Source organism: Schistocerca americana, chromosome 8 (genome assembly GCF_021461395.2).
Source record: "Schistocerca americana isolate TAMUIC-IGC-003095 chromosome 8, iqSchAmer2.1, whole genome shotgun sequence".
Lineage (NCBI taxonomy): Eukaryota > Metazoa > Arthropoda > Insecta > Orthoptera > Acrididae > Schistocerca > Schistocerca americana.
In genome coordinates, this window is record NC_060126.1 from 448,358,253 (window position 1) to 448,430,341 (window position 72,089).

Sequence of the window (72,089 nt, forward strand, 5' to 3'; positions counted from 1 at the left end):
TTTAGAAGAACATGTGACTGGGAGTGTCGCCATCATGATACACACCCGATTTGCTGATCGTTAGTGAAAAGCATTTGCTGTTGGGCTTATGCTGCCACGTTGTGACGCAATGTAGTGTTTGTCCTAGACTTTTACAAATACTAAAACAGACTGCAGGGCGATGCGTGCTCTGCAACGTGTTCCCATGTTGGCGACAAGTTTCGTAAGAAATTATTTTGGTAAAGCATTGTATTCCTCCACCAGCACTGTTGACAACTGACGGATAAAAAAAAATTGGAAATTTGTGGTAAGGATTATTGGACCAAACTGATGAGGTCATCGGTCCGTAGGCTTACGCACTACTTAATCTAACTTAAATTAGCTTACACTAAGGACAACACACACACTCATGCCCGACGGAGGACTCGAACCTCCGACGGGGGCAGCCGCGCGGACCGTGACAAGCCGCCTTAGACCGCACGGCTACTCAGCGCGGCTCTGATGGATGGGTCGTTGGTGCCTGTGTACGTGCTACTGTGCGACTCTCCAGCTAGTATTACACGAGCTCGACGGGATTTAAGTTGGTGGGATCGGGCAATCCAGTCCATCCCCAAACATCATCTCGTTCCAAGAGCTCCTGCAACTGCGCTGCTTGAAGCGGTACCGCATTGTAATCTATAAATACGAAGACAGGCCTGAATGCAACCGAGAAAAAACACGCATCGGGGTACTGAGCTGCAATAATGTTGACTGGTGAGCGTACTGTGTTGAAAGAGTTGGATTCGGGACGCCCATGCAAAGTTACACCTCACACCAGCATAACATATGGACCACGAAAACGATTACGTTCGATAATATTGTAGGGTGCATTAAGTGTTCCCATCTGTCGTCATATGAGGATACTTCCAGACTCACTACTCAGACTGAACCTACTCTCATTATAACGGTACTTTGCGGGCAGCCGTGTCAATTAGCATCATATTAATTAAAATCGGTGATAAATAGACTATTTTGGAAGAATTAAAAAGGTGAAAGTAAGACGAAACTTAAATAACTGCACAGTATTACTGAGAAGCAATATAATGAAAAGTAATAAAAAGTAAAGTAGCAAAGACCAAGCTGGACAGAAAGATATAGGGGCGCGTTTGTTTTTTAGTACATATAAAAGAATATGTAACACATTACTGAGCTCTCTACCTTCAGTTATCGCGATCGGGCAAGTCGATGAGTAAGTGGTACGCTACTGCGAAATTCGTTAAGGAGATTATTTAAAGACTCTTAAAGCACGTTTAAAATACATTTCGTGTGACGAAGTGATCAGAGACGTTTATTGTTGGGTGAAGTGAAAATGATTCCGACAACATAACTCGAATTTTGTGTTAGCTGGGAAAGACACTCTTGGGAAACTATTATGGTTTCGGAACCCACGAAAGTAGAACGCAACGGAAAGCTATAGTTTACGTAATTCAGCATTTTATGAAATTGTGAAACGTGTGTGCGCGGAACATTAAGAGAATCTTATCCTTGGACGGTTGCGGGGGTATCTGATACCAACAATGCGCCAGCATAAAAATAGTTCTCTTATTAACTACCAGATATTAATCAACGGGGACCTAAAATACTAAAAACAGTGCATACACCGTTAAATTGAACCCTGTGTGTGAAAGAGAATCACATCGAACATTTCGAGAGCGAAGAATAGACATTTAAGTGCGGAATTGAGAGCCTGGGTCATGTCGATATTTGGACATTATATGACACGCATTATTCAGAACACGATATCGACCATCTAATACTGAAAAGAAGGATAGGATCATCACCTCCAATCCCGATCCATATTTCATATTTAGTTAGTGAAAAGAAAAGTGTTAATAAACAAACTACATTTCAATTTTGTCCACGATTTTGGCTTCATTACGTAGTCTTGACTACATGATAAACAATATCTGTGGAAGTTGCATACAACGTGAAACGTCCCATTTTGAAAAATTATACATGACCGTGCTTAAACTGACACACAATATTTTTTTAGCGCAACGCAATCTGACTTTCAGAAATCCCTACAAAAGAATGGCCCTGACTACCATTAACCTATACCTTTCACAAATCACTTACCTCACAAAAATCTTCGTTACTCAAGCTACTGCAATACAGCGAGCGCCACTACTGCTAGCTAAATAAAAGATTCGAACTACTGAAGGCACTAACTACTGACAAGCATAGTTGGCAAATGAAAGATTTTGATAGAGAAGAAACAATGCATTTACCTTAATAGGTCAAAGGTCATAATATATATAGCAGTTCATGACATCCAGTCCTACAAATTTCGAAACTCCGCCATTTCTCTCCCCACATCCACCACTGCTGGCTGCTCACCTCCAACTGTGCCACGCTACGCGCTGTTAACATCCAGCTGCCCAACACTACAATGGTAGACAACAATGCAAACTAGCCACAGACTGCACACAGCACAGCCAGTGATTTACATACAGAGCGCTACGTGGCGTTACCTATATAAAAACCTAAACAGCCTACTTACATAGCACCTAAACAGCCTACTTACAAACGTATCGTCATAATATTTAGCCAACCAATATTGTGGGACACCAAAAATGTAAATCAATGAAATTGTTCTTACAGCGGATGTATAATGTGTGAGTGCGACGAACTATATTGAGAAACTGAACATCCATTACGTACTTGCATGTTTATCTGCGAAAATGGTCCTTGTCGGTACATCAGCATAGAGTTCTAAATAGAATCGCTGGAACATTGCAAACCATTCAGATTAATCGAACATCTAAATAGGCATAATGCTGGTATCACCAGGATGTGTTCTTTCTCCTCACCCCCGTGGCAGTAATTGAATTAAGAGTCAGCCGGGAACAAAATTTAAATCAATTGACGACCATTGAGCAATTTTCAAACGTCCACTGCCATGTATGAAGGCGAGTGACAACACGAGTGTTAACGTCGATCGAGGGGTGTCGTCGTGATCGTATTGAATGACATTGAGCGGTCACATCATCCAAGAAGTGGCTACACCCTCCGATGTATGGGTATCAACGGAGCAGAACATACTAGTGATCACTCAAAGAGACCACAACCAGTATGCTGTCGCCCTACGACCCTGGAACGTAAGACTGTGACCCTTGCAGGCCTGGCAGTTGTACCCGCTGTTAGACGTAGGTCTCTTCTTGTCTGTCACACAATGTAGAAGTCGTCTGCTGTGGTGGGTGTCTGTAGTGGACCAACTCTTCTCCATTGGACAGCAGTGTCTGCGGTTCAGAACGCTGTCCATGCACGTGAAACAATGCTGTGAGCAGTAGCAAGCTCCTGAGCTACACTCGCCACACTTAGACCTCCTTCGAGTTTTCGTATGATTGTCCCCAACGTGAAGTCTTCCAAATGTTGTCTTGGGTCATGCTGTAATGGAAAACACCACCAGAGTGCACCGTAGCCGCTCGCTGATTGATACACACTGTCTTCTTGCGCTCCTTCAACCGCCTCGTGTTGTGGAGCCAGCCCCATTTGAGGCTATAGTCACATCGACCCACATGTGACATCCTGCTTCCTGTGCGCGGTTGGAGGACCTCTAGCAATGTGCCCCCACACTTTCATTCATTGATCCAGTCACAATAATGAGACCAGCTCCTATGTTCGACGTCAACATGCACACCACTCACTCTGCACACGAACAGGCCTTGAAAGGCCCAACGGTACCGACCGGCCGCCGTGTCATTACCAGCCACAGGCGTCACTGGATGGTGATATAGAGGGGCATGTGGTCAGCACACCGCTCTCCCGGCCGTATGTCAGTTTACGAGACCGGAGCCGCTACTTCTCAATCAAGTAGCTCCTCAGTTTGCCTCACAAGGGCTGACTGCACCCCGCTTGCCAACAGCGCTCGGGAGATCGGATGTCACCCATCGAAGAGCTAGCCTGACCCAACAGCGCTAAACTTCGGTTATCTGACGGGAACCGGACATCACTCACAGACGGCGTTTTTGGGTCGACGTGTGCATGTTGTGTAAGACTATAGTTTCAATGGATTATTCGATAATGATGCTCTACTTAGAAAAAGTCAATCAGGGCATGTAATGGTTTAGAAATAAAGTATTGGATATCAATAGCTTTATTGTGGTAATCGATATCACGAAGCAACTATACTGGCAGTCGAACTAATGATGCAGTTCAGAGATATTCTGCCGGGTGATTGAAACTCATTTCATCTGACCCTTTACTTCCAACAGAATCGAGGCAAGTGACTAGCTTTCGTATGCTCTCGCAGCTATGGTTGATAGAAACATCGTCTTTCCAGATGTGTCACGGTTCCTTTGCACGTTGCAAATGTCAGTATGGTGGTAAATACGATTGGTATTAGAATCAATAATAATTTATCAAGTACATAACATGCTTAGGGTTACCGTGGTGTGTTATAACAAAATTCTGAATTTGATAGATAGCCCGAAACCACTACCAGGTTGCTTTAATGACTGAAGGCAGCAATTATTGCACGAGGTACTTCCATGGAAGTCTATTTTTTACTGACAGTCCATTGCTTACATACTCATAATTCTAACGAAATCCACTGGAAAAGAATTCTGGACTGTTACTCCTTGGTGATTCCCTCCTGTCTCTGAGTTTGCGAAGACACTTGCCACGGTTACTTGGAGACAATGAGTTGACTCTCCCTCTGGGACGTCTGAGAGGGATGTTCAGTGTCACTGTATGCCTGCGAATTCGCAGTGGCGATGCCGGTGTTCGTGATCTCTGGGTCTGTAGCTCCGGTAGGTACGAGCAGGATATTGCACTGTTACCAGAAATGTGCAGTTCGCTTTTACAATGGTCAATCTGCGTTTGTTGTTCGCATTGTTTAAATCATGTTGGTAATTGGTCTTTCAAGAATATGCTTATCGGTACATGGTGATCGATCCCTGAAGTCGTATTTTATAGTATCGTGCTCTATTTGAGTCTATGGCTTTGTAGGAAGAATTTATTTTTTGCTGCAGTTTGACTATTTATCAGTCTCGTTTGCATGTGGCCATGTCGTGAGAGAAGCATGGAGCCCAAGTGTGTAACCTCACAACGGATGTCCCTATCAGTATCCTTGAGGTAAGATTGTTATCTCAGTCAGTATGGCCACTTATAACCTAGTTCCTTGCTGTCGGATGACTTGTGCTTTTCCGTCGTGACCAGAACGTATTTTATGTGTATTTCCGCTATTTTTCTCTTTTGGACTTTGTGAAACATCAGTAAAACCAATCGCTAGAATACTGACATCAGGCTATCAATTGATGAAATAGAAAACGAGAATTTTACGATACTGCGTCTGATTGCATAAAAATAACGTTTTGAGACTGTGAGCTTCGGAAGAATATGTTTTGATCATCTGTGAGGGAAGCGAGTAACAAAATAGGAAAAAATAGAGATAATATTATTGTTAACAAGTACACTTTCCTCCATATCATACGATCTGAAGTCTACGTAATCAACAAAATAGCTGATAAATTTAGCCAGAACATTTCATGCTGATGAGGTGGGTCCCCCCCTTACACTTATGAGATGTCTTCGTGTTTAAATTCATCTCTCATTCGAACACAGCTGTGAAGCACTGCAGTCGGTTTTACAATTTCTTCACCACAATCAATCCACCGCACGTCTAATGGGTGATGTAGTACTCTCCACTTATTACACGCTATACCGAAAGTACACTCAACATTCCTACGTGCTTGAGTTAGCCGATAATAAAATATGATTTTTCCGTAAATTAAGTACACTGTTCCGTAGCGTCACACTACATTTTGAGTCAGCGAAAATCCTTCATTGCGTCCACTCAGGTATGAAAGTGTCATCTCACGATCTGCTGCTAAATTCTTTGTTTCGGTATAACCAATGGTTTTCCCGTGAGTCTTTCGCATACAATAGAACGGGGTCTCTGCAAATACGCGAGTTGCTGTCTCTTCCATAAGCACGAATGTCTAACCGGATTAGGATATGGTCATAATCGCTTAGAGCCAACAGCTCTAGAGAAGAAAATCTTTTTAAGTGAAGTATAAGAATTTATTATTCTGGCATGTTTACCATCGAGAAAATGAGGAAACTGCTTACTGTTCAAATCATTGAGATGTTTCAATCCATTTTTCTTCATATGATATTTGGTCACAGTGTCTTTTGATTTCAATAGTTTTATCTCGAAACTCTTCCAATGGTCCGTGTTTACAAAAACGATAAACATGGGAATGTGGGCTCACGTTGATGCAAAACAGTTCTGTTAATTATTTATGTAGTCCCAAATTAGTTTAAGCGAGAAATATCACCATCAGCAGTGGGTTCTTTGATTCTTATTTACTATACTTCACAGCATAATTTTACGATTTTTTCCGCTGATTCCGGCATATTTTCTGCGTTCTTTTGTTTCCGTTTTTCTCCGCCTACGTCATGCCATCTGCAAGTTCGTTGGACAGCTTGCAGCTACTTTTAGACGCAGAGAAACATAACTTTCTCATATTGTTCGTAATTCAAAGCATTACGGCGAACTTGCAGATGACATGGTGTATACTGAGAAAAACGACAACAAAAAAACGCAGAAAGTATGCCGGAAACAACGACAGCAATCGTAAAACCATGCTGTGACGTATAGTAAATAAGAATCAAACAACCCACTCGCTGAAACTAGTTTGGTAGTAAATAAACAAATAACGGAAGTGTTTTGCATCAAGGTAGACCCACAATCCCATGTTAATTTCATCCAGTTGACTTTCCATATTTGACGAATTATCCCTGACATAATTGACTTTCCACCACTGTGTATCCGCTTTTAAGATACATGAAACCGAAACAGACTGCACGTGGCTATTGCAGGGACTAACGCGCTCCACGGCTCTCCATCTGAACCCTTCAGAAATTTGGTCGGGCATTAGCGAATGTCAACGCGCGTTACATCGGTACGCTACCAATACGTTCCAAATGTCGCGCTTAAAAACGGGAATTTTTCAGAGACCATACCTCTGGCTCTATCATTGATACAAAGATAGGGTCAAGTGTTTTGGATAGCCCTTGGGACAAGGACCATTAATATACCCAACAGAAGGATCATCTTATTGTCAGTATCCTACAGTACATGGTGAATATTTGAAAATTACACATTTCGTCCAACTTAGGAAAATGGAGGAAATCGGTTGGTTCTTTCTGCATTAGATGCAGTCTACGGTGGACCTTAGGGGCTTATGGTAGCACCATTTAGTTCATGGACGGTTCCTGAGAAAACCTGAAAAAATCGTTTTCACATCCGTCAGCAGCGGATGTAATAACTGCCTGCAGCTAATTGCTCAAATTTTAGCGTATATTCTCTAGGCATTTATCTAGAAGTGATATCTTCCAGTTCCCAAAAATCTTTATCCGTTATCGAGAAATACCCCAAAAACATGTTTTATTGGAACCAAAACCGAGCCGTGGTTTCCAAGGCGGCAATGCACAGCAAATAGCTGAAATTCTTACGACGTAATACTAAGATCTCGATCTCGAACTACCTCAAAAAATTTCTTGGTATCATTATCCGTTTCCGAGACACGGGGATTCAAAGTTACGCTGCTTGCCACGTGAAATACGCACATAAAATACGACGTCAGGTGAGAACGTAGTCTATAATGTGATGTAGCACAGCGAAGTATGCTGTAACTGTCTCCATCATCGTCAGAAAAGTTCTGGGAACCCCTTTGTTGTAGTACTGATGCACATGCAAAATTTTTGTGTACGTAAAATGCAGTCTGAGATGTAAAATTAGTTTTGCGTAATTTCAATGTCTGACCCATACAGGTATTTTCAAATGTGTGACATGCTCTGGCGTAGCACGAAAAAGAAGAAAACCAGTGGAATAATGCTCTATTAGAGCTGAAAAGGGCGAATACACTCCTATTAAAAGACTTTGAAAAGCGGGGTACCAGCTGCCTCATTCTCCTTTCCTCAACACCTTTAAAAGTTATCCCAACAATTTTAGCATGCGGACGTATTTACGTTTTTCTATGCTGAGAGAGAAGGAGACAGTGGCAGTGTGAAAGAGACGTAAAAGTAATAAAGTAGTATACAGTGGTTGTGTTACAGAATGAGCGAAGGAGACAGTGGCAATGTGAAAGTGAGGGACACAGTGGCAATGGAACATAGTTTACAGAGACGGAACAGCGCAAAGAAAAGGGTAAAGGAGACAGTGCCAGTGGAGAGGAATGAAGAGTAGGAGAAACTGGAAGTGGGTGAGAGCAAGTGATAATGAGAGAGACCAGATCTATGACAGTTACAGCGAGGAAGAGAGGGAGATAATGACAGTGACAAGAGACAGCAGAATTGAGAAGGAATGAATAGTGTAGTAGCAGTAAGAAATGGCAAGAGGGAGACAGTGACAGATAGAGGAGACAGTAGTAATAGGACAGAACGAAGGAAACTGTGGCTGTGAGACAGGAGTTAATGACAATGAGCTGGGCTGAATGAGTGTGTGAGAAAGGGTAACTGGGAGTGGATTGGTATGAGCAAATTACAGCGACAAACTAGTGTATGAGAGATAACAGGGTAGCTTGTGGGGGTGAAAGGTGACTTGCATGTTAAAAAGAGTGGGAATATGTTCAGATAGAAAAGTTTTGAGAAAATTTTAAAGGCTCTGAGAAAGGTAGAATGAGGCAGCTTGTACCCCACTTTTCAGTCAGATTCTTTTAAGCAAGAGCATATCCGCCTTTTTTCTGCATTTGTCCGATGGTCTGAATTGCCAAGGGCTAGCAAACTGTCAGCCGGACTGGTAAACTCACAAGAGTATAGCTGCCTTAGGTACAACGAGTACCAACTCCAGCAATATTGTTAATCAGCAACAGAACACTTATTCTTCAATTCTCTTTTACTTGCAGAGCAGGTAGTACCATCAAAACTTGGGAGGAGCAGTAGTACTGGCTTGAGTACCGCTCGTCCTCAGGCGGCAGAAATTTATAGCACAGTCAAACAGGGTGTCTGCTTCACCATCCACTCGTTGACCTTTGGCATCCTACAGAACCTTAAAAAAGTATCTGGAAGAATTCTATTGTTGAAGATAGCGCCCTTGAAGGGGTGGACTATTTCGCCAACGCCTTGCTACGGTCCAATGCTAATGGAGGACTTGTTAAGATAATTTGTATCAAGAATAGTTATATCCGAGGAAAATTATGCTGGCAGTTATGTGAACCTTTGGTTTTTTTGACTACTCTGCATACACAAAAAATTGATTCATCGGAATCACCCCTCTCTTTTACGTATATTCATCCTACGTCAAGTATGGAAGTACCTACTCAGAGAAAAAGATGGCTCTGTATCGATCTATCATGATGCTGAATTGACAACAGCGAATGTGGGACAAAGATTCTTCAGGCGGTCCTTTAGATAGCCCATAGTTTGTCCTAGCAAATTCCTTAGACAAAAATTACTGCCTTGTGGAATTGTGAAGTCTGTCGGGCATTTGAGTGTGCATTTCCAATGTTAAAAAAACTCGACACACCAGAAGTGATCGATCAAATGAGTAAAGTTATAAAGACAAATGACAGACACATTTGGAACACAGCGGTGAATTTCTAGGATGAAAGTTTTCCAGGGATAACCCGGGCCCTATCCACCATATGTACGGCGCCGTGGAGGGGGCGCCGGTTCGATATCTGAGGCGCCAGTGCGCTGATGCAGCTCCGACAGTCCGCGTGCTACGTGGCTGAACCACAGTCAGCATGAAACACGCACCAGCCACTGTCTGTGCAGCGCTGATCCTACTAGACCTCGTGGTCCGGGCGGATCAGGGTGAGTTTGCAGCTTAAGGTATTATCTGTAAAAGCAGCGGAAAATTAGTTCGGGCTAGTGCTTTCCTCTTGATGTTGCTTTTATCTAATGAAAGCATGACGTTAGAGATATATCATTAAAACTACGCAGCTGTAAAACCAGGTAGCGGGTGCAGAACACTGCTGTATTCCTGTGACGTCCCTAACATCCTTTGTACAACATCCAACTACTCTTTGTCAAATGCAGAACACTACTGTATTCCTGTGGCGTTCCTAACATCCTTTGCACAACGTACAACTACTCTTTGTCAAATATGGGTTATCAAGCGAAATTTGTGACTCGATTAAGAACCTTTTGGTAGGGAGGACATAGCATGTTACCTTGGATGGAGAGTCATTATCAGATATAGATGTAGGTGTGCCCCAAGGAATTGTGTTGGTCCCTTGCTGTTCATGTTGTATATCAACGACATTGCAGACAATATTAATATCAAGCTTTTTGCAAATGATGCTGTTATCTATAGTGAAATACTATCTGAGAGAAGTCAGATCTTGCTAAGATTTCAAGACGGCAAAGAGATTGGCAACTTGCTCTACATGTTCAGAAATGTAAAATTCTGCACTTCACTAAACGAAAGAAGATAGTATCCTCCGACTATAATATCAATGAGTCACTGTTGGACTCGGCCAACTCATACAAATACCTAGATGTAACACTTTTTAGGGATATGAAATGGAATGATCACATAGGTTCAGTCGTGGGTAAAGCAGGTGGCAGAGATGGCTTTATTGGTAAAATACTGGGAAAGTGCAATCAATCTACAAAGCAGATTGCTTACAAATGACTCATGCGACCTATCCCAGAATATTGGTCAAGTGAGTGGGACACGCAGCAGGAGATATTGAAGGTATACAGAGAAGGGGAGCACGAGTGGCCACAGGTTTGTTTAATCCCTGGGAGAGTGTCACAAGGATACTGAAGGAACTGAAATGGCAGACTCTTTAAGACACACGTAAACTATTACGAAAAATTCTATTAACAAAGTTTCAAGAACCGGCTTTAAATGTTACTCTAGGGATACACGACAACCCCCTATGTCCCTGCTTGGGAGAGAAGTCTGCATGATCGCTATCCACCTCCATTATGGTTACCTGGACTTTTCAATTTTTTGCAGAAAGAACGGGATAAGATTCCTTTGAAAATCTTACAGGACTTGTATTTATCCATTCCGAGACAACTGGAAGCTGTTTTGAATGCCAACGGTTTTCCTACGCCGTATTAGGCATGACAATGTGTTGTGTTCTTAGTGTTTCCAAGTTTTTTTTTCCATCCACTGTAACTGAGTACTTTGGATGAATCGCTTTCGGAATATATAAAAGAGTGTTGGGAAGTTATGGAACGTTTAGCACTCCCTCCGCGTTTACAATGTAGTGAAACTGCACGTGGTTGAACTGTGAATCAACACTCTTTATTCGCAATGCGACACACATGTTTTTCTCCAAAGTCGCGTCACCTCCCGCGACAACAAGCAATCAGATACAATCTTAAAGATCTTTATCTAAATCACCTGTGCCTTGGAGCATATTAGTCCTAGCTATGAGATGTAATAAAGATTCCATCTCTAAACGTTTATCAGACGCTGGAGTTTCTTATACAACCGGGTCAGCTGATGGAAGTGAGTCACAGGCCTATTTGTAGTATCGCTGAACACGAAAAATTGTGAATTTTTATTACGCATGGCTCTGCACACAATGCCCAGTTTACGACTCCACTGTGTAGACATGTCCCTTCAGTCCGTCGACCCCAGCCCAGACTTTGGCTGACGCCAATGCAGGTATAGCGGCAGTGTCCTGCTGGAGACCTGTCTTGACTAGGGGCTGCTCTGTATGCCCTTTACGATTGTGGGCCTATCTGGCAAGATTTACTGAGGGATGGGCTCACCGCCAAATGCTTTCAGCTTCCAGCATGCCGTTTCTGCGAACTAAGAACCATAAAAGTACCTCATGCTTTTAGCGCCCTACCTGACTCCATCAATGTCTACTCAGGCCATTAATTTTCTACAGTCTCGCTAGAGGTGCATAAGATTGTAACAAAACCTTTAATAATTTTCCATATACAAAAAACAGGTGAGAGAGTGGGTTGTCCTCTCTCATACTGTTATCTGATTCCTAAGATCGCTTTTTTGCTCTGGACGCTTTGACAAAGTTAACCCATACTACCCAGTATAGGGTCATTAGTTCCTCCCCTACGATTGTAATTTTGGCGTTATAAAGAGACACTTGAAACAAAATGATTGTTTATACAAAGCTACAGAGTGTGCAAAAATGTAGATGGAGGTTAGTTCAAGTTGTAAGTTTATAAGCGTATTCACACGGAATTTTTTTCAGTTTATTTCAAAAACTAGTGGAATAAATTTTATAGGACAAAGTTTTTGTCTGCTGAATCTTTAGGGAGGCATATCCTAAAGAACAAAAAGAATAGTTCCGCATATCAAAATACTACATGTGTTAATGCTTCAAGCACAATAAGAGAGTGTCGAAAACTTATGATTATATTGACAGATTTAGATCTCACAGTTTTAAATTGGCAAAATGTGAAAACATATTATTCTCTATTTGTCCAAATAACTCTAAGAAAGTGGAGGACATCAAAAATCTGCAGCAGTATATTCCGGGAGAACATATTATATCCTTCTATGAGGAGCTCTGTAAGTGGCCAACAAAGGACGGAGAAAAAGCAAATTAAAAGGCGTTATGTCAAACCTTATGCAATAAAATGTTGCACAAAGATGCACTTTGTATGTTAATATATCTTAGAAAGTGCCGTTATCGTACTGTTGCTCAGTTTTGTAAAATTAAAATAGTTTAAGCTGTATTATGTTTGTTCTAAGATATTTTCATTACCTTAGTTTTGAAAAGGGCATCAGTGCCATTGTTTATTATTATTTTTATTTGTCGAAGAAATTGTAAAAAATAAGATTTGGAAGAATAGTCATCTTATGGTGTTGCAGTTCTTCTTATGTTCGTGCTTGAAATTAAAATAGGACTAGGAATTATGTCTTGAATAAATTTCGTAGAATATGTTGTTGACAACAAGTAATTACGAAAACAAGTTGCGTCTCTAGCACTGATAATTTTTCGGCAAAGAGATTGTTTTTAATTTTCCAGACGTTAGGTGTTGCTCACTTATGCCATTTTCGAAACTACTGATTCAACACCTGTAGAGTCGTGTAGGGTGGTTGGTTTCCGCTACACCATTGTCTAGGCGAAGAAAATTACGCCTTTTTTAACAGGCCAGGTGTGTGGACTGGACTGGAGAATAAGAAATCACCGCAAGAAGAGTGGAACTGTTTTCTGAGGACGAACATACAACCGCGCCGTTGCACTTTGCTGTTGCATTTGTCACCGTCATATGGGTCTCAGCACTTGGAGTGGAGGCATGGGATACCAACTTGCACACAGTTCGGTCATCTGTTGTCTGCACAGCCGGTAACTTGGATAGAAGCCATTACATTTCTGACGTGTTACGCCACGTGGCTGCCATATCTTCGAGTTCACAGTGACGTTATCTTCCAACAAGATACCATAAGACTGCAAGTTGCTGGTGCCATTCTGATCTACTTCAGACACTGAGTGTTCCACTATTGACCTGATCGACACGATCACCTAATATCTCGTCCATTGAAAACATCTTTTCATGGACTGCCGAGAGACTGGAAATCCATCACTTACCAGCCGCTACTAATGATGAATTTTGCTGTACAGTTCACGCTGCATATAATGAGATACCCATACGTCATTCAAGCGCAGTTCGACGCAATTTCCAGCAGGATTAGGGCCGTTGTTGCCGCCAGAAGTGGCAGATCTGTGTGCTGAATTTGTTACCTCGTATACTCAGAAATCACCTACAAATACAGTAACCAATTCTTCCTAGTGCTGCTGTATTTGCGCAGTAAGTAAAATTTCGTTAATTCCGTCCTTTCTCGTGCTGTAATTTTATTGGTGTGCAGTGTGCACATTACTCTAGACATTTACAAATGTGATATACGAGTTGCTTTCGTGATGATGTTACAGACTTTCAGAGGTGATGAGAAAGGGTATGTATCAATTTGAGATCAGCGGCCTGCTCCGGAATCGAATGAGTCGAAAGTTATAAAGAAAATCTTTTAGACACCTCTGGCAAAGGATTACACGCACCGGTACTGTTGTTGCTACGACTGTGCGGTGGGCAGCTTTCAGAGGAGTAGTATGGACTGCAACAAGAAAAACGTCTAGTGAACATGATCAATAAAATGGATACCTTAACAGCTATGAGCACTTGTACATCAACGATACTGCAAAACATATTTCTTCTGCTGCAAGATCTTTGGTTTCCATACTTTTTGATGAGGTAGTATGGACCAAAACAAGAAGGAAAAGTCCAGTAAATATGGGCTCTAAAATGAATACCTTAAGAGCTATGGACACTTGTTCTGTGGAAGAGATGTGTTTCACAGTTGAGAGGATGAACGAGTGCTCATAGCTGTTATGATTCGTCTGCATTTCAGAGACATTATTTTTCTTGTTTTGGTTCGTACTACCATCTCCGGAAGTTACCTACTCTACAGTCTAACCAACAACAGTGCCAGTACATGTATTCCACTGTCAGAAGTAGCTGAACGATTTTCGCTTATGACTTTCGACTTGGGTCCCTTACTTCAAATTGGTACATTTACCCTTCTTCATCACCCCTTCAGGTCTGCAACATCATCACGTTATCTCTCTGTATGGTCTTCCCAACAAATATAAATATAAATAACCATTTAAGTTTTTAGTAGTAACAGAGTCCTGTTTCACATCAAATAAAAATTCAAGTGCAACCAAACTATCCTTGTTATTAGTTTTATGATTAGCCACTATTTGCCTGTTTGATAATGCCACAAATTGTATGATCATTAAGAATACGTCCCCAACAGTCCCTCAGCATTCTGTCTCCTCAACGCGTCTCCTTTAATAAATATATACCATCCTGATGTGTCGACAGAAGTGCCGACACAGTGTGATTTGAGGGGACCGCAATGCACGCTATAGACACACGAAGGATGGCGTGAGGTCTGAAACAGGATACGTAATGAATGCTATAAAGAAAAGTACGTAGCTTTTGGAATACTTAACTTTAATCCATCCTTGTTGTATACATCGTTCTTGATGAGACATGCTTTATACGATAAGTATCCATTGCTATGTAAGGCTAATGGCGCCTTGCTAGGTCGTAGCCATAGACTTAGCTGAAGGCTATTCTAACTATCTGCTCGGCAAAGGAGCGAGGCTTCGTCAGTGTAGTCGCTAGCAAAGTCGTCCGTACAACTGGGGCGAGTGCTATTCCGTATCTCGAGACCTGCCTTGCGGTGGCGCTCGGTCTGCGAACACACAGTGGCGACACGCGGGTTCGACATGTACTAATGGACCGCGGCCGATTTAAAACTACCACCTAGCAAGTGTGGTGTCTGGTGGTGACACCACACATCCAATCTTAATTACAATACAGGACTCGGTTTAAATGGTGCACGGGAGATAGCGATTCATAAATTCTAGAGGAGTGTGATGTATACAGTTTGACGCTATATTCTGCTTAAGACGTACGGTTTCTGAAGGTGGCCAATATATGGCCCTCACTGTGGTGGAGTCTAAAAGAAATAGGGAGAACGGTACAAAAAAGTAAACATGCTGGAATCTTTTCAACGCCGTTCCTGCTCAGTTTGGATATGATTCATCAATATTCGTGTTTTACAAAATGCTGAAACACATTCTACTCTCATTAAAGTAAATTACCAGCATGACATCAAAAGAGAAACGTTATCACATTCCGCGATAGAAATCCTCTTTTATTCTCTCTTTTCTCATTTTTCCTCCTCTCCATTATCACTTTTTCCTGTCTTTCAAAGTAATTCATGTTATTTTAGAAGCTAATTTCTTTTGCTTCCTCCGTCTTGTCCACGCCGTCTGTGACAAACGGACCAAAGTGAAAACTTATTCTGCTTTAGTACTATTACACCTACACTTATATCAACAATCGTTGTTTTCAGATTAGTACTTAAATTTCCCTCTCTTTAGAAATTCATACATTGCTGGGAGAGCAAAGCTTAATTTGATCTACTCTCAGGAACAATAACTGAAAACCACTACGCAATTAAAGGCTGATAAGTATCAAAGATGCTGGAACACACAGCTGACAATTAGAACCTTATTTTCTCTAAACGCCATTGCGCAGCTACCGCTTTAGCCAAAATCATCAACATATCAGGCAAGTCCTGTTCGGATACATATTCAACTTCTAGTACTGCTTGATTTATCGAAGTATTTGATATCATTACTTACGTATTTTACTTTTCAAAACGAAACAGCTGAATTTCTCCAATAGTGCTCTAGTATAGTCTGACACCTACTGTACCTGAGAGGTAAGTATCTCGCCTGCGGTACCGAGAGATGCTCACAGAAAAATGTGCTCTCTGGTTTCCCTCTGAGTTCAGTGCGTTCATTTTCTCATTGAACAATGCTGATATCTCTTATATTGTATGTTAGTTCTCTTGCACGTTCCGTGGACCATAAATTCAACGTCTACCTATTATGTGAAACTAATCAGTACATCTTCTCAGCGACTAATATGCCGACATACTGACCGTGTATATTACTTAAGTTTTTTTTTATGTATACAGTGTTTTATACTTATATATGCTCAATGTCTCACTCTTGTCCCCATTGAATACCATCTGTTCTACATTTTTATTATCCATTAAAGTCTTTACATTACTCAGTCGGGGCCTACGATTTGTATAACGTACTATCTCAAACTTTTCCGGGCCTCACTAAGAATGAGTGATAGATAGTGTAAACCATTTCTCCTTCTGGCATTATGCTTACGAATGTTAACTGTCGTTTTCAAACTGTTATTGATTGTTGACAGAAAGCTTCATTATGTAGTAAATGTACTGTGAGGCTGTTGTCAGTATCCCAGACAGATTAAACAGCTGCCTACAACATTTTCTACTAGATAATGTTAATCATTTCTTCTTTTGCTATTATACTTATTAATGTTACTGTTGTTTTCAATCCGTGATTGACAGCTGGTATAAAAACTTCATAAGATAGTAAATGGACTGTGAGGCTGTTGTCATATGCGCAACTGTTTAAAGAGATGTGAACAAAAGGTTCTACAGTGGACACCACGTGTAGTGTAGATAATTTATGCTTCTGGTATTAGGCTTGTGAATGGTTCTGTTATTTTAAACTGTGACTGGAGGTTGGCAACGAAGCTCATAATGGAATGTGAGGCTGTTTTCAGTATGGCTGACTGTTAAAAAAGTTATGTACAAGAAGTGCTAGGGTACCCACATGTTATCCTTATCATTCTTATTATTGTGTGCAAGAAAGACTCTTTTCCTCAATGACGCACTGCTGTAGAATAAGACCTCTCGAGACTTTAGTGTGCGAAGTACTGATATTATTCGTAAGACAAAAGTTGCAGAACTTAGGAACTGAAGAAGATTGGTAACGTGTGAAATCTGGGTCAGGTTATTATCAATATAAACACCTAAGAGTTAATGATATTCTGTTTCATTTATTGTTTTACCCTCCTCCATTGTCTCTGATAGTGTTATCAGGCGTTCTGCAGTACTGTATTCCATGTATTGTGTTTTATCTAAATTCAATAACAGTCCATTTGCAGTGAATCAGTTATTCTTTTTCGAAAAAATGCTATTTAACTTTCCAAGTATTGAATTTACTCTATAAGGCTTGATTATAATACTTGGATCATTAAGAAAGGGAACTATTTCTGACTCTTTCTTGCACGACAGAAGAGCATTTATATATGACAAAAAGAAGAGTAGATCCAGTACCGATTTCTATGGTTCAGATGCAGTGGTTATTCCACGTCTGCGGAACGAGTGGTGACGAGGTTGACTGAAGATGACCGTGTGGCCGAATGAGTAAGCCAGTATCCTTCCAGAAAACTGCGCCACAAGAACATCGTAGGACTGTCGGCTGGATCACACGAATAGACGGATGACTACAGTTGAAGTCTGGGCAGAGGTTACTCTTCGTCGGGAACATACTAGTGGACCCTGGCTTGAGATGCCGAGTTGTGCATTGTTTATGGCTGTCACTGTACAACAGACCAAAGATACTTGCAAGGTTTGGAGGCAGAGTCTACTGGGGTACGTAATGTAATTCTGTGCTGATCAGCGAAGAGACTTACTTCAGTTTACGGCGGTCACATCGATGCTAACGTATCCAGAGACGACCTGATGAACAGCAAAAATGTTCCGTGATTCTCATAACCCATACCTCTGCAGCTCGCGAAGCAATTATGTGGGGAGCTATTGCAAATGACAAAAGGGCTGATTTGGTGATTGTTGAAGGGAGGCTGAATGTTGGCCAATGCATAGTGTTAGAGGTTTAGGCACAGATATTGCGAACATTGGTATCTTAATATGTGCCCACTGCAGGGTGTCAATTGTATTTTCACTGCATCTATCAGTTTTTACACAAACACGTCACATAATTCACTACCTGAAGTTTTCTGCACAGTTTTAACTATGCACCGTAAAGGACTGTGCCTGCCAGTATAATGTATCCATTTGGGGTCCATGTGTCCACGCTTCAATAACTGGTCTACTGCCCAGGGGAAATGAACATTAATGGCTTGCTTGTGCCAAGTGTATTTGGAGGTACTAACCGACCTAAAAACATACCTGTCGTAATAGCTATAAATTAGAAAGGCTGATGTAATGTTCACTACACTGTCCTCACTCATGAACAGATATATCTGCACTTACTCTACTAACATCCTGTATGTAGCGAGACTGGTAAAGCCTGTTGCCATATGCTTTATGACTGGGATATCATTTTTGATTTTTCAGCAGTATATTGCAAGACTGCAATTCATACCACAAACGCATACCAATGTTTGACTGACTGTCTCATTCCCCAGTTTGTCACCCATGGTGCACGTCTAGGTTGCTATGGGAACACATATACTTTTCACTCAAGACTCCAACCAGCAATCTTCATATTTCAGGCATTGCAAGAAATCCCTGAAGTTGACACACTGAGGATGTTTCCTTCCATGTTACAACGAGTAAAAGGGTACATTCGAACTTCATTCTGAAACTGACATCAGTTTCGAATGGACTAAAAGTTTAATCGTTTAGTACCCTTTATATAAAGAACTTCTGTACAAAGTTTGATAAAAATCGGACTGTTGCTTCCTGGTGTTAACACTTTCCATTTTCCAGTATTGTGTAATCCTTGCTGCTTTATTCGAAATGCTGTTCGCCAAGTGCATAATCGACGGATGCTACTCGGACCACCTACTTCGTTTTCAGTTCGGAGTGTGTTGGCTCGTTTTCGCTACGTATGTCAACAATGGCGTGGAGTTCAATCCATGTGAAAGTGAGGCGACAATTGTGTGGTTGTCTGCTTACCTGCTGTTGTGAAACACTTTCTTTATTCATTAAACCTGGCAAACTACAGCTTAATTTATCTTCTTTAAAACAGATCACACATGTTCAATATATATTTTGGGGACCTTTTCCAGAAAGTACAACTACAGGAAATAGATATTACTGTCTAACTCTTCCATAAAGTGATGTTAAACAGCCGTAAAGTTTTTTATAAAATGCATTTTATAAAGAAATAAGAAAAAAATATATTATTAGTTCTTTATTGTTATATGCCAAACGTTACACACGAAGTTCAAATTTAAGTGATAAGAATTTCGGTGCAGATGGAACACTAGGAAGCCGTATGTTGTCCTTGGACTGCCTCAAGAACGTCTGGAGATACTAGTATTTTTCAGCCATCAAAAGTATTATAACATGAGGAATTTCGTCACCAGTTGGCTGATACTGGAAGGCACCCTGTAGACAAAAAAAGAACAATGCCTGCTGTTTAAAGAAAAATAATATCAATACGTTTCTTGTAACGTAACACTTCAGCGGTACTGGAACGGATTTATTCCACTTTCTCATGTGCTGCTAATTTCTCAGTCACAGGAAGAAAACAATGTCGGTTAACATGCCTTTTCAAGCCTTTTCATACCCATCTTCAGATGAGACATGTAGAAGCTTCACATTTATTTTCATGATGCAAAGCAGGGAATGTGATATTTGACAAGGACATAGGAACACTTAAGTTTATTGGCACGAGTGAAAGTTACCTGGCAAGTTGTTTCGAAAAACGTATTTCCTTACTTACTGCGGCAGTAAGCAAAGATATTCGTTCTTCGACAATACTCTCCGTATAACTAACACACAAGGCCAATGCCTCTTACGAAGATGGGTCTGAAAAGTCTCAAAAATTCGTTTACAAAAACACACAGAGTGACTGGTCGCAACTATCTGTATTTATCTTCAATTAATATAGCCACTTGTTCTAAAGTGCGGCTCCCGATAATTGTTTTTTTTATAGAAAGATTTGTCTTATGCACCTTTCATTACATCAGTATGTTACACAGCGTGCAGTCCTTATTATCTTGCATGGAATTTGAACCTACATTTACACTGTGCAAACCACTGTAGAGTGAACGGCGGAATGATTCAGTCCGAGGCTTAAGCAAAAGAAACAGAGTAGTCTACTGAGAGAACATTGTATCCACAGAGAATCAGCAACCTTTGCTATAATAATAATTATTTGCAATCGCAGTTAGTATGAACAGTTCGTATAAACTACTGAAAAAAAAATCACTGTGTGCGCAGTTGGGGCCCGCAGGGTAGATTTTTCGAGAAAACGTTCAGATGAAATCATAACTAGTGTTTCGTATTAATAAGTAATTTATTTGCCAGTCTCTTTAATACAGTAGTTACACAGAGGAGTACAATGGTTACAGCCTAGAACAGCAACGTAGTCGCTTTGCAACGTTTCTTCGTTTCCTATTTGAAACTGCTGTACCTCTAGCATTCGCTCTGCACTGGACTTTTTAGACTTTTTGGATTACTTTCGACGGGAGATTCTCTCTGATTTGCGTTTCCTACAATTCCGAGCGTATTTACAAGTCATATGAGACAATGTTGGAACACGTGAAGCAGTACTGACCCTACGACTTATCTTAGAAAATAGGTTAAGGAAAGGCAAACTTACGTATCTAGCATTTGTAGACTTAGAGAAAGCATTTGACAATGTTGACTGGAATACTCTCTTTCAAATTCTGAAGGTGGCAGGGGTAAAATATAGGGAGCGAAAGGCTATTTACAATTTGTACAGAAACCAGATGGCAGTTATAAGAGTCGAGGGGCATGAAAGGGAAGCATTGATTGGGAAGGGAGTGAGACAGTGTTGTAGCCTATCCCCAATGTTATTCAATCTGTATATTGAGCAAGCAGTAAAGGAAACAAAAGAAAAATTCGGAGTGGGAATTAAAATCCATGGAGAAGAAATAAAAACTTTAAGGTTCGCCGATGAAATAATTATTCTGTCAGACACAGCAAAGGACGTGGAAGAGCAGCTGACAGTGTCTTGAAAGGAGGATGTAAGATGAACATTAACAAAAGCAAAACGAGGATAATGGAATGCAGTCGAATTAAATCGGGTGATGCTGCAGGAATTAGATAAGGAAATGAAACGCTTAAAGTAGTAAATGAGTTTTGCCACTTGGGGAGCAAAATAACTGATGATGATCGAAGTAGAGAGGATATAAAATGTAGACTGGCAATGGCAAGGAAAGCGTTTCTGAAGAATAGAAATTTGTTAACATCGAGTATAGATTTAAGTGTCAGGAAGTCGTTTCTGAAAGTATTTGTATGGAGTGTAGCCATGTATGGAAGTGAAACGTGGACGATAAATAGTTTAGACAAGAAGAGAATAGAAGCTTTTGAAATGTGCTGTTACAGAAGAATGCTGAAGATTAGATGGGTAGATCACATAACTAATGAGGAGGTACTGAATAGAATTGGAGAGAAGAGAAATTTGTGGCACAACTTGACTAGAAGAAGGGATAGGTTGGCAGGGCATATTCTGAGGCATCAAGGGATCACCAATTAGGTTTTGGAGGGCAGCGTAGAGGGAGACCAAGAGATGAATACACTAAACAGATTCAGAAGGATGTCGGTTGCAGTAGGTACTGGGAGATGAAGAAGCTTGCACAGGATAGAGTAGCATGGAGAGCTGCATCAAACCAGTCTCTGGACTGAAGACCACAACAACAACATGAGATGACATCTTTCATAATTTTCTAATTTTCATTTTAATGCCGATCTTCATTTTTAGTTGCGCGAGTATTTTTATGGCCTCAAATTTTTGGAAATTTGTGGTAAGTTCCTATGGGACCAAACTGCTAAGGTCATCGGTCCCTAGGCTTACACACTACTTAATCCAACTTAAACTAGTTTAGGCTAAGGACAACACACACAACCCATGCCCGAGAGAGGACTCGAACCTCCGACAGGGGTTGCCGCGCGAAATGTGGCAAGGCGCTATAGACTGCACGGCTACCCCTCACATATTGCCTCACTTTGGCTTCAGTTGCGCTCCAGAAGTTCTTCACAGTGTGATCTGAATAAGTATTCCAGCTAAACGCGTTTACATGCTGCACCAGTTTATAGCTTTACACAAAGATAAATGTCTACTTCACGCAGTGCACGCCAACGGCCATCTGTCAAATGGAGCACAAAACTTGAATCACCTGAAAAGGCCACCTGTCGGCTCTCAGACCAATTTCAGTACTGGCGAGCTAATTCCGTCCTCAGTCGCCAATGAGCAGCAGTCAGCAAGGGTACAAGAACCAGCCGCCTACTGTAGAGGCCCGTACGCAACAACGTTCGCTAAACGGTCGTACACCATAATTACTCTAGCCCCTAGGTTCATCTGGGTGGTCAGTTGCTCGACAGACGCACGTCTGTTTACCCGTAGACATCTCTGCAGCCGTCGTTCACCCCTGTTGTCTATGGCCCGTGGTGCACCACACTTGCCTGCGGCCCCGTTTTTGATAGAGTCATTTTACCATGCTTGGCATACTTTAAAATGTGTGTGAAATCCAATGGGACTTAACTGCTGAAGTCATCAGTCCCTAAGTTTACACACTAATTAACCTAAATTATCCTAAGGACAAACACACACACCCATGCCCGAGGGAGGACTCGAACCTCCGCCGGGACCAGCCGCACAGTCCATGACTGCAGCGCCTTAGACCGCTCGGCTAATGCCGGTGGTACGCGAGCGGTGTGCACACTACGGAAATGCTTCCATTCTTGATCCGAAAGCCACTGATCACACCCTTTAGGACGTCAGATAAATCATTCCGTTTCCGCATTACGGCAACGATCGCTCTGTCTTCCTCCCCCCGCCTCAACATGGTTTATGCACCCTCCTATGCTATCGCTACCACCTGCGATCTGTGAGGGATTATTGCACGCTGACGTCGAACATAGGCGGTGATCGCATTAATGTGAGCGGACCGTGTAGTTTGGAAAACTCTTTCTCAATATTCTTTTGACCACGCGAAATGGCTATGTACATCCATCTGTGTAACTGAGCAAAAGTGCCATTGAGCAGGGCTCGCTAGGTCTCCAATAGCGAACGGAACAGTGTGGACTCTGACAATAAGCCTTGAAGGGCCACTCCTCGCATAGACCGTGAGGTCGTTGTCACTCAACAGCAGGAAAGATTGGTATCCCAACTAGCGTTTACCACGGCGCTGTCGTTCGAACGCTGCTGCGGATTTTGATTTCACATATGTGTAAAGATATGCGCTTTCGAAGAGGCTGCCTTTGTTTTGATTATTGTTTTATTTTCCAATACAATTACATTTTAATTTCGTATTTAAGGTTGATTAACAAGTATTGCAGTGCAATAAAGCGGCTGGGGTGGATGATATGAAGTCGGAACTCATCAAATACAGTGGAATGTCAAGTCTTAAATGGCTACACAGGATAATTGAAATGGCGTGGGAGTCGGGACAGGTTCCATCAGACTGGACGAAAGCAGTAATCACACTAATCTTTAAACATGGAGACAGAAAAGATTGTAACAACTACAGAGGTATCTCTTTAATCAGCGTTGTAGGTAAAATCTTCTCAGGTATTGTTGAAAGGAAAGTGCGAGTATTAGTTGAGGACAAATTGGATGAAAATCAGTGTGGGTTTAGACCTCTTAAAGGTTGTAAGGACCAGATCTTTAGCTTACGGCAAATAATGGAGAAGTGTTACGAGTGGAACAGGGAATTGTAGCTATGCTTTATAGATCTAGAAAAGGCATATGACCGAGTTCCTAGAAGGAAGTTATTGTCTGTTCTACGAGATTATGGAATAGGAGGCAAACTTTTCCAAGCAATTAAAGGTCTTTACATAGATAGTCAGGCAGCAGTTACAGTTGACGGTAAATTGAGTTCATGGTTCAGAGCAGTTTCAGGGGTAAGACAAGGCTGTAACCTGCCTCCACTGTTGTTCATATTATTTATGGATCATATGTTGAAAACAATAAACTGGCTGGGTGACATTAAGATATGTGAAAACATAATAAGCAGTCTCGCATACGCAGATGACTTAGTTGTGATGGCAGATTCGATTGAAAGTTTGCAAAGTAATATTTCAGAGCTAGATCAGAAATGTAAGGACTATGGTACGAAGATTAACATCTCCACAACGAAAGTAATGTCAGTGGGAAAGAGATATAAACGGATTCGCTCAGCTACGATCTACTCCCTTCTGCAAGAAGGAAGTCAGTACCAAGACTAAGTTATCTGAGCACCGTTCAATCTTTCGACCAACTTTGTTGTATGGGTGCGAAAGCCTGGTGGATGCAGGTTACCTTATCAATAAGGTTGAGGTTACGGATATGAAAGTAGCTAGGATGATTGCAGGTACTAGTAGATGGGAACAATGGCAGGAGGGTGTCCACAATGAGGAAATCAAAGAAAAACTGGGAATGAACTCTATAGATGTAGCAGTCAGGGCGAACAGTTTTAGATGGTGGGGTCATATTATACGCATGGGAGAAGCAAGGTTACCCAAGAGACACATGGGTTCAGCAGTAGAGGGTAGGAGGAGTCGGGGTACATCAAGGAGAAGATACCTGGATTCGGTTAAGAATGATTTTGAAGTAATAGGTTTAACATCAGAAGAGGCATCAATGTTAGCACTGAATAGGGGATCATGGAGGAATTTTATAAGGGGGACTATGCTCCAGACTGAACGCTGAAAGGCATAATCAGTCTTAAATGATGATGATGATGATAACAAGTACACCGTTTTTGTTCTATTGATCTACTGATCAGCAGAACAAAAGCAGTATATTTGTTATTCAACCTTAAATATGGAATTGTTCTGACAAGAAGCAACGGAAGAACCCATAAATAAAATTTCGGTTTCGTATGGTTTGCTATTTCATTCCCCCTCCTGGATAATGAAATTGTGTTTCAGTTTCATTAGGCTTTTTCTTTCAATCTCTTCTCCTGAGTCTAATCCCACAAACGTTCGAAGATAGGCAGTTGAAGTGCAAAACGTTTTTTGAGTTATTTATTAAGCAAATAGTGTAGTTACAGGCAATGAAATTTCACACAATGATGACATGTACACACCAAAATTTGAATGAGAAGTTTGATAAACTATAAAAGCTGACATCATGCTGTAAGACGTGTTATCTCTACAGTATTAGAGCACATATCTAACAAAGGAGAAAGGGAACGTTCTACCTCACCTGTTGTCTAATAGTTATTGCAGGTGTTGGCGGTACAGGAGGCTGACAACCCATCTGGTCCGCATTTGCAGGAGTTACACTGATCCATGAATTCCACGCCTGGTTCGCAGCTAATATCTGCAATACAGTTAAGCTGTAAATCGCAGGTTATGATCGACAGAATAAGGGGGATATTTTGAGAGCAATATTTCTGCAGAAGAAAGTTTTAAAGCAATGGTCAAAGATATACTGAGATTTCTGCTGCTGGACTCATTATGGCATCATTTTAAGCTATTTCCGTTTTACATGCAATGCTATAACAGTATCTATATAATCTGTCGCATTATTTAGAAAAAAAACAGGATACAGATTGTTGAATAGGTTGTTATATTTAATTTAAGTTTCAAATGATTAATTAAAAAGCAGTGAACATATATATATATATATATATATATATATATATATATATATATATATATATGTGTGTGTGTGTGTGTGTGTTCATATATATATATATATATATATATATATATATATATATATATATATATATATATATATATACACGCGCTCGCAAACACCCATACGCGGGTTCAATGTACACAAAAGGTCATCCATGATGTATGATGAGCTCACAAGTAATCGTCTAGCATGTTTTACCATGAGTGTTGCATTGTTTCTGTGCTTTTGGCATGGTGTTCCGCCTTAACAGACATGCTTGCTGTTTCAGTAAGGAAAATGTTTTGGCACGTTTCTTTATCTTATCATGCGTATAGTAATTTAATGCGAAACCAGTGACATGAGGTACCCCATTTATGTAGCCGTTTTCGGTTATGTACTTCATGGTCGGAACGTATTTGCTGTATATTTCTTTCCCCTGGAAAGCCAGTTGTTCAATTACTGTTGCCGTTACCTTTTTCAGTCTCTGAGTGTCACACGCAGTTTACAGATTTCGTAACCACAGCATAAACTTTGAAAATGTAGTTTGTTTGAAAAGTTCCTGAGAAATTCGTTTCACAGAGATTCCTAGACGTTTTGCGAATCTTTCCATCTTGAAACTTAGGGCAACAATTTGCGAGTGCAGGAACCCTGGAAGATTAAGTCTCTCTCTTGATCCATCATGGACAGGGGATACCAGCTGGTCAAGTAATTATGAGGGACATTCGCTAACAGTCGTCTACTTGAGATATTATTTTATTTTATTTTAACTACCAGTTTCGGCTTTCCACTATGCCATCTTCAGGCCCATGCATAATAAAAGAGTGTACTGGTAGGGTATATCAGGGTATACTAAGCAAGCTATACAGGAAGTGACGGGTAATATATAACAACACTTAAAGCCACAAAATGTGCACATAAATTTAACACCGCTAACTTGAAGAGCTAATTACATGCAGTTGCTCTCCAATGTGATTCTGATATGAAATCCGTCCGATCAGGCCATCAAGGCCAAACGGTACCGACCGGCCGCCGTGTCATCCTCAGCCCATAGGCGTCACCGGATGCGGATATGGAGGTCCATGTGGTCAGCACACCGCTCTCCCGGCCGTATGTCAGTTTCCGAGACCGGAGCCGCTACTTCTCAATCAAGTAACTCCTCAATTGACCTCACAAGGACTGAGAGCACCGCGCTTTCCAACAGCAGACCCAGACGATGACCCATCCAACTGCTAGCCAAGCCCGACACCCATTAACTTTGGTGGTCTGACGGGAACCGGTGTTACCACTGCGGCAAGGCCGTTGGCGTGATGCTGATATAGCAGAAGTAATTTCATTGGTGACATGTTGCAAAAAAAAAAAAAAAAAAAAAAACCGTCCGCAGCTCTCTAGACAAGTAGATGCCCTCAGAAACAGCGATGTGTACAGAACGGTCAGTGCGCGATTCTTACTCGCACTTGGCCAATTTTTCCAAAATTACCATATATGCAGCAACCAGTCGCAAAATCATGTTTTAATTATTCACTTTTGCAAATCGATTTCAACTGATTAACAGCCACCATCGGTGCTTTCAACCAATACGTGCCCTGAGTAGTAATAGTGTCTTAAGCAGAGGTCAAACATAAAGTGACAGTGTTATTACTCAGGGCACATATTGGTTGAAAGCACCGATGATGGCTGTTAATCAGTTGAAATCGATTTGCAAAAGTGAATAAATAAAACATGATTTTGCGACTGGTTGCTGCATATTTGGTAATTTTATGGTTTACGGTCACTGCACGACTTGGGAACCACATGGAGCCCACCATTCATATTTTTTTCAAAGCTTTACATTCGAAAGGTTGCACGGTTCCTACTCGTAAGGCCACGGCATGAACGAGACAACTGATGCCCGTCGGTAACCTTTTCAATATGAAACAAGTTCTTGTGCTGTCTGTTATTGTTTTCAGTGTTATTCTTTCTGTAATAGATATTTTGATGTTTATTATTTTACGTTTAAAAATGTTCTGGGTGTCTAATGGTGATCGTGTACCACAGCGAGTGCGATGAAATTAGGGAATCTGGAACACTGACCTCTCTTGGCGCGGCACTTCATCCCGGTGCAGGCCCACTCGCCGCTGGCTGTGCAGATGCACGCATTGCAGTCCTCGCTCTTTGTCTGGCCAAACGTGCAACCTGCAAGAGACAAAAAGTGAGATTGTCGTGTGACTCAGACGGCAGTTTCCAGTCTGCGTCCCTAATGGCAAACAAGTTTAAACGCAGCCAAAACCTCTCAGACAAGCAGAAGCTAAACGATGTCAAAGTTAGCGTAAGGAGGGCTATGCGTGAAGCGTTCAGTGAATTCGAAAGTAAAATTCTATGTACCGACTTGACAGAAAATCCTAGGAAGTTCTGGTCTTACGTTAAATCAGTAAGTGGCTCGAAACAGCATGTCCAGACACTACGGGATGATGATGGCATTGAAACAGAGGATGACACGCGTAAAGCTGAAATACTAAACACCTTTTTCCAAAGCTGTTTCATAGAGGAAGACCGCACTGCAGTTCCTTCTCTAAATCCTCGCACAAACGAAAAAATGGCTGACATCGAAATAAGTGTCCAAGGAATAGAAAAGCAACTGGAATCACTCAATAGAGGAAAGTCCACTGGACCTGACGGGATACCAATCCGATTCTACACAGAGTACGCGAAAGAACTTTCCCCCCTTCTAACAGCCGTGTGCCGCAAGTCTCTAGAGGAACGGAGGGTTCCAAATGATTGGAAAAGAGCACAGGTAGCCCCAGTCTTCAAGAAGGGTCGTCGAGCAGATGCGCAAAACTATAGACCTATATCTCTGGCGTCGATCTGTTGTAGAATTTTAGAACATGTTTTTTGCTCGAGTATCATGTCGTTTTTGGAAACCCAGAATCTACTATGTAGGAATCAACATGGATTCCGGAAACAGCGATCGTGTGAGACCCAACTCGCTTTATTTGTTCATGAGACCCAGAAAATATTAGATACAGGCTCCCAGGTAGATGCTATTTTTCTTGACTTCCGGAAGGCGTTCGATACAGTTCCGCACTGTCGCCTGATAAACAAAGTAAGAGCCTACGGAATATCAGACCAGCTGTGTGGCTGGATTGAAGAGTTTTTAGCAAACAGAACACAGCATGTTTTATCAATGGAGAGACGTCTACAGACGTTAAAGTAACCTCTGGCGTGCCACAGGGGAGTGTTATGGGACCATTGCTTTTCACAATATATATAAATGACCTGGTAGATAGTGTCGGAAGTTCCATGCGGCTTTTCGCGGATGATGCTGTAGTACACAGAGAAGTTGCAGCATTAGAAAACTGTAGCGAAATGCAGGAAGATCTGCAGCGGATAGGCACTTGGTGCAGGGAGTGGCAACTGACCCTTAACATAGACAAATGTAATGTATTGCGAATACATAGAAAGAAGGATCCTTTGTTGTATGATTATATGATAGCGGAACAAACACTGGTAGCAGTTACTTCTGTAAAATATCTGGGAGTATGCGTGCGGAACGATTTGAAGTGGAATGATCGTATAAAATTAATTGTTGGTAAGGCGGGTACCAGGTTGAGATTCATTGGGAGAGTGTTTAGAAAATGTAGTCCATCAACAAAGGAGGTGGCTTACAAAACACTCGTTCGACCTATACTTGAGTATTGCTCATCAGTGTGGGATCCGTACCAGATCGGTTTGACGGAGGAGATAGAAAAGATCCAAAGAAGAGCGGCGCGTTTCGTCACAGGGTTATTTGGTAACCGTGATAGCGTTACGGAGATGTTTAATAAACTCAAGTGGCAAGAGAGGCGCTCTGCATCGCGGTGTAGCTTGCTCGCCAGGTTTCGAGAGGGTGCGTTTCTGGATGAGGTATCGAATATATTGCTTCCACCTACTTATACCTCCCGAGGAGATCACGAATGTAAAATTAGAGAGATTAGAGCGCGCACGGAGGCTTTCAGACAGTCGTTCTTCCCGCGAACCATACGCGACTGGAACAGGAAAGGGAGATAATGACAGTGGCACGTAAAATACCCTCCGCCACACACCGTTGGGTGGCTTGCGGAGTATAAATGTAGATGTAGATGTAGAATACGCAGTGACGCTGGTGTCTGTACCATCTTACTTTCTATTGCAGTCTCATGTTGTGTCCTGCTGCTTAATATCCAACCTCTCTGGACACTGAGGTCATCAAAAACGACATTTTCACATTCTCGTAGCTAATCCTAAGACTGGATTTCAACAATGCTGACTAGAACTACAGAGCTAGGTAGCTCCGTGGTTAAAACACACGACTCTGCTTTTGTTGCCCGCCTTGCTCCGTCCGTCATTGGTTGTTTTGCCGCCTCGGCAGCAGAATTCCTTAACTTCATCTACTTCGTGACAATCAGTCCTGATGTTCAGTTTCTCACTGTTCTCATTTCTGCTACTTCTCGTAACTTTCGTCTTTTTTCAATTTACTCTCAATGCATATTCTGTTGTAGATATTAGACTGCTCATTCCATTCAGCAGATTGTGTAATTCTTCTTCACTTTTACTCGGGATAGCAATGTCATTAGCGAGTCTTATCATCTAACAAATCCTCAATTTCCTGTTTCATTCTTCTGCATATTATCCTCGACAGCAACTTGGATCCACGAGCTGTTAAGCTGGTTGTTTGATAATCCATGCACTTGTCGGATCTCGCAATCTTCGAAATTGTGAGGATGATGTATATCTCGAAGTCTGATGGTATATCGCCACTCTCATACGTTCTACACACCAACGTGAACAGACAATTTTTGCCACTGCCCCCCAATAATTTTAGAAATTCCGACAGAATGTTATCTGTCCCCTCAACGTTATTTGATCTTAAGTCTTTGAAAACTCTTTTTAAATTCTAATTTTAACGCTGGATGCCCTAACTCTTCCTAACAGTCTCTTTTTCTTCTTCTGTCACATCGTTCAAATCTTCTTTCTTGTAGAGACTTTCAGTGAACTCTTACTACCAATCCGCTCTCTCCTCTGCATTTTACAGTAGAATTCTCCTTGCACTCTTAATGTTACAGCCCTTCACTGAAGGTTGATTCGACTTTTCTGTATGCTGTGTCCGTCCTTCTGCCGATCAATTCTCTTTCCATTTCTTCACATTTTTCAAGAATGCTTTTGTCCTGTTCCTAAGTGATTAGTATTTTTGTATTCCTGAATCCACCTGATCATCTTTGAAATTCCTTCTTTCGTCGAATAGCTGAAGTATTTCATCTGTTATCCATGGTTTCTTCGCACTTTCCTTCCCTGAACCTACGGTTCTCTTTCCAACTACTGTGATTGCCCTGTTTAGAGATGTTCATTCCTTTTCAACTGAAATGCGTTCTGAGCTATTCATTATCGCAGTATCTATAGCCTCAGCGAACTTCGAGCGCGTCTCTTTGTTCCTTAGTACGTCTGTATCCCATTTCTTTGATCGCTGATTCTTCCTGACTAGACTCTTTAACATAACCTACTCTTGATCTGCGTCTATGTCTGCCTTCTCTGGCTCCTACTTCCAGGCCCATATCCTCTCGCAACCCTTTCTTCAGTTTGCCCCTCCCCCTCTACAACCGCCTTCCAATCACCCATGACTCTTAGATTTTTATATCCGTTTACGCACTGAATTATCAGTTAAATATCCTCATATATGTTTTCTACCTATTCAGCCGGCCGTGGTGGCCGAGCGGTTCTAGGCGCTAGAGTCTGGAACCGCGAGACCGCTACGGTCGCAGGTTCGAATCCTGCCTCGAGCATGGATGTGTGTGATGTCCGTAGGTTAGTTACGTTTAAGTAGTTCTAAGTTCTAGGGGACTGATGACCTTAGAAGTTAAGTCCCATAGCGCTCAGAGCCATTTGAACCATTTTCTATCTCTTCATCCTTTGCTAGCGACGACCGCAAATACACCTGAACTATTTTTCTCGGATTTGGTTTGCTGTCTGTTCCGATGAGAACGATCCTATCACTGAACTGTTCACAGTAACTCACTCTCTGATCTACCTTCACATTCATAATGAATAACTTAAGATATGGGGCATCAGTAGGCTAACAAATCCACTGTTTTACGATTGCGATATTTGTGGCAAATTACTGTGAAACTTTAAAAGACCTAGCACTAAGCATCTGTAGGACCTAATGTGGAATGTCACATGAAAAGCAGTTGCCATTCCAAGATTCATAGGAAGAAATGTGATTCATTCGCGAAGTGGCTTACAATACGCTTGTTGGTCCGATTATTATCATTTATCAGTTTCGGACCCTTACCAAGAAGGATTAAGAGAACATATAGAAAAGATCCAACAAAGAGCAGTGCGTTTCGTCACGGTATAGTTTAATCGACTGAAGAGTTTTACAGACACGCTCAACAGTCGTCTGTGGCAGATACTACAACAAAGGCTGAGTGTATTACGCAGAAGATTACTACTGAAATTTCGAGAGCATACTGTAACGTAGTAAATTATTACGAGTCGTCATCTTACATTGAAAGCGTAGCTTGCCGTGGAGCCGGGAGGAAAGCAGATTTTGTTTCTCACGCTCGCAAAGTTGACGATTGGCTAGTGGGCTGCGCGAGCCGTGTACTTGACTAATGCCGCGCCAAATACGTTACATACACTCTCTGTGAATCTGAGGAAGTACTACTAAATATTAATCAATCTTCGTCATATCTTGTGTACCAAATTCTAAGGATAACAAAACCATACTGCTAAAATTTCAAACCAATAACTTCTATACTTTCGGAGATTTAAATTTTTACCTAAAACACATAATAACCGTGATGGCATTGTGAAACTTGAGTTAGGAACTGTAATGGCTTCATATATAGTGTCAATTGAAAATACAACCGAGAGAATGGGTTCTTATAATCCAATTTTCAACAATTTTCTTTAGTTTCATCACCACAGATTTCTGGCGTAATGAAATAATTTAGGAAATCATTATTTCATCGAGTTTCGGTTGTGTGTGTGTGTGTGTGTGTTTTGGAGAGACTGAGAGAGCAAATGGAGGACATACGTAAAGTGAGAATGTGATATTGTATTAAAACTATGTAAATGCATGCGTAAGAAAGTCGTTGTGTATAGAGGAAATTACGACGTATGTCCGAGTGAGCTTGATGTTGTTAAATGCAGCCAGAAGGGGCGCTGAGTATAAAATGTATTAGTAATTTGTTTTGTGGAAAGGTATCGTATTTTGTTTTCATCAAATTTTATTTAGTTTCGAAATTACGAAATTTCTAAAAAATGTTCAAATGTATGTGAAATCTTATGGGACTTAACTGCTAAGGTCATCAGTCCCTAAGCTTACACACTACTTAACCTAAATTATCCTAAGGACAAACACACACACCCATGCCCGAAGGAGGACTCGAACCTCCGCCGGGACTAGCCGCATACGAAATTTCTAGCATAATTACTTGTGGTAAAGTGATTGGCTGACATTAGATATACCGCGACTATAGACGTGCTCGGGATGATCTGATTGGCTGCTTAACATACTAGCCAACAGGAGTTCAGCTTCCCGAGCGTCGGAGTAGGGCTTGGTGCTTGAGATCTATGAGTCGAGATAGTCGCTCGGAAGCCGTCTTCTGGAAAACATCTATGATAAGTCGCGCTGATCAAATTTGTACCAACATGACGAAATTAGTGCTTTTGATCGGTTCTCGTATCGTTGACGAAAAGCGATTACAGTGTTGAATATTTTATGCAATTTTGAACTTTGTCAGTGGTTTATTTTGGGAGATATTCGCGTGTGAATATTTCAAATCGTATATAAACTACGCGTGGCATGTTCCGAGCAGATATCGAGACATTACGGCGAACACTTCTTTACAAAAAGCGTGCTGATCGACTGACTGCCTTAACCCGCAAGTAGTCGTCGGTCAGTCATTGTTTAGGACGTTCAAAGTATCGGGTAGGAGTAAATATCTTCTGACTGCATTTAGGTGCGAACATGTTGCAGAGACAGTCAGTAACATTGCATAATTGGTGTCGGGATATTAAGTACTGACTTGACAGCCGGTTTTCTTGTTTTAAAGACAATAAACCAACTAAAAGGAAATTTCTGACATTTTTTCAAACGAGTCATGAAAGAATCACGAACGGTCTATAATTTAACTAACTTTGAACTACTGCCTATGGACTGGAGCTATGTGGCCTTTGCGTGATAGGTATTTAGTCGAATTTTCGTCAACGCTGCTTTTGTCGACTAAACCAGTATCTGCCATAGCAGAGTGAAGGGCCAGACAGCCTCAGGCGTGTCCAGGTAGGTGGACAGATTGTTTAAAAGGATAGTGAGAGACCGAGCCGTCCTGCCGTTCGAAAACAATTGGGTCACATATTACTTGATCCTACGCCTCGTGAAGTAATCACGATTAGAAAATCAGGCAAGAAGAGCTCATACGAAGATTTCGACAGCCGTTCTGCCCAGGCACTATTCCCGAAGGGATAAGGGATGATGATGATGATGATGATGATGTTTGGTTTGTGGAGCGCTCAACTGTTCGGTCATCAGCGTCCGCAGAAAGTCCCAATTGTTACGCAGTCTAATTTTTTCACAGTCCTATCTAGCCACTGTCACAAACGATGATCGTGAAGAGGAAATGATGAGGACAACACAAACACCCAGTCCTCGGGCAGAGAAAATTCCGAACCCAGCCGGGAATCGAACCCAGGACCCAGTGATCGAGCGGCAGCAACGCTAGCCACTAGACCCCGAGCTGTGGACGAAGCGGTAAGGGAGAACACGTGGTGTCAGAGGTGCTCTCCGTTAGCAACGCAAGGTGGCTCTTGCGGAGTGCAGATGTACATCTGGATAATTTTGCCGCCTTATTAGCTAGTATAACTACATAATTATGTTAGAAGAAAGCAGTATTGGTTAAAAACAATCTTGGTTGCAATTTTAGTTTTTTTTTTATTTTTCAACGACGCGTTTCGCCTTATTTAGGCATCTTCAGGTTATCTTTTCTAGACGGACGCGAGAGGCACCAAGATCTGCATAACGCGTTCCCGTTCACAGGAGCGAGTAACAGAGTAAGATGGGGGCCCATCTTACTCTGTTACTCGCTACTGTTGAACCGTCCCCGTGAGAAAAATTATACAAGACTGTGCTTAATCTGACACACAATATTTTGTAGCGCAACGCAATCTGACTTTCAATAATACCTACAAAAGAATGGCCCTGACTAACATTAACCTATACCTTTCACAAATCACTTTCCTCACAAAAATCTTCGTTACTCAAACTACTGCAATACAGCGAGCGCCAATACTGCCAGCTAAATAAAAGATTCTAACTACAGAAGTCACTAACTACTGATAGGCACAGTTAGCAAATGAAAGATTTTGATAGAGAACAAACAATGTATTTACCTTAATAGTGCTCAATATATATATATATATATATATATATATATATATATATATATATATATATATATATATATATATATATATCAGTCCATGACATCCAGTCTTACAAATTTACTGTCTCTGTCTAGATCATCCGCTCTCAAAACTCCGCCATCTCTCTCCCCACATCCAGCACTGCTGGCGGCTCACCTCCAACTGCGCAACGCTACGCGCTGTTAACAGCCAACTGCCCAACACTACAATAGCGATTATTGCAACAATGCCGACCAGCCACAGACTGCGCACAGCACAGTAAGTGATTTTCACATAGAGCGCTACGTGGCGTTACCAATTAAAAAACCTAAACAGCCTACTTACACTGTGAACGGGAACGCATTATTCAGATCTTGGTGCCTGTTGCGTCCATCTAGAAAAGGTAACCTGAAGATGCCTAAATAAACCGAAATGCGTCGTTGAAAAATAAAAAAACTAAAATAGCCACCAAGACTGTTTTTAACCAATACTGTTAAGCACTGGTTTGCTGTATGCCACATATGGATTGGAAGAATTTCTTAGTAGAAAGCAGTACCGAGAAAAAGGCCCTGAGATGGACAGACCACTTGGCAGATCCTCTACAGGGATCAAATGAGTGCCGGACTCACCCTGGTCGGCCTGGACCAGTGCGGCGAGCAGCAGGAACACCGCGCAGAAGGAGAGTGCGAACTTCATGGTGACTGGCGCTGCTGCTGCTTCTGGGCTGTCCTGCCGATGCTGACCTCTGTGCTGACCTCTGGAGGCGTCTGCCATGGCCTCCACCACTTCGTCCTATATACTGGTCCGACGCCCCTCCACTGCGTCCAGTTTATGGCAGTTCTCGCAAGTTCTGCTGTTCCAGCCAGAAGATACAGCATTGTGTAGCAAAGTAATCTCCGTCTAACTGTCTTTACCGCTGTCGGGCTCATCTTTACATCTTTGACCGCGTAATGGAAGACGTTTAACGTTAGGTGCCGCAGTTACGGTCGAAGATGACGTGACAGACGATGAAGAAGTGGCATGTGACGGCCAAGTATGGCGGACAACGGTTTTAAGAGCTACAAAAGTTCTTTGTGAGTGGACAGGTGGAATGTGGAAGTTGCAACAAGGACGGCACAAGGGCTGGCCGTTAACCATATGAGGCAAGGTGATTCCAGCTTGCTTTAATAAGTGAATGATATAGTGGCCCTTGACAGTAGAGGGATTGAAACGTCGATTGTGTTAGCAGAAACTGAAGAGGAATGTGACGCAGCTTAACAACCTAGAAAAGTTTTGCCTTCTGTCTGTTTATTCCTTCCGATTAAGCTCTATACATTGAGAACGCAATTATGGTGTGGCATTAACTGTCTGAAGTAACCTATCTGGGGTTGGTTGGCTCCCTGGCGCCACTCTTTCTATTTGACGCCGCGTTGGCGAATGGCGTGTTTTCATTGAGGTGAAATGATTAGACTAACACAAACACCCAGTGCCCGAGTGAAGAAATCCTTCGACCCACTCGGGGTCGAACCCTGGACGCCGCGGTGTAGAGACTGCTGGGCTAACCACTAGATCACGAACTGTGAACGAATACACTTATTCGACTGCACTTATTGCTCCCATTTCCGTGTAGTCCATTATCTTAACTACTGAACCTGTTCTTGCTGCGTGGACACAATAGAGGGTGTCCCAGAAGGACTGTTGGAAAAGCATGGATACAACAGGAACTCTCATTTGAAACAAAAAAATTTCATACAAACTTATGCTGTATTCTGTATGATTTACCACACAGAACACTTTTGATTCACATTTGTTTTCCGAGTAATGGCACGCACGTATCTACGTTACAAACTCGATCTCTCTGCCGTTTTATTATAGGCCAACCTACCTCGTTACTTTCATCCTTTTTTTGTTCTCGATGTCTTACTACCATAGGAATAGGAGTGGAGCCCTGTGGGACTCACTTTGTGTTTTTTTTTTCTCCCATGTCACTAAAATTTCTTAACTTTCACTTTAAAAGGGAGGCTTGTCATATGCTGACTATGGCGCCACCTCCCAAGCGTGACATGCACTGCGGAAAGAAAAGTAATGCCCCTGGAATTAAAGATCTCTAGATTTTGATCCGATTACGGCATACGCCACCTGGGATATGGTAGGTGCACTGTTACTGGTTCCAACGTCATCCATCAACAGAGAGCACTGTGACACAGATACAAGAGCGCCATCTATGTGCACCGTTTAACAGGGAATGCTCACCGCCAGAAGGTTCAGTGTGGTGCAAACGTGTGAAACAAGCAGGTAAACATGCCACGGAAGAACAGAATTGAATTGATCATATATTTAAACTTTTTAACGACCTTCATGAAAAAATTTCTTTCACTATTGAACTCGAAAACGAAAACCGCCAATTACATTATTTAGACTTGACGCTTACAATAGAAGACAATAACATCACTTACAATATTTTTCGAAAAGAAGCGTTACTGACCAAATCGTGCCTGCTTCCTCCTTTCATCCACAGTCTCAAAAAATGGCCTTTTTTTCACTCTGCCGTCCACCGAGCCACCTCTATACCACTTTCAACAGAAAAGTTTAATGAGGGGATTAATTTACTTAAAACCATAGCAGTCAATAATGAATATACGCCTAACATAGTGGACGATATCCTAAAAAAGAAAACTGCAAGAACTACCAGGCTCAACACCTCATGCACTGAAATTAACCCAAAAAAAAGTTTTTCTATTCCTTTCATAGGACCCATTTCCTATCAGATTCAGCACATGCTTCGCAACAAATACAACTGCAAAGTTGTCTTCTCTACTAATAATAATCTGAAGAGAAACTTCATTCATAATTTGAAATCCATTCGCTCCCCTACAGAAAGTTCTGGAGTTTATAAGATCATCTGTGATTTCTGCTCCTCCTATTATATAGGGCAAACTGGACGTGGTTTCACCATCAGATATAAAGAACTTCTTTTGAGAAAGAACGGCACCAGTCCCCTAAATTCATCCTTTGCCGATCGTCTCTTAATTACTGGACACGTGCCTAAAGCCATAGGCGATAACAATATTCTGCATACCGAAAAGGTATAGGTTAGATATTTTAGAGGAATTGAAGATTTTCAAACATCTCTCTCGTCATGATGGCCTCATTCTCAACGAACAGCTGCAGCTGCGAAATAAAAACTTTTTCGACTGTATAAAGCCACTGCTTGATCTTTGATTCAGATTTCCTCATGCAATTTACCGAAATGTTGTTTTCCTGTTACATATTTGCTGTTTTGTTGTATGTCAAAACTGTTTTTTTACGTTACAAAATGTATCTCTGTTTAAAGCAGGAAAATATGTAACTTCATCCTCATTTGTTGTATGTCATAACTGACGTTTTTTTACGTTACAAAATGTATCTCTGTTCAAAGCACATAAATATGTAACTTCATCCTGTTATTATTAGTGCTTACGTTATGCCTGAATCAGCTGCATCTCAATTTCATGTGTCTAATTTTGAATGTACAGCAGCCTAGTTGTTTCTGCGGTTACTAGATGGCGCTCGTAGCAACACCATGTTTACTTGCCCACACTTTCTAACGTGGGCACCTCAGTCTTGTTGCAACCCTTGTTCATTCAAGTACGAGCAGCCCTTAGCGGCTCGCCATCTTATTTACAACTATTCGTGACGTCGCCTTTCCGGCTTAGATCTTTTTTAAAATGTGACTTGTAAGTACTGCATCTCTTTCCAGTCAGTATAAACTTTAATTTTATTAATGTATTATATACCTAGTATGTTTTAGAACAGTTAGTCTAATTCTGAAGACGACGCTCATAGTAACGTCGAAACCTGGTCAATTTTTACTTAACGGCTTATTTGTTCTAATATTACGCATGTGCTTCCTACTGCCAACTGAACAAGTCTGAAACAGGTGAAACTGTGGCCTTCCGAGTAGCGGGTTGGTCCTTTCGGAGAACTGCCACACGAGTTGGACGTGCTGCGTGAGTTGTGCAATGATGCTGGAATCAGTCACCAGGTGGACACTGTCACATCCATAGACGAGGTTCTGGATGTCCACGCAGCATAGACGCCCGCTAGGATCGTCCCATTGTAAGGGCAGCAGTGGCAGGTGGTACAGCTACCACAGCGCAGATAAGAAGGCCTGTGAGCCCGGAAGTGTCAACACGAACTGCTGTGAGTAGCTTATTAGTACTGGGACTATGAGCACGCACACCTCTTGCCCGTCTTCCGCTGAGGCCACAGCACCGGCGTGCCCTGCTCGAACTGTGCCGTCACAGGATCATTTGGAAGATGGAATGACTCGCCGCGATCTTCAGCAATGAAAGCACTCAAGTGATAGTCGTTTGCGTGTACACGTAGATCTGTTGAGCACTGTCTCGTAGACTGCATTCGTCCAAGGATATCTCGTCCCACTACAGGCTTCATGATCTGTGTTGAAATCAGCTACAACTTTCGTCCATCTTTGATGTTTCTGGAGGGGACGCTAAACAGCGCTCCTACGTGCAGAATGTTGTTAGACTCGTTCTTATGCCTTTGGTGCAACATGAAAGAGATGTCAGTACAACGTAAAACCAGCGAAAGTTGAAAACTTCACTTTTTGTTTTATTTTCTTTGTTTACTCGATGCCAAGTTTCATGCCGGAACCCATTTTCAGGTCATCGTAAAAGACAGTCAAAATGATATTTCCGAAAATGCAAAAGCATACCAAAAATATATATGTGCTATTAAGTGCAAACAAAGAGTTACGGCGCATGGCCGGCCGAAGTGGCCGTGCGGTTAAAGGCGCTGCAGTCTGGAACCGCAAGACCGCTACGGTCGCAGGTTCGAATCCTGCCTCGGGCATGGATGTTTGTGATGTCCTTAGGTTAGTTAGGTTTAACTAGTTCTAAGTTCTAGGGGACTAATGACCTCAGCAGTTGAGTCCCATAGTGCTCAGAGCCATTTGAACCATTTACGGCGCATGCAGATAAGTCTATATGCGCTGTAACTGTCCGTTGGCACTTCAGAATGTGTATAAGATTTCGACATGGATTTTGAATTTTCGGAAATACCGTTTTGACTATGTGTTACGATGATTTGTTAGTGGGCCCCTTTCCGAAGCTAGTCATCGAGTAAATAAAAAAAGTTAAATTTGTAACTTTGGACTGTTTCTAGTTTTACTGATTAACAGAAGTTGCTGACCTACAATGATTCCAGCATGCTGGAAGTTTGTAAAAAAAGGAAGTGAATGTTTTGTTCCAACAGGATAATGCTGGCCCCCAAGGTACCCATAAAACTCAACGTGCCCTACAACACGTGCAGCAACTTCTCTGGCTGTAACGATCTCCAGTGAAGCACGTTTGGATATGATGAGACGAGAAGTGCGACTCGTCAACCAACAACTCTTACGGAACTACATGTACATTGGCCCGTCCGGTTGGTCGTGGGGTCTAATGCACGGCTTTCCTGGGGGGAAGGAGCGCCGGTCCCCGGCACGAATCCGTCCGGCGTATGTGTGTCGAGGTCCGGTGAGCCGGCCAGTCTGTGGATGGTTTTTAGGCGGTTTTCCATCTGCCTCGGCAAATGCGGGCTGGTTCCCCTTATTCCGCCTCAGCTACACTATGTCGGTGATTGCTGCGCAAACAATTTCTCCACATACGCGTACACCACCATTACTCTACCATGCAAACGTTACACTCGTCTGGTGTGAGACGTTCCCTGCTGGGTCCACCTGGGGCCGAACCGCACAATAACCCTGGGTTCGGTGTGGGGCGGCGTAGGGGTGAAGTGGACTGTGGTAGCCGTCGTGGGGCTGCGGACCACTGCGGCTGCGGTGGAGACGGGGCCTCTCCGTCGTTTCTAGGTCCCCGGTTAACGTAACATGACATGTACAGTTCGAGCAGGAGTGGCATAACGTATCCCACGACAGGTCCTCCATCTGTACCATCGACTGGATGCTGGAGTCAGCGCCTACATTGCCGCCCTGAAGGCTACACCAAGTACTAATTTGGGTGTTTTGGCGTGGGTCGATACCTGGTACTACAGAACCGCTTGTGCTGTTGGCCTTTAAATGTAACCAGTTCGAGTACTCCATATGCACTGTTGCAACAACTAATCTTCTGAATTGGAAAACCTTCCGGCAGTGTAACAGCAGCTCAGAGTGCTGCTTTACGTTCACTTAGAGTTGATCGAGATGATAATCCGCAGGCGGTCAAGGACAATGTCACAGTTGTGATGAACTTGGGAAAGCTGGATTACGTTCAGAAGATGCAGTGTTTACTGTCTGATTCAATGTATCGCAGGATCGGTGCTGACTCCACAAAAGGAGAGGAAGACTAACAGCCCTATGAAGAAAAGGACCTTGTTGCAGAACATCAAGAACCTTAATTCTTAATGAGCTATTATTATTATATGGCCTTCAGAAGGACCACTAGAAAGTGATTGCTCTTACGCTGATTGTAACGTTGGTGCTCCGACGTATCTTGTAGCAAAACACCTTGCTACTTTGTTGAGCGTACTATTAAGTCGATGTGAGCATTGCAGTAAGAGCTCGGCGGATTTCTTACTTCAATAAGAGGAAACGCAGTTGAATGACTGATATTGTAGTAAGTTTTGATATGGTCCCTGTCTTCACTAGTGTCCCTCTGATTCCTTACGGTTGACTAAGGATAGGATTGGATTGTTTGGGGGAAGAGACCGAAAAGCGAGGTCATCGGTCTCATCGGATTAGGGAAGGACGGGGAAGGAAGTCCGCCGTGCCCTTTCGAAGGAATCACCCCGGAATTTTCCTGGAGCGATTTACGGAAATCACGGAAAACCTAAATCAGGATGGCCGGACGCGGGATCGAACCGTCGTCCACCCGACTGCGACTCCAGTGTGCTAACCACTCCGCCACCTCGCTACGATTGGTGTTGAATTAACCAACCTATTTCGGCATGCGTTGGCTTCCACTGACTTTTAATTCAATGACCAACGCTATGAGCAGACAGATGGAGCTGTGATAGGAAGCCCGTTGTCACCCATTATTGCCAATTAGTTTGTGAAAGACTTCCAAGAACGTGGAGTTGGCGGCTGTGAAACCTGTTTGTTTTTCAGACATGTAGACGATATGAACTATTGTTTGGCCTCATGGCTTTTAGGGCACTTGAATCCACCTCACCTGAATATTTATTTCACGATGGAGTTAGAAAAGGCTGGCTGCCTTCCCTTCCTTGATGTGTTGGTCAAGAGGAAGTCTGATGGTACAATGTGGCATGCTGTTTATAGGAAACCTACTCACACTGACTTACCATCTACAAGCTGATAGTTGTCACCATCCGGCTCAGCGTGAAGGAGTTCTTCGTACCTTCGTTCACAGGACCCATGCCGTTGAAGACCTTGAGAGTTTGACAACCATGTTAGCCCATGGTCATCTTCGGTCAGAACGGTTATAGTGAAAGACAGATCAGATGTTGTCAGCGCTATGTACCAACTGTGCACCAAATGAGTGATGATAATATCGAGGTGTCACCAAAGTCTACTGGCCTTTCTACTTTACGCAGGTAGCATTCCCAACAGGACCATCTAAGGTGAAGGTCTTTTTAGGTTCTGTAAACTACGGTCTTGGTTTGCGTATGGCAGGTGACTACCAGAAACTTTCCCATTGTGGCGTTTCGTATATTGGTCAGATGATCTAGACCGTGGGATACCAGTGTACTGAGCATAAGCGTCACACACGCCTAAAACAGCCGTGTAAATCTGCTATTGCAGAAAACTATCTTGGCAGCGGTCATTCTAAGGAATATAACAACACGGAGATTGTGGCAAGCACTTCTAGCTGTTGGGGTAGTGTTATTAAGGAAGCAGTTGAGATTAAATTAACAAGTAACCCGATAAATAGAGACGGTGGTTTCTGTTAAAATCATGTGTGGAATCCTGCTCCCTTCCTTGTCAAAAAACAGAGGGACAGAGTTAAGGCTACCTCACCCATTGGTTATTAATGTTCACTGTCGATAACTTCTGACGTCGGTCTTCTTTAGTTGTGTGATGGCGCTAGTGTTCAGTGTTTGTGTTTGTGTGTGTGTGTGCGTGCGTGTGTGTGTGTGTGTGTGTGTGTGTGTGTGTGTGTGTTATCTTTCCTGAACTGCTCTGCAAACCGAAGTTTTAAAGCCCTTACTAGCTACAATTTCGCCTTGAAAATTACAGGGCGTGCACCTCGAGAAATATCGCCGGTTGTCGACGACGTCACCTGGCTACATCCCCGTGTTATCTGAACATTGTCTGAATTGTTCGGCAAAACGTTTTGCTCTCTGTTTGTTAAATATGATTCGAACCCATTGGGTGTAAGGCTAGGAGTTCCATAAATAGCAATGTACTCTAAATGTGTTCCATCTCGGAAACCATTCAGAATAGGGCGTATGTCCATTCCTTCGTATGAGCGTTCCTATCATATCTCTGACCATTTTTCCTTTGAATATTGCTTGTGGTTCAAATGGCTCTGAGCACTATGCGACTTAACTTCTGAGGTCATCAGTCGCCTAGAACTTAGAACTAATTAAACCTAACTAACCTAAGGACATCACACACATCCATGCCCGAGGCAGGATTCGAACCTGCGACCGTAGCGGTCGCTCGGCTCCAGACTGAAGCGCCTAGAACCGCACGGCCACACCGGCCGGCGAATATTGCTTATGATTGTATCTAAACTGTAGTCAGTGTATTTTTAAATATTTTGGGATACTGCCTACCCTCGAATTTATCCTATCATATTGATTAACTTCTCTCAACAAATCAAACTTCCAGCAGGCTGAGAGTCTACTGAACCTTATTTATACACAGCAAAATTTTAGCACGACCGATCGATACTGTCACCACATTCGAGTCTATAGTTTTGCGACGCTCCGTGATATTAGGGTACTACGACGCACCAGATCAATACCTAGTATTAGCGAGATGGTGTTAGCTGAGTGCTGTGACAACACACCGCGAGCCGTATGTCTTCTGTACGCATCAGAATTACGTGGAATGTTATTACAGTTTCCTGAAAAGGATATCTGCTCAGTATATTGGGCTGCTTACGAGTAAGTGCATTTCTAAAGAAGCAAGTATCGAAATATAAAAGCGAGTACAGCGGCTGCTGAAAAGCAGAGAGGAGAACAGCTTTTCTCGCAACTGGTGACTATCACACAGCTCGTAATTTCTCCACACGTGGCCTGTCTCTCAGTCACATAATTTCAGCATAACAGAGAATAATGACGCGGGTCGTTCTGAAGGGACCATAACGTTTTACGTGCAGTAAAAGCCGCCAAAACAGCGGCGGTGAATTGTTAATGTGAAACTCCTGACATTATGAAGCACGTATTACGAGTTATGCAGCAGAATGTCGCATATTGAAAGTTTCAGTACATTCAAGCAGGAATATCGCATCCAACACTTGGCAGTGTCAATCGTGAGATTCTTTTTTAAGGTGTTAAATGCCTCCGAGATTACCGAGCTCACAGGAGTAGGACAAAACAGAATTTTGTCTCTAGTTTCTCAGGCACCCCAGTTTGCTGCCTACAGTGCTGGAGGAATTCCAGCTGTAAGATGTGATGGAGCGACTGGGAGTGTAATGGACGAAGAGATTCTTTATTCAGAATGGTGGAACCTCTGTTTGTTGTATCACTTATACGACGTTCCACCCCAACCACACGTCAGATGGAAATTATTGCGCTCGAAATATGATTTCGACGGATATTTCGCCTCCAAATCCCCCCTAGATAGAAAATCGTTCTGTAACGATACGAGCAGCGAGACGTGGCCTTGCGAACCGATAGCGTTCCAGGTATTCTGTATGAGTTCCAGAACAGGTGAAGGTATCAACATGAGCCCTCTATTTGCTTCTAACAAGGGAATGGTCCAATTAGACGTTTCCAAACTTATCCTTAAAGTTTTTGCACAGGACGAATACATCGAAAGATATACAATGTCAAAATGTTAGCTGCTAAGGCGCACTGTAAGTATCCATTTAAAAAACGTTGAAATTACTCATACTGGCACACGAAGAACTTACAACTGCTGTTTGTACAGCCCTTCCTGCCTAGCGCGTTAGTTGGCGAATAAGCGGGCGCAGCCGTGTGACAAGTCCAAAGTGCTCACTCACGAATTTTAAGCACCTAAACCACACCAAAATGTCTCAAATCATTGGCTGCCAATTTTATGAAAGATGCTTTAGACTACTGAAAAATTTTTCCGGGTGGAATGCGAATTATAAAAATAGTCTTTCTTCGTCCTCATAAAAACGGAGGTGTCGTTGTGTCCAGACAAGGAGTTCAACAAAAGGGATGAATTATTTTCTGCATATGGTAAGAAGACGTTTCGGATGTAACATTGAAAATTATTCTTTCCCATTTTTCCAATCTTTTTCTACGTCGATTGCAGCATTAAGCAAACATGACTTTTTTGTTTCATTTTTCATTCCAGTTTACCTCAATGTTCCTGAAGACAGATATAAAGCTGAGGAAACAATAATCCACTGATACTTATGACTGGCATTGTTATATACGAATGTATCACAGTATTCATCGACTGCACGAACGCCTGTCTTTTCTTCGCGCGAAATGATAAAGTGTGGTTTGCACGGAACCTAACTGACTGGTTTTATACGCAGCGTTTTATGGGATAACAAGAAGCTTCACTTTCACAAGAGATACGAATATCTCTATAGTGTCGCCTATTAATGAAATATGCTCTACACGTAATTTTGCGACGTCTTTTTACGCATTTATTTTATTTATTTACACGTCAAGTTCCGTAGGACCAAATTGAAGAGCAAATCTCCAAGGCCTTGGACGTGTCAGTACATGAAATTACAACATAAAAGTAACAACAGATAAAAGTAAAATGTTTATGAAACCGAGAAAAGCAAAACCATAAGTTTAAGTAAACGTAACCAACAATACAACAAGAATCAGCTTAATTTTTCAAGGAAATCCTCGACAAAATAGGAGTGACCCATGAGGAAACTCTTTGTTTCGATTAGAAAGCTCTTGGAATACAGCTAAGATTTTTGATTTCTACTGGTAGCTTATCTAAAATGGTTGCAGCAGTATAATGCACACCTTCTGCACAAGAGTTAAGGAAGTGCGATCTAAATGCAGGTTTGATTTCTGCCGAATATTAACTGAGTGAAACCTGCTTATTCATGGGAATAAGCTAATATTTTTAACAAGAAATGTTCCTGAAGACAGATATATATATATATATATATATATATATATATATATATATATATATATATATATATATATATATATTGAGAGGCCAATGTAAAAATACCCAGGCTCGTAGCCGCGCGGGGTAGCCGTGTGGTCTTGGGCTTCCTGTCACGGTTCGCGCGGCTTCCCCCGTCGGAGGTTCAAGTCCTCCCTCGGGCATGGGTGTGTGTGTGTTGTCCTTCGCGTAAGTTAGTTTAACTTATATTAAATAGTGTGTAAGCCAGTGGACCGATGACCTCAGCAGTTTGGTCCCATAGTCCTTACCACAATCAGCTGATAGGCCCGAACTTTTTTATACTTACATTTTTCGTCGATCAGTTAAAATATTCCTTTTGAGAAGCCTAGGTTTCTTCGCAGTTACAATACTCGTGCCTATGTCTGTCCGTCCAGCTTCTGTGTGTGGCCCTTTTAGAGACATGCATTCCCCTTCAACTGAACTGCATGTGTGGTATTCATTAGTCACATACTTTTCTCAAGTTACGGTTTAGTCGAATACTTCTCGTTGCAGACCATACTCCAGTTATCATATCACGTAAAAGCTGTTGATGTACACTGACTGATGAAGACTTCTCACAACTGAAACGTCGATCGATATGTGATTTTATGTACCCATATAAGCGCAGCCATGCTTCATCATGGCGTCACGGTGTCGTATTCTCCATCATGCGCAGACTGAAATGGCCAGCTTCTGTAGTGACATCAAGAAACACTGTACGCTTTTGCAAGATTTCGAGTTTGTGGACAGCTTTGTGAGCACATGCGTCTGACACACCGTTCTGAAGTGCTAAGTAGCGCAACGATTTTCTGGGACTTTTCTCAGGCCACTCCTACCTAGTCTAGTTTATTCTCGGCTGTGGCCGATATGCCTCTTTCCTGTATTCGAACCGCAGTGTGGAGCATCACGCAGTGTTTATAATTAAACTGATGGTGTACAGAGGGCTGCTTTGCGGGCTGTACATCGCAGGACGCTGAAACATCCTAGGTAATATGTGGAGTGTGCTGCATAGAATATTTCCACTTTGGCCAGGTGAAAATATAGCTCTGTAAGCAGTCAGTACGCTGTGTGAGTGCAGGAAATGGGAAAGAACGATCAAACACATGATAAAGGTGGTTCTGGAATGTTTATTAAGACACGGTCCCAAGTTACAGCATGTAAACACGTCCTCTCCCCATTCAGCAAAATGCTGCATCCACAACACGGCATAGTCGACAGTTGCTCGTAGGGTATCAGAATGGCCGGCTGGTGTGGCCGAGCGGTTCTAAGCGCTTCAGTCTGGAACCGCGCGACCACTACGGTCGCAGGTTCGAATCCTGCCTCGGGCATGATTAGATTAGATTAGATTTACTTTCATTCCAATTGATCCGTAATGAGGAGGTCCTCCAGGATGTGGAAAATATCAGAAAAACGACAATACGTGACAAATATTTACAACTAAAACAAATAAGCTAATGTACCATTCCACAGGTCCCAAGTGGAATGATCGTCATTTTTTAATGAACACTATATGAATGAGTCATTTTACAAACACTAATGCACTGAATTTAAAACAAAAAAGTTTTTATTTATAAGGTAATAAACATGTAATACAACTACTATAATACATATTTACAATGAACACATTGCTGCACTGAAATGGTGCAGAAGTTAGATTGTACTTACACACACACACATTTACAAATTTACAATGAACACATTACTGCACTGAAATTGTGCAGAAGTTATATTATATATATATATATATATATATATATATATATATATATATATATATATATAAGTTGGTTTTACTGAGAAATTTATCAATGGAGTAGAAGGAGTTGGCCGCCAATAAATTCTTTAGGCTTCTCTTAAACTGAATTTCATTGGTTGTTAAGCTTTTTATGGCTGTTGGCAAGTTATCGAAAATGTGTGTTCCTGAATAATGCACACCTTTTTGTACAAGATTAAGTGACTTTAAATCCTTGTGAAGATTATTCTTATTTCTAGTATTGATTCCATGAATTGAGCTGTTGGTTTGAGAAAGTGATATATTTTTATTGGCAAATTTCATTAAGGAATAAATATATTGGGAAGCAGTAGTTAGTATCCCTAGTTCCATAAACAGGCTTCTGCAGGATGTTCTTGAGTTCACACCACATATAACTCTTACTGCCCGTTTTTGTGCCCGGAAAACTTTAGCTTGGCTTGATGAATTACCCCAAAAAATAATCCCATATGACATTATGGATTGAAAGTAAGCATAGTATGCTAGCTTTTTCATTTTTATATCCCCTATGTCTGGCACAATTCGCATTGCAAACAGAGATTTGTTAAGACACTTCAGCAGTTCTGTGGTGTGCTCCTCCCAGTTGAATTTATTATCAAGCTGTAATCCCAAGAATTTAACACTTTCCACTTCTTCTATCTTCTTGTCATCGTATGTTAGACAGATACTCGTGGGACACCCCTTACAAGTTCTGAACTGCATGTGGTGTGTTTTTCAAAGTTTAGTGACAAAGAATTGGCTAGGAACCAATGATTAATATCCACAAATATTTTATTAGCTGATCTTTCTGAGACTGCACTTGATTTGCTATTTACTGCAATGTTTGTATCATTGGCAAACTAAACGAACTTGGCATCTGGTAATGTTACTGATGAAAGGTCATTGATATACACAAGAAAAAATAAGGACCGCAACATGGAACCTTGTGGGATCCCAAATGTAATTAGTTCCCAGTTGGATGATGCCTGATAGCTTGATACATGTCTCTTTCCTAATAACACCCTTTGTTTCCCGCCAGAGATATAAGATTTGAACAATTTTGCAGCATTTCCTGTTACACTATAATATTCTAATTTACATAAAAGGATATTGTGATTTACACAGTCAAATGCCTTTGACAGATCACAAAATATACCAGTTGCCTGCAATTTTTTGTCTAATGAATTAAGCACATTTTCACTGTAAGTGTAGATAGCCTTCTCAATATCAGAACCTTTTAGAAATCCAAACTGTGACTTTGACAGTATGTTATTTGAGATAAGATGGTTATAAGGCCGACTGTACATTACTTTTTCGAAAATTTTTGAGAATGCTGTCAACAGTGAAATTGGACGGAAATTTGATGCTATTTCTTTATCTCCCTTCTTAAACAGTGGCTTAACTTCAGCATATTTCAGCCATTCAGGAAATATTCCACTGATAAACGACTGGTTACACAGATATCTTAATATGTTACTTAGCTCAGAATCACATTCTTTAATTAACTTTGTTGATATTTCATCATACCCACTAGATGTTTTTGATTTTAAAGATTTTATGATGGAAATTATTTCTGTTGGGGTAGTGAGGGTCAAATTCATATTATGGAAGTTACTTGAAATGTCTGGTCTGAGGTATTCCATAGCAGCATCTACCGAACTTGACAACCCCATCTTTTCAGTAACAGTTATAAAATGTTTGTTAAAAAGTTCTGCAACACTATACACATCTGTCACCAATGTATCATTTACTGTTAATGCTATTTGTTCCTCTTCATGTCTGGTTCTACCGGTCTCCTCCTTCACTATATCCCATATTGTCTTTATTTTGTTATCTGATATGACTATCTTCTCCTTGTAATATATTTGCTTTGACATCTGTATTACAGTCTTTAATATTTTGCAGTATTTCTTGTAATGTGCTATAGCATCAACATTGGAACTGTTTTGGATTGACAGATACAGTTTTCTTTTTGTTTTACAAGATACCCCTATTCCTCGAGTAATCCATGGCTTCTTTGTAGACTTTGCTCTAACCTTGGTAAGTTTTGGGGGAAAACAGTGTTTGAATAAGGTAAGCACTTTATTAGCAAAATTGTTATATTTTTCATTCATGCCATGAGCACTGTAACATCAGTCTAGTGAATGTCTCTGAGGAGTGTCCTAAAATAATCAATTTTTGGCTTATTGATTACCCTCTTGAGCTCAGATTTAACAGATTTTATATCCTGTTCAGTATTAACATTTAACAGAAGGAACTGCATGTCATGGTCTGAGAGGTCATTGACTACTGGTTTTTTAATATAATTTTGTTCACTGGACTTTTCTATAAATATATTATCAATGTCTGTTTGTGAGCAAGTGGCTATCCTAGTGGGGAACTTTACAGTGGGAATTAAGTTGAATGATAGTGTTACTAACTCAAATAAGTTCTTATTGGGGGAGTCTTTAAGGAAATCTACATTGAAATCACCAGCAACCACTATTTCTTTGTTTTTGGTTGTTAAATGGGCCAGTACAGCTTCAAGGTGGTTTACAAACAGATTAAAGTTACCTGCAGGTGCTCGATATACACTTAATATTACGAAGGATTTTTTGTGAAATTGTAATGCTGTTGCACATGCGTCCATATGCTGTTCTAGGCAAAATTTATGAATGTCTACATTCTTAAATTTATGACAGTTCCTGATGAATGTGGCAACTCCTCCTTTCTCCATTTCTGATCTACAAAAGTGTGATGCTAACCTAAACCCTGTAACACTTAAAAGTTCCTATACCAGTGGCCACATGATGTTCAGAGAGGCAGATTATGTCAGCTGGGTTCCAGGGTTCTAATTCATCTATGCAAATAATTAATTCATTAATTTTATTTCTCAGTCCTCGAATATTTTGATGCAATAAAGATAGCTGACATTTCACATTGACTGAGTTAAAATTGGGTAGAGTTAAAATATCTGCTGACTGTTGAAAATTCTTAACCAATAGCTTTTTATGCTGATGTAATAAGCTGTAATTATGTTTTTTTGATTTCTTTCTCAAACTGAAGGTTTGTCTCAGTTCTAACCTCTCTTAAAATTTGCTTTCTTTCTGTCCCCCCTACCCTAAAAAGGGTCTTTTCTTAACCCTATAACCACTGGTATTTTACCACTCATGACAGTGCCTCCACCCTTTAACTTTCCTGCTATTTCCCCAGCCAGTTTACCCTTCCCCTTCCTGTTGAGGTGAAGGCCATGAGAGAATCAACAGGAACCACATCAAAGTGTGATCCTGCCCCCGACATAAGCAGCCGTTCCAGCTCCAAATTAACTCTCTTGACAGAAGAGTTCAAATGAGGTCGGTAATGGCGCCCAAGAACAGATACAAACTCAACACTAGTGTGCTTCGATGCTGATGCAATCTTCGCAAGGTCACACCCTATACTGCACCCAGGATCTCTGTCAATACTGTTACCTGCCCCACCCACAATAACCACGGTGTCTTCCTTAATGAAATATTTGCAAAGTGATCCTAAATCCTCTGTCACCTGCTCTAGACCAGCACTAGGTTTAAAAAAAATTGGTGAAGTGGTATTCTGATCCTAGTTCATCCTGCAAAAGTTGGCCAACACCTCTTCCATGGGGACTACCTAACAACAACACTTTCTTTCTCTTTACTGATTTCCCTACATTCTTACTTTTCAATTTGCTGCTGAAAGTTTGTTGTGCCCTGTCTACACCTGCAACTACTTGAGGCTCACCAGCTTCTAACTGAAGCAACAGGTCAAATCTATTTTCCACATTCACCTCGAAGCTGTGTTCCTCCTGTTGCCCGTTGCCACTTCCCACCCCTCTTTACCCTTCTCCCTCCTTAACCCGTCAAGATCTCCCCTGGCCTTGTCTAACTCAGCCTGAAGGGTGGCAATTTTCCCCTCCTGTTCTAGCATTTTCCTATCTCTACTACAACTCCTACAAAACCTCTGATGGGTCTCATTTACTTCTCCTATTCCCACGCCACTACAGTCACCCACATGGAGAAAACTACAGCACCCATCACACGAAAGTCCCGACCTAACAATTCTACGGCAAGTCAAGCACTTTTCACTCATGATAAACGTAATAGTTTATTAAGAATAAGTCAGTTAAATTACAGATAAACACGAAAATATGGGTACACAAATTTGGCCTATACACAACTGTGTGTAAACAAAAACAAAAGTGCAAAGTTTCTGAAACAACAACTTTACGCTACTTTCCAGAAATGCTAGTTAAATAATGAAGAGGTACGCTAAGTTAAATTGCTGGAGAGAGCAAGGAACAACTAAACGAAATTCTATAGATTTGCTGCAGCAGAACGTAATCAAAAAATACGACTGTACGGTCTTTTCGCGTTTTCTGCTATATTACGTAAAGAAAAATGAAACCTTTAATGGTACACTTAAAAGGCACACTAATACACCTATTTACCACGTAATCAGTACTAATCTATATGTTTTATAATCTAAAATGACTTATCTTTACAAGAACACCAAAACTCGCGCTAGTCGCCTGGCTGCAGGGCTGTGATGTCCTTAGGTTAGTCAGGTTTAAGTAGTTCTAAGTTCTAGGGGACTGATGACCTCAGATGTTAAGTCCAATAGTGCTCAGAGCCATTTGAACCATTTTTTTTTGTATCAGAGTGATACCTTATCATATGCTATTCTTCAGATCAGAAAGAGTCCGGATGCATCCATGATAGAGATGATCTTAGGGATATCGCACAACCAGAATTCACATGGAATTAGATCGGGGGATTTGGAAGATCACACGTCTTGAAATTGCCTAGACATGACGCAGTTGTTAAGGAAGTTTCTCGAAGAAATCTTTCACCTGACAAGTGACATCTTCCAAAGCTGGAATCACAGACTGTACAAGAAGTCCGTTGCAAGGTTCAGATGTCATTGACCATCAAACAGATCCGGCAGGTGTCATATCGACGAAGAAAACCGGTCTGAGAATGAAGATGTGTATGAAACCACACGAAATAATCACATACGATCAGTGCAATCGCAGAGGCAGGGTACAGGCCCATATGCGACAGTTCTGTGCATTCACAGCACTGTGCAGAGTAAAATGTCCCTCGACCGTCCAACCAATATTCCCCTGGCACATATCATCTATCTCCATGTGTTCCGTGGGAACGGGTCGCCTCTATCTCCGTGCTGCACCACCTAATAATTCACATGTTTCTTCAAGTGTCTTGATCATATTCTGTAGCCCATTTGTTGACATGGGGACTCTCCGCACGTGTTCTTGTCCCCGAAATTCTCCTGATGCAGCGCTGCCATTGCTGCCATTCTGCTAAACCAACTTTTCCAGCAGTGCGCGGTCTTCCTTCGCAATACCCATTACGTTTCGTTCGGAAAGCTTCGCCCTTATGAGCATTTAAAAAAACAGTCACTTCGCAAAAGAAATCACACATGTCGCCAAGCCACAAACAGCTTACTAACGACGAAATATCAATCAGTTCACATTCTCATAAAGTTACCTCCATTAGGAATGTGGGTGCACTGAACTACTGTGATATGACCTTCAAATGATGGTGCACGGCAATCAGTCGTCCTCTTCTTTCAGGTTTTATTAGGGAAATCTAGATTCTGTCACAGAAGTCCGAACAACAGGAGACTGACGTACCGGTAGTAGGACATGTATTGGTACTATGAAACAGTGCCTCGATAACGGCTAGGCACTAGCCCAAATCTAGATTTGCCTAATAAAACTGACAGAAAAGGACGACTGACTGCTGTGCTCTATCATTTGAAAGATTTCTCATTCTGACTGCTTTCAGTGCCATATTTTCAGCTGCTCGGAGGTGGTGGAAATACGCGAGCGCACCGATTAGTGAACAAACCTACGACATTGCAGCTTCCTGCGATGTATAAAGCCTGTACTGTGGCGCAGTTTGGTTACAACTGCACAGTAGGTTTGTAAACTTCTCATCAGTGCCTGGTCTTTCTTCTCAATCTTATTTTTATATCGCAACTCCTTCGTTCCTGTTATGTTAAGTATTTAAATATTCATTTTATCACTGTGCATAGCGTTTGGTTGCGTTTATAAAGTCAGTTTCAGATTCACGTAGGGAAAGTACATTTATTCTGGCGTGAATCAAGTAATTGTTATTAATAAATATTTGCTAACAAGAGTTGCCTTTTGGCGTTCAGACATAAGGAGGAGTCTACGGATCATAAAAAATATCTTTCAATGATTTTACAATGCGAGGCAATGTTGATATTAATTAATAAAAGAATAATTTTGGCATAACCAAAGATGTACTTACATATTATACGGATCGTATGCTCACGTTACAGACTGTGCGCCATAGTCGACAGTTGTCAGTAGGATGGCTATCTATCTACTTACGTGGTAGTTATTGCTCTCCTACCATTAATAGTTAGCTTACAATCAGTGTGAACAAGTTCATTTTACGGCAGTTCTTAAATAAACGCATCATAATGGAATCCCACGTAAAAACTAGTTGCACAAAAAAACTTCTTCCTGCTTCATTACGTAAAACAATGACAGTTGTATTGCACTTTCAGAATCCGATGGCACTGCAATGTTTCTGCACGGGAATATAAAACTACTAGAGCATCTCGACATAAGAGATATGAAGAATTCTTAGACGACGGTTCACTAAGTCAATTCAAGGAGGGTCTGATTTAATTATCGCAAAACGTGGGTGGAAAATGTGGCCGTTTGTACTGTGCATACTGTATACCACCATCTACTGACTCAATGGATAAAAACTGAGACATTTCTGATGGTTTATTACGAGGAGGGGGGGGGGGGGAGGGGTTGCTCCAAACCCCTTCATTCATGCCTTCGGGAACTCGCAAGGACAAAGTGGGGTGAACTTTCGTAAACCTGTAATACCGTTTTTTACCGCCTATATTGTTTTTTTTTATTGAAGTGAAGCAAATTTGTAGGCAAGTTTCCTTAATTCGGAGCCCGCCGGTGTGGCCGAGCGGTTCTAGGCGCTTCAGTCTCGATCGCGTGATCGCTACGGTTAGTTAGATTTAAGTAGTTCTAAGTTCTAGGGGATTGATGACCTTAGATGTTACGTCCCATAGTGCTCAGAGCCATTTGAACCATTTGAATCTTAATTCGGTTGTAGTTACTCCGAAGAATCTGGACTCTGAATTAATTACATGTTGTGCTAATTCATCTTTCACCTCTGTTGTCATATCAATAGGTCTTCCACACTTTGATATCTTATTTAAACCCTTCAAATGACGACGCTATGTCGGCTTTGGAATATTATATCTTCTATATACATGCTTCATTAAATCCAGTTTCACCATTCCTATGTTTTAGTAAGGCTTCGCCCATATCCTCCTGCTTCCACTCATTGTACGCTTTCTTCGTTATGTTGATCAGCTGAAAGAAACAGTTTTTAGTTGGTATGCAATTTCCATCAACGAATTCTCCACAGGTACGACTTACGCAGTGAGACCTTTTACGTTTCAAAACAGTACGCCAGACATAACCTCAAAATTTTCTGCCATTTTATTACGCTTAAATGAATGGCAAAGTACTACGAATATAGACATGGTACAGAAAAATTACTTTATTATCAAATCCGTTTCTGAAGTTGCTTACAACTGAGTGACAGAAAGTAATAAAAGCAGTCAAACAAACTCACTGGTTAATTATTTTTCCGTCACGATAGCCAGCGTTCTGCTCACTTGTTTTTATCTACTCGTACGACTATTTAGCTCAGTTTTAAACCACTTGATGTCGTATTTTCCAAACGCGGAATCAGACATTACTGCAGTACGACTCAGGCTGTAGTACAACCAACACAACTTTAACCTACTGCCTGAGGATTCGAAACAGAGGCTGTTCATTCGGATCTCCTGGGCGACATCTAATGGCTGATGACCGTGACAATTGAATTACTACACTACAACCCCTCAGTATGCACCATGGTGTCGCTGAAGACAATCGTTGAGGGTGCTTCATTCCTTTCGAGCAATGCATTTTTAAAAAAATTTTCGACTTATTCGTCTTCTTTGAATCTGTGTGCCAGTGTTAAGGCTATTTTAGACTATTAACTATCCATTTCGCATCAAAAAATCTATTAAACTGAAGACGCTATATCTGCATTTCTGCAATAACACTCGAAAGCCACTGGACAATGTGTAAGGGGGATTCTCAATTACAGCAGATCTGTTAAAGTTTTGTGTGAGGAGAAATGACAGTCTCTATGCCTCTGGGCGCGCCATATTGCTAACAAAATGCCTGTTACTCTTGGACTAACTTCGACAGTCATAAGTTACTGTACACCTTGTACTGTGAGGGCACGATGATTTAAGTGGGCACAATAGTTGGAGTCACGAACGATGACGGTCAAGTTTAGGGTTGTTCAGCGCATTTACGTCACGCATTCACCGACAACCAATTAGCGATCAGTACGAGTTGTCACAGCTTATGGTGGAGGAAGCGACAAATTCTGCACAAGCAAGCAAGAGATATGATTTGCAGTATACACGCTTTCTTGAAGCGCAGAGCAAGTGAATGCGCTTACCGCAACCGTTGCTTGTACCGGCAACAATGGAGTTGTCGTTCCCCCCCCCCCCGTGTGTGTCGAGCTACGCGAACCGCCATCGTGTGCGGATCGGAGTATAGTCGATCTGGGCTGGCCGGACTACCATGTATATGTGTGTGGAACTTTTCTGAGGAGGAGAGGGGGTTTATCTGTGGAATGGGGAGACACTGAAGGAGGAAAATCGGTGGTTGTGGAGAGAGAGAACGGACGCACGGAAAAGGAAGGAACCTGATCTGGTGTGGATAGCGCAGCGCCAGCCGACTGCGTGACGCAAAGCAGACAGCAGTGTGTGTAACGCGTCTCACGTGGGCCCATACATGAAGAGTTTATGCAACCGCTGCGTTAATGGAAAGTTTGCGAAAGGTGTAAGAGCTGACGGATGGAGCATATCGTTGGACAAGGTGTGCGTTGGAGCAGCGGTTGCGACACACCCAGAAGTTACTAAACGGGGGCAATGTTCCTATTCTAATTGTATCAAAATCAATGTTATTGAACGTTAAGATCATTTCTTCTATAAGTCCTAAATAAAATTTGTGTCGTAAGGGCATGGCATTTTGATTATTGTGTGTTTTCGATGTGCATATCAGAGAGAGAGCAAGTTACATTACTGTTAAACAATATTTGGTCTTGTCACGGGACAGTCTTTGCCTCTGCGGAGTCTGGTCCATTAGTTGGACTGTGGTAGGTGATGGATGTATTTAGTATGCTGTATTGATTTGTGATTGTATCTGTTAGATGAAGAAAGATTTATTGTAAGTGGCAGCAACGATGAATAAGCTGTATTTCTGGAAAACGAAGAGAATATAAATTTTGAAAAGTGTTATTATTTCTGAAGAGAAGAAGTTTGTGGTAAGACTGCAAAAATGCGCTCTTAATTTGTAGAAATGATTATTAGTAGTTGATTAACTTTGTTCACTTGCTCAAAGCTGAGAGAAAGACCACCCTACTTCCCTGAGTCATGCATTCACATATTAAATCACTAAAGCTGTTTGGTTTTTGTAGAAATTCTCTGCTAATATTGTACATTTCTTAAATCATTGTTGACTTTGTTAAGCATTGTATTGTTGAGACCTATGTTACGTGTGAAAATCACGCGGAATTTTACTCTGTCCTTTTATAAACATATTTCATTCTACGAGGTGCATTCAAGTTCTAAGGCCTCCGATTTTTTTTCTAATTAACTACTCACCCGAAATCGATGAAACTGGCGTTACTTCTCGACGTAATCGCCCTGCAGACGTACACATTTTTCACAACGCTGACGCCATGATTCCATGGCAGCGGCGAAGGTTTCTTTAGGAGTCTGTTTTGACCACTGGAAAATCGCTGAGGCAATAGCAGCACAGCTGGTGAATGTGCGGCCATGGAGAGTGTCTTTCACTGTTGGAAAAAGCCAAAAGTCACTAGGAACCAGGTCAGGTGAGCAGGGAACATGAGGAATCACTTCAAAGTTGTTATCACGAAGAAACTGTTGCGTAACGTTAGCTCGATGTGCGGGTGCGTTGTCTTGGTGAAACAGCACACGCGCAGCCCTTCCCGGACGTTTTTGTCGCAGTGCAGGAAGGAATTTGTTCTTCAAAACATTTTCGTAGGATGCACCTGGAACGCAATGGGTAAGGATGACGCCCTCGCTGTCCCAGAACATGGATACCATCATTTTTTCAGCACTGGCGGTTACCCGAAATTTTTTTGGTGGCGATGAATCTGTGTGCTTCCATTGAGCTGACTGGCGCTTTGTTTCTGGATTGAAAAATGGCATCCACGTCTCATCCATTGTCACAACCAACGAAAAGAAAGTCCCATTCATGCTGTCGTTCCGCGTCAACATTGCTTGGCAACATGCCACACGGGCAGCCATGTGGTCGTCCGTCAGCATTTGTGTCACCCACCTGGATGACACTTTTCGCATTTTCAGGTCGTCATGCAGGATTGTGTGCATAGAACTCACAGAAATGCCAACTCTGGAGGTGATCTGTTCAACAATCATTCGGCGATCCCCCAAACCAATTCTCTCCACTTTCTCGATCATGTCGTCAGACCGGCTTGTGCGGGCCCGAGGTTGTTTCGGTTTGTTGTCACACAATGTTCTGCCTTCATTAAACTGGCGCACCCACGAACGCACTTTCGACACAATCCATAACTCCATCACCACATGTCTCCTTCAACTGTCGATGAATTTCAATTGGTTTCACACCACGCAAATTCAGAAACCGAATGATTGCACGCTGTTCAAGTAAGGAAAACGTCGCCATTTTAAGTATTTAAAACAGTTCTCATTCTCGCCGCTGGCGGTAAAATTCCATCTGCCATACGGTGCTGCCATCTCTGGGACGTATTGACAATGAACGCGGCCTCATTTTAAAACAATGCGCATGTTTCTATCTCCTTCCAGTCTGGAGAAAAAAAAATCGGAGCCCTTAGAACTTGAATGCACCTCGTAAAGTCGTTGTCTTGGAATATCACCGAGCGAGGTGGTGCAGTGGTTAGCACACTGGACTCGCATTCGGGAGGACGACGGTTCAATCCCGTGTCCGGCCATCCTGATGTGGGTTTTCCGTGATTTCCCTAAATCACTTCAGGAAAATGCTGGGATGGTTCCTTTGAAAGGTCATGGCCGATTTCCTTCCCCGTCCTTCCCTAATCCGATGAGACCGATAACCTCGCTGTTTGGTCTCTTCCCCGAAACAATCCAATCCAGTCTTGGAATATCATTTCATAGGAATAGTCAACCCCCCCATCCCACTTTACCATTACGCTTTACCACATTCCACCATGTGGTATCCAACAGTTTGAATATTTATTTAGATATAGAAATCTGGCTTAGTCGCTGCCTGCTTGCTGTTTGCTGTTGGGCTTTCGATAAATCTGCAACAATGTTCTCAAGACGCGAGGTAGGTGGAAATTTTGATTAGGGCCAGTAACTGTTTTGCTTCAGTAGAGCATTTAATATAAAGACAAGTTGTATTGAGATCAGTTACAGTTCAGTTCAAATTAGATTTTGTTCAGTCAAAGGTTAGCAAACGAGTTTAAGTTAGTTGACGGTTTGTGGGTGCATAGTTTTGGTAATATGTAGACATTTATAGAGTGCTAGGCAAATTTGGGCTGGATTTCGTAAAGGAAAATATGCACTATGTTTCCGTAACAGTGTATAAAAATTTAACGGGCATAGAGAATGCTCCACTGAACAATTTGCGGTAGGGAAACTGAGGTCGGAGAAGCGAGCTTAAGGAGATAATAGGAATAAAATCAGATTATTATGTACTTTTTTATTTGCATTTGTTACAGTTAACTGGAAAAACCATTACTGACACATTGCACGTACCATTTGTAGTGTATCTTCCAAAATATGCTGAAAGTGACTGCTATCAAACTCATTGCAGATACGACATCGGCGAACAAGATTCTGACACACCCTGACAAATATTCCTAGTGTGTTTCGAATCAGGTCCCTCGTTTCGTCTTTCCAATGAACCAGTTTCCCGCACTTGTCGATCGAGAGAAATAAACTCTCGTCGTGACGGATGATACCTTTTAGGAAATCGTTCCCTGTACAGCCTTTCTGCGGCGAGAACGTTGCACCGCACTTCCCCACACACAAGGTGCATGTCAGTGAGTTGTGTGAGTCTGTACCGGTACTGCTCCATCGTACTGTACTGTACGTCTCTGAGTAGCTTTGAGTAATGAATGGGTCTGTTGTCGATTCATAGCACGTTTTGTCATGGCACAACGTAAATACGATAGAACAGAACCATCTGAAAGACAAGTAAGGTAAACAAATCCTCGATCATGACTTCCTAGTAACCAGGCTCGTCCTCCTTGTCTCCTCGCAGGAAATAAAGAATGTATATGTAAATAAACAGCACGGTACGTATTAACTTGTAGGCATGTTAGCTGTAAATAAGCTGGAAAACAGTAATTTTAGACAAAGCGACAGACAAGTTTACTTCCGTAGCTCCTTAAGCTGGCTTCTCCCACGCCAGGTTCCCTGTCTGAAATTGGTCATTGGAGCATTCTCTGTGTCCTGTTACATGTTTGCACGCTCTTACGGAAACAGCCTGTACAGTGGAGAGGTTACAGTGTACATCTACATCTACATCGACACTCCGCAAGCCACCTGACGGTGTGTGGCGAAGGGTACCTTGAGTACCTCTATAAGTTTTCCCTTCTATTCCAGTCTCGTATTGTTCACGGAAACAAAGATTTTCGGTATGCGTCTGTGTGGCCTCTAATCTCTCTGATTTTATCCTCATGGTCTCTTCGCGAGATATACGTTGGAGGGAGCAATATACTGCTCGACTCCTCGGTGAAGGTATTGTAAGTAGGCTGTTTAGGTTTTTACGTTGGTAACACCACGTAGCGATATGTATGAAAATCACTGACTGTGCTGTGTGCAGTCTGTGGGTGATTTGCATTGTCGGAATATTTGCTATTGTAGTGTTGGGCAGTTGGAATGTCATTTATATATATATTGCGAATAGCAACGGCCCTACGACACTGCCCTGCGGCACACCTGAAATCACACTTACTTCGCAAAACTTCTCTCCATTGAGAATGACATGCTGCGTTCTGTTCTCTAGGAACTCTTCAATCCAATCACACAATTGGTCTGATAGTCCATACGCTCTTACTTTGTTCATTAAACGACTGTGGGGAACTGTATCGAACGCCTTGCGGAAGTCAAGAAACACTGCATCTACCTGGGAACCCGTGTCTATCGCCCTCTTGAGTCTTGTGGACGAATAGCGCGAGCTGGGTTTCACACGATCGTCTTTTTCGAAACCCATGCTGATTCCTACAGAGTAGATTTCTAGTCTTAAGAAAAGTCATTATACTCGAACATAATACGTGTTCCAAAATTTTACAACTGATCGCCGTGAGAGATATAGGTATATAGTTCTGCACATGTTCGACGTCCCTTCTTGAAAACGGGAATGACCTGCGCCCGTTTGGAACGCTACGCTCTTCTAGAGACCTACGGTACACCGCTGCAAGAAGGGGGGCAAGTTCCTTCGGGTACTCTGTGTAAAATCGAATTGGTATCCCATCAGGTCCAGCGGTCTACGTGCATATCGCCTTAAGGTTAAAGATACGGTATTTGATTTGGTAATGCTGCATCACGAGTAAGTGTGGAGAGGAGGCAGTTAAATTGTGGAGTGAATTAGATTTAGGTAACTGAAATTTCTAACGAAGAATAATAACTGAAAGACTTGTATGAAGGCTTCAATTTTTTAGGATGTTAAATTGTAAATTTTCTTATCAGTGCTGGTATCATTGTAGTACTTTTCAATACTGTTTTATCTTAAGGAAGTAATTTCATTTGAAGTGTTTACGCTGTATTGTATAACTGTACTGAGTATTGTTTTTGGGTTATCAGTGACCAGCGTGACTGGCTGCCGTTTCTTGTTCAGTGAGGTTTACGAAAACAGCAACGGTGTTCTCAAATCATCGTATATAAAATAAAAATAGAAAACATGGAGAAATAAAACAACTCTCCGACATAGGAAGCAAGATCGCAGAAGTTGGTTATAATAAATAAGAGAAAATAGCTCTGCTGTTCTTGGGTATTGATACCGCTTCGACGAAAAAGTTCCTATGTGTGGAGCAGAGCATCATATAGAAGTGTCGTGAGGAAATTGGTAAGAACAGGAAAGAAACTGCGCCAACAGCGTGGCGCTGCGGGAGAATGCAAATGAAAAAGTGATAGGGCAGGCACCGTGAGACAGAATCTGCCGGAAGCATGCAGTTTCAGCCAAAACATTGAATTTTTTTATATACAAACCACGTGAAAGTGCTGTGCCAACAGAACTCGATTTCATATGTAGCGCTCTGACTGGTTATCGTTGTCGCGGAAGGTTTCACTGCGGGCAGTAAAACGGTTAAGTCACAACAGTCTTTTCAGAGAACGAGAGACGTTATGATAAGATCATTCTTCTGTGTAAAAGAATCGTAGGTACCTGTGGACGTAAAAAAGTTATAGTTATTAACCATCAAGTAAGATCTTTGTTCTTTTATGTACCATCACCTGCAAAATATTCTAACAAAAAGGAGATATAAACAGCGATGCAGAGACCTGGAGGGATTTTGTCTAGTGACACAACGATGTACCGGGAGATCAAAAAGTCAGTATAAATTTGAAAATTTAATAAACGACGGAATAATGTAGATAGAAAGGTAGAAATTGACACACATGCTTGGTATGACGTGGGTTTCATTAGAACAAAAAAAAAGCAACAAAATATTGCTAGACTCGTGAAAGATGTATTGTGCCCGTCGTTTGGCATGATCGTGTGCTCTTCCGCCACTTTCGTCATGCTTGACCTCCCAGGTCCCCAGACCTCAGTCCGTCCGATTACTGGCTTTGGGGTTACCTGAAGTCGCAAGTGTATCGTGACCGACCGACATCTCTAGGGATGCTGAAAGACAACATCCGACGCCAATGCCTCACCATAATTCCGGACATGCTTTACAGTGCTGTTCACAACATTATCCTCGACTACAGCTATTGTTGAGGAATGATGGTGGACATATTGAGCATTTCCTGTGAAGAGCATCATCTTTGCTTTGTGTTACTTTGTTATGCTAATTATTGCTATTCTGATTAGATGAGGCGCCATCTGTCGGACATTTTTTGAACGTTTGTATTTTTTTGGTTCTAAAAAAACCCCATGTCATTCCAAGCATGTGTGTCAATTTGTACCTCTCTATCTACATTATTCCGTGATTTATCCAGTTTTCAAATTTATACTGACTTTTTGATCACCCGGTATTTTCAGGAAGAAATCTTAAGAATACAGATGTGACTTTAGTTTACCAGGGAAGAACGACGTGTCGAGATGGAGCGCCGGTGCGGTGTGGACGCTATGGAGGCTGCGGCTTTTAACTCACTTTCCTATGAACTGGGCGAGTTAAACTAACGAAAGGTCTACGGGTTTAAAAATACTGGGACACGAAGTAATAATTTTCCGGAATAACAGTCTGTGGCTTGGCTTCGTATTTTCGCGACCGTGAAAATTTGAAAGATTTCAAGTGTGATAATTTAATTCGCACAGGACAATCGGACTTTTTAATCAAATTAGGAACATGTTCTAAACAAATACTAAAATTCGTAGTTATCTCGGTGAGATAACCGCAGTAGTTGCTATGCAATTTAGCTCAAGGCGGTTTTTGCGGTTTGTACACCAACACTCTCCCAATTTTTCCATGTGGTGATCTGTTAATTCAGTCCCAAAAGTTGGAAAGAAAAACATAGGTACAAAGAAGATCACTGGGTAACAGTTGCAATACTTGAGCTGTCCATGAAGGAAGGAAGTACAAAAGTGCTTAGGGAAGCTCAGGAATACAGAAATACAGGAGCACTTAGGAATGAAATAAACAGCAAGTGCAGGGAAGCTAGGGCGAAATGGCCGCATGAAAACTGTGAATAAAAGAAGTTATTGTCGCAGAGAGTTACACAGCATGTAGAAAAATCAAAACAAGCTTTGGTGAAATTAAAAGCAAATGTGGTAACATTAAGAGACTAATGGGAATTCCAATGTCAAATGCAGAGGACAGAGCGGACACTTGGAAAGAGTACACTGAAGACCTCTACGAACGGGAAGACTTGTTTAGTAACGACGTAGAAGAAGAAACAAGAGTCGATATATAAGAGAAAATCCAGTATCAGCATCAGAATTTAAATGAGCTTTGGAGGATTTAAGATCGAACAACGCAGAGGGGATAGATAGCATTCCACTAAAATTTCTAAAGTTGTTAGGGGAAGTCACAACATGACGACTGTTCACGTTGGCGTGTAGAATGTATGAGTCTTGTGATATACCATCTGACGTTCGGAAAAAATCATCCACACGATTTAGAAGATTGCAAGAGCCGGAAAGTGCGAGAACTATCACACAATCAGCTTAACAGCTCACGCATCCAAGTTGATGACAAGAATAATACACAGAAGGAAGGAAAAGAATATTGAGGATGTGGTAGATGACTATCAGTTTTGCTTCATAAAAAGTAAAGGTAACAGAGTGGCAATTCTGACGTTGCGGTTTGTAATGGAAGCAAGACTAAAGAAAAATCAAGACATGTTCATTGCATTTATCGACCTGCAAAAAGCGTTCGACAATGTAAAATGGTGCAAGATGTCTGAAATTCTGAGAAAAAATAGGGATAAGCTACAGAGAAAGACGGGTAATAGACAATATGTATAAGAGCCAAGACGGAACAATAAGAGTGAAAGATCAAGAAAGATGTAGTTGCATTAGAAAGGTTGTACGACAGGGATGTAGTCTTCCACCCTACTGCTCAGTTTATACTTCCAAAAAGCAATGACAGAAATAAAAGAAAGATTAAAGAGTGGAATTAAAATCGAAGATGAAAGGATATCAGTGATGAGATTCGCTGGTAACATTGCTATCCTCAGAGAAAATGAAGAAAAATTACGTGATCTGCTGAATGGAATGAACAGTCTTAATAAGTACAGCATTGTTGTTGTTGTGGTCTTCAGTCCTGAGACTGGTTTGATGCAGCTCTCCATGCTACTCTATCCTGTGCAAGCTTCTTCATCTCCCAGTACCTAAGGCAACCTACATCCTTCTGAATCTGCTTAGTGTATTCATCTTTTGGTCTCCCTCTACGATTTTTACCCTCCACGCTGCCCTCTAATGCTAAATTTGTGATCCCTTGCTGCCTCAGAACATGTCCTACCAACCGATCCCTTCTTCTAGTCAAGTTGTGCCACAAACTCCTCTCCTCCCCAATTCTACTCAATACCTCCTCATTACTTATGTGATCTACCCATCTAATCTTCAGCATTCTTCTGTAGCACCACATTTCGAAAGCTTCTATTCTCTTCTTGTCCAAACTACACTCCTGGAAATTGAAATAAGAACACCGTGAATTCATTGTCCCAGGAAGGGGAAACTTTATTGACACATTCCTGGGGTCAGATACATCACATGATCACACTGACAGAACCACAGGCACGTAGACACAGGCAACAGAGCATGCACAATGTCGGCACTAGTACAGTGTATATCCACCTTTCGCAGCAATGCAGGCTGCTATTCTCCCATGGAGACGATCGTAGAGATGCTGGATGTAGTCCTGTGGAACGGCTTGCCATGCCATTTCCACCTGGCGCCTCAGTTGGCCCAGCGTTCGTGCTGGACGTGCAGACCGCGTGAGACGACGCTTCATCCAGTCCCAAACATGCTCAATGGGGGACAGATCCGGAGATCTTGCTGGCCAGGGTAGTTGACTTACACCTTCTAGAGCACGTTGGGTGGCACGGGATACATGCGGACGTGCATTGTCCTGTTGGAACAGCAAGTTCCCTTGCCGGTCTAGGAATGGTAGAACGATGGGTTCGATGACGGTTTGGATGTACCGTGCACTATTCAGTGTCCCCTCGACGATCAACAGTGGTGTACGGCCAGTGTAGGAGATCGCTCCCCACACTATGATGCCGGGCGTTGGCCCTGTGTGCCTCGGTCGTATGCAGTCCTGATTGTGGCGCTCACCTGCACGGCGCCAAACACGCATACGACCATCATTGGCACCAAGGCAGAAGCGACTCTCATCGCTGAAGACGACACGTCTCCATTCGTCCCTCCATTCACGCCTGTCGCGACACCACTGGAGGCGGGCTGCACGGTGTTGGGGCGTGAGCGGAAGACGGCCTAACGGTGTGCGGGACCGTAGCCCAGCTTCATGGAGACGGTTGCGAATGGTCCTCGCCGATACCCCAGGAGCAACAGTGTCCCTAATTTGCTGGGAAGTGGCGGTGCGGTCCCCTACGGCACTGCGTAGGATCCTACGCTCTTGGCGTACATCCGTGCGTCGCTGCGGTCCGGTCCCAGGTCGACGGGCACGTGCACCTTCCGCCGACCACTGGCGACAACATCGATGTACTGTGGAGACCTCACGCCCCACGTGTTGAGCAATTCGGCGGTACGTCCACCCGGCCTCCCGCATGCCCATTATACGCCCTCGCTCAAAGTCCGTCAACTGCACATACGGTTCACGTCCACGCTGTCGCGGCATGCTACCAGTGTTAAAGACTGCGATGGAGCTCCGTATGCCACGGCAAACTGGCTGACACTGACGGCGGCGGTGCACAAATGCTGCGCAGCTAGCGCCATTCGACGGCCAACACCGCGGTTCCTGGTGTGTCCGCTGTGCCGTGCGTGTGATCATTGCTTGTACAGTCCTCTCGCAGTGTCAGGAGCAAGTATGGTGGGTCTGACACACCAGTGTCAATGTGTTCTTTTTTCCATTTCCAGGAGTGTATTTATCGTCCATGTTTCGCTTTCATGCATAGCTACACTCCATACAAATACTTTCAGAAACGACTTCCTGACACTTAAACCTATACTCGATGTTAACAAATTTCTCTTCTTCAGAAATGCTTTCCTTGCCATTGCCAGTCTACATTTTATATCCTCTCTACTTCGACCGTCATCAGTTATTTTGCTCCCCTAATAGCAAAACTCCTTTACTGCTGTAAGTGTCTCATTTCCTAATCTAATTCCCTCAGCCTCACCAGACTTAATTCGACTACATTCCATTATCCTACAGTACAGCATATGGATTGAGAATGAATCGAAAAAAGACGACAGTAATGAGAGGTAGAGAAAATGAGAATAGCGAGAGGCGTGACATCACTATTGATGGTTACAAAATAGACGAAGTTAAGGAATTCTGGTAGTTTGGAAGGAAAATTAGCCATGATGGATGAAGCAAGGAGGACATAAAAACTAGACTAGCGCAGGCAAAAACGTCATTTCTGGCCAATAGAAATCTGCTTGTTTCAAACATTGTCCTTAATTTGAGGAATAAATTTCTAAGAACGTACGTTTGGAGCACAGTATCGTATTGTAGTGAAACATGGGCTGTGAGAAAACCGGAACAGAAGAAGCATTTGAGATGTGGCGCTACAGAATAATGTTGAAAATTAGTTGAACTGATAAGAAAAGGAATAAGGAGGATCTCCACAGAATCGGCAAAGGACGGAAGATATGGAAAACAGTAACAAGAAGAAGAGACAGGATGGTAGGACATCTGTCAAGACAGCATGGAGTAACTTTCATGGTGCTGTTAATAACACAAGAGAGAGATTAATGTTAAGAAATAATAAAACTAAATTGTTTACTGATATAAAATCCGTAATTATTCGCACCAATACACTTACAACAATGATTAATAAATCTTAACGCACCAAGGCCAGGAGGGGAAAGGTAACGTAGAAAGTGAGAGAAGAAGGAAGAAAAAAACAAATTACAAACATCACTTCACAAAGTCTATACCCCTTCCTCCAGATATTGAAACACTGTGGATTCAATGACTCAGCGCATAGTTATATTTGGTAAATGTAGTTTTACTAGAACAAGAAAAACAAGAAAAAATACTGATATTTCGTTATATAATCCATTTTAACACAGCCAAGGAAATGTTATTTACGTAACGATATCAAACATAAAAGCATTTCATTAATTCCAGATGTCTAGGAATAATAAATATATAGTACCTTAAGTAGGCCTAGATCAAAAGTTCATATAAGAGTATCCATAGGCAGAAATGAAGATTTTATATTCGCGTTATCAAACGCACACATCGCTCAGAAACACATAGATAAAAGGTAAGGATGTCTTTCATTGTGTTGAATCGTAATGTTCAACAGTTTTAAATCTCATAAGGTGACTAAAGTTGAATGATTATTACAGAGAGTAATTATTCAGTATATTTAGTTCTTCTAGTCTTTTAACACATACCACTAAACCACAAATGATTCAGTTTCGATTATAGTTCTTCCTTTAAAAGTTTTAATTAAAAGAATCTCAAGTGGATAGTGCTGGTGACATGCGCCTGAAAGCGATGGGGCAGGTGTAGGGCTGCATACATTATGGCGTGAAGGCCCAGAACCTGTTTTTGTAGCCAGAACCCTCCAGGAAGATTAGTCGGGTCGGGATTAGGGGAGAGTGTACCTCCCAGGACAGGGTTCCATGGAGATTATGGCGACGTCATCATTCGGTAGATTACATGAAAAAGTATACAGACGCGTATTAGGATAGTTGCGCAAATGAAATACAGTAAAAACTTACATTAGGGTACAGTTAATTTACGTTTTCTTCATCTGGTAATAATCGTTATTACTTGCATCAGGATTTACGTCTTAGAAATTCTCGTGAATGTAGCTTGAGGCCATAATATTACAGTGTGACCATAAAAGCTTTTGCTACAGCACAACTAGTTTACAGAATATTGTTGAGCAAACTCGAAACAGAAAAAGATCAGTTTGAGCGCTAAAAGCAAACTCTAATTTCTTGCTGTCATTTGTTACCTGAATCTGTCTTCTCACTGGCCATATGAGATGCCGCGTTACCAACCAATGCGCCCTCGCTGGCACTTGGTTGCAGATTATAGACAACATAGGCAGATTCCAGACACAAAAAAGAATGGTAGGTAGAAAAATAAGAGCAAACAAAAAAAGTCAGATTGATGATAAGAATGACATGGCAAAGAATTAGAAATAAAAAATTAGATTTAAACCACTTATCTGAGTAAAAGTGATAATCAAACTCTTTTGATTAGATTTAAAAATAAAAAGTTTAATGACACTGTCCTGTCTTGCCCCACACATTGGGTGTGAAGACTAACAAGTGCCAGCAGCTTCTCAAAGAGCTGCCGCGCGATGCCACATCTGCGGAAAAATCGCGACATGTCTGCACCTACAGCAGGGAAATGTCACAGTCGTAATCACACACAAAGCAGGCGATATGGTCATCATACAGTACAGGCCACAGCGCATCATGACATAGGTGTCAGCATAACATTGGTGCTATGCCAGTGTAACACTGGTGTGCCACCTTTGCAATGCCATCTGATCATTCAGTTTTGCAATAATCTGTTACAGCAATAAAAAACTGTTCAAAGGTTTCTCTCACCGCAGAGCGCAGAACTCGAATGGTTCCTCTTCAGTAAGAACAGGTTCGCAGAACAGCTTCTGTGAAGTATGGAAGGCAGGAGACGAGGTATTGGCAGAACTGAGGCTGTGAGGACGGGTCGTGAGGCGTGATCGGGTAGTTCAGATGGCAAAGCACTTGCCCGCGAATGGCAAAGGTTCTGAGTTCGAGCCTCGGTCCGCCACACACTTTTAATCTGCCAGGAACTTTCATATCAGCGTACACTCCGCTGCATAGTGAAAATCTCATTTTGGACGATTTCCCCCTCCCCTCCCCCTTCGTTCCCTTTCCTCTCCCTTCCATGGGTGGCCTTGGTCTGTGTCACCAGTGACCTTCAATATGACGTGCACAGATGTAATGGACACCAGAAAAAAAAATGCTGACAGATGCTGCGTCAGCGATGAGGGCCAGAAACTGCAGTGATCCCTCTGCTCTCCTGACGGTACAATTGTCTCTGATGTGTATTGATATCTATGCCTCGTACAGTTTCGTTTAATCACATCTGCAAGTATAATTTTCAGTAATGCCTCATATCGCAATATGCACCCAACTAGCTTGCCTGTTCTATTGAGTACTTCCTTATTAGATTATTTTTATCTTTGACTTGTTGCTGGACGTCTTCATTCCTTTCTCGATCACTCCCTCTGATGTTCAACATTCCCTCATTCTGTATAAAGTTCTCCTTTAATATTATACATTGTATGTTAGAAGTACAAATTTAATGCATATAAGTGAGCAACTATATTGATGCAAGAGCGCTGTTAATGCAATATATAAAGAAATGTTTTAAGAGAAGAACATTAAACTGAATTTGAATTTGCTTAACTTGCTACGTTTGTTTGTGTGACCATCTTCGGCAGCAGCTGTTAACATCAGTTATTACAGGTTATCTGTCTTGAACTGACTGCAATGTAATTAAAAGAATTACACCAGACGCGTTTCGCTTTTATTTGCAAAGTATCTTCTGTGGCATTGGTGTTTCTTTACATAGTCTTACTAGCAGTGGTTGATGTCGACAGACTTTATTTCACATCTGCAGTTTTTTGCATTTTGCTTTATTTCCTGCGCTGCACTATTTATAATTGACTTTCTTAACTGTTTTTCATTCATCACAGCTACAGTGTTCATGCCTATTCGAAAAACAGACGAACTGTAGCAGTGATCAATGAAAAACAGTTAAGAAAATCAATTATAAATAGTGCAGCGCAGGAAATAAAGCAAAATGCAAAAAACTACAGATGTGAAATAAAGTCTGTCGACATCAACCACTGCTAGCAAGAGAGGAAGGTGCAGAGTATGTAAAGAAACACCAATGCCACAGAGGATGCTTTGCAAATAAAAGCTAAACGCGTCTGGTGTAATTCTTTTAATTACACTAGTGGCCATTAAAACTGCTACACCAAGAAGAAATGCAGATGATAAATGGGTATTCATTGGACAAATATATTATACTAGAACTGACATTTGATTACATTTTCACGGAATTTGGGTGCATAGATCCTGAGAAATCAGTACCCAGGACAACCACCTCTGGCCGTAATAACGGTCTTGATACGCCTGGGCATTGAGTCAAACACAGCTTGGATGGCGTGTACAGGTACAGCTGCCCATGCAGCGTCAACACTATACCACAGTTCATCAAGAGTAGTGACTGGCGTATTGTGACGAGCCAGTTCCTCAGCCACCATTGACCAGACATTTTCAATTGCTCAGAGATCTGGAGAATGTGCTTGCCAGGGCAGCAGTCGAACATTTTCTGTATCCATAAAGACTTGTACAGGACCTGCAACATGCGGTCGTGCGTTATCCTGCGGAAATGTAGGGTTTCGCAGGGATCGAATTAAGGGTAGAACCACGGGTCGTAACACATCTGAAATGTAACGTAGCGTAACCCCATATCATCACGCCGGGTGATACGCCAGTATGGCGATGACAAGTACACGCTTCCAATGTGCGTTCACGCGATGTCGCCAAACACGGATGCGACCATCATGATGCTGTAAACAGAACCTGGATTCATCCGAAAAAATGACGTTTTGCCATTAATGCACCCAGGTTCGTCGTTGAGTACGCAATCGCAGGCACTCCTGCCTGTGATGCAGCGTCAAGGGTAACCGCAGCCATGGTCTCCGAGTTGATAGTCCATGCTGCTGCAAACATCGTCGAACTGTTCGTGCAGATGGTTGTTGTCCTGCAAACGTCCCCATCTGTTGACTCAGGGATCGAGACGTGGCTGCACGATCCGTTACAGCCATGCGGATAAGATGCCTGTCATCTCGACTGCTAGTGATACGAGGCCGTTGGGATCCAGCACGGCGTTCCGTATTACACTCCTGAACCCACCGATTCCATATTCTGCTAACAGTCACTGGATCTCGACCAACGCGAGCA

At 41.9% G+C, this 72,089-nt stretch overlaps 1 protein-coding gene across 1 annotated transcript; it reads right to left on the bottom strand.

Annotated features, from left to right (window-relative positions):
* Positions 1-19,445: 19,445 nt before the first annotated feature.
* On the bottom strand, positions 19,446-36,029 carry LOC124545460 (protease inhibitors-like). Its single transcript, XM_047124388.1, has 4 exons — positions 35,870-36,029; positions 27,918-28,019; positions 25,428-25,544; positions 19,446-19,657 (listed from the first exon to the last, which is right to left on the bottom strand). The coding sequence occupies exons 1-3, from the start codon at positions 36,012-36,014 to the stop codon at positions 25,435-25,437; spliced, it is 357 nt and encodes a 118-aa protein (XP_046980344.1). The 5' UTR covers positions 36,015-36,029; the 3' UTR covers positions 19,446-19,657; positions 25,428-25,434.
* Positions 36,030-72,089: the final 36,060 nt, after the last annotated feature.

What these genes read in the sequence shown, in the direction of transcription:
- LOC124545460 (XM_047124388.1), bottom strand. Translation starts at nt 36,014, where the DNA reads ATGGCAGACGCCTCCAGAGGTCAGCACAGAGGTCAGCATCGGCAGGAC. An exon ending in ACTGGTCCAGGCCGACCAGG is followed by an intron (nt 28,020 to 35,869) that starts GTGAGTCCGGCA and finishes TGTCTCTTGCAG; the next exon opens with GTTGCACGTTTGGCCAGACA. An exon ending in GAAGTGCCGCGCCAAGAGAG is followed by an intron (nt 25,545 to 27,917) that starts GTCAGTGTTCCA and finishes ACTGTATTGCAG; the next exon opens with ATATTAGCTGCGAACCAGGC.